Genomic DNA, 72,089 nt, shown 5'->3' with positions numbered 1-72,089 from the left:
ATATATGTTAAATGTTCATAAGTGTACCAACCAAGCATGTACATAGTTCAGCACAGGAAGACCGACCTGAAACCATTTTCATTCCCAAACTGAGGATATGTTTTCTCTGCAAGGTCAAAGGAAAATGGAAAAGCCTCCCCATTGTCTTTTCCTTCACAAATCCTGTCTTAAGGGCATATTTAAGATATGAATAGGGAGTGAACCTGTGACCTAGCCCAGGAACTAAGTATTTATCATTGCAAAAGACTGGCCAGGCTCCCCAGGCAATCCAATCAAGTAAGCAGGGTATCCAATCAAGTAACCTGCCAGACAGGAGATAAACAACAACAGGAGAAAAACATCATTCAAATTTCTGAGACCGCCTTTTCTGTGATGTAGGTATGATGTATCTGGGGGGTGGTCTTAGGTTACACCCCTTCTGTGATGTATGTATGATGTTTCTGGGGGTGGTCTTGATCTACAGGGTGGCAATTTCAAAAGTCTATATAAGGCCTTGCGCACCAATGTTCTGGGTTCCTCCTCCCTCCTGCGTTGTGGTGAGTGAGGACCCTGTTGCAACAGATAATAAAGACCAGGCTTACTAGCTGCTTTGCTTCTCAATATTCTCTGGTTGGCCTCTGTTATTTTCTCCTACCAATAGGGAACCTATGTAAGGACTCTATACGGGCTCTTGGATACCCCATAAGGGAAAAAGGGCAGATTTTTTGTTTACAACACCTCCAATGTCCAAAGAGCACAGAGGCAAAGTATGGAGCTAACCGCACAACTGCTCCAGTAGTAAGCTCATTCTCCTTCTGCTATGGAGGGGAAGAAGGGTCGAGGCAGCCTCCCGCTGGTGGCAGCACCAAGTGGTGGAAGACAAGGAGCCACCGGTCATTGAAACCCTATGACCACTGCATTTGGCTCCGCCCCTGGCTCCTCCCAACATCCCAGCTTCACACATGGGGTTCGGGATGTCACACGTTTGACGTTGCCCTTCCCTATTAACCTCACAAGCTGGTGCCTCTGATTAGACAATAAATGTCATTATTTCATGCTGAGATGCATATTTGGTGGGAAGAGGGCATACTGAGCAATCACTTAAAACTACAAAGGGGAATCCAAGATATTGTTACTCAGAACTGACACTTAGCCAAGTATAGTTTACTATTTTATTTAGTGCACACACACCCCCCCACTGGTAATCACAAAAAGGGTTTCTCAAACACCAGTCATTCATAGAAATCCTAAGCTTACCCATATCATGCAGAATCTTTAAGAAGATTATCTCTTTCGCAAGTATGTAAGACAAAACAATTTTGGTCTAATCCCGTTCCATGGACTATACTTTCATATACATATACGCTTGTCTTTATCCAATAGTAAATAGTCATTTCCAGCCAAAACTCTACCTAGAAATCCAGACAGGTACCGGTTCCTAGGAGCCATATATAATAACACATAATGCACACTATGATACAACATTCAACATTATTCAATAGCCTTTTAGGCACAACACCCACACATTGATTTTTCCAGAATCATCAAGTATTTTAGAGTTTTAATGCAGAAGAGTTTTAATGCAGAAGACAGTAAAGACCTTTCTGTTGTTCTGGTTGGGGAGAGGGATGCTAAATTGTACCAATGAGAGTTCCCGAACAAATTCCAATTTTAAGAATCAGCACTAATGAGAGAATTGCATAACCCTTGAATGCAGAGGCGACTGGTGTCTGCACAAAAAGTGTTACAAGTCTTACCCACTCCCACAATGCCACTCCCACTAGGTTAAGGGTGGGGAACTTGTAGCCTTCCAGAAGTTGCTAGAATACCACTCCCAATAACTAGAAGTAATGAACAGCTAACAGCTAACATCTTAACTGTCCATACCATTGGCAAGAGTGACCTGGGCACCAGTCCAACAAAATCTGGAAGGCCCCATGTTCCTCACCTCTGAACAAGACCTTACTTGCCCTTCCCACCCAAAGATTCTTCTACCATTTTCACTCTTAGCTTCACTCTTAGGGTTCACTGTTTTAGGAGGTGGAGATTAATTTTTGCAAATTTATTCAGTGAGGGGTCTTAAAACTATGGTTTTGGGTGTGAGGACTTTCATCCCAGTGAGGGATGAAATTTAGAGCAGCAACTCATCCAAATGTGTCAGAAAATTGGATATGTGTTATAATAATAATAATAATAATAATAATAATAATAATAATAATAATAATAATAATAAATTTATTTATATCCCGCCCTCCCCAGCCGAAGCCGGGCTCAGGGCGGCTAACAACACTAAAACAGTGCAACATTATAAAAACTTTATAAAAATTAATTAAAATCAAAATTGATGGCAACCATAAACTAAAGTTTTGTAAAGATTGCCAAAGGAGGGAGTCAGGCTGCGCCCTGACCAAAGACCTGGTGGAACAGCTTATGACAGAAAGGGTACCATAAATTTAAAGGAATAAGGGTTCCCCCCCATCTGATAATCCATTTATGACATATACAAGAGGGAGAGAGCTGCCCTGCCCTTGTTGAACCCTGCAATTATAATTTATCCCATGAATTTGAACACCTTTGTGTACCCACTCTGCTGTGTTATGTCACATGTAAGGCATCTGGTTTTGTTTTGGAAATCTCAGGTTTCAAGATCTCAATTCAACTTTATAAACTGGGGAGATTTTTGTTCATTTTATATTCTAAAACAATTCCACGACTTTACAAGCTTTCCCCTCTTATACATTGATGTTACAGTCAAAGAACTAATATATTTCCATTATACTCCTTGGGCATGTGTTATTTCAAATGCAATTCAAAAGGGATTTGTCATAAGTGTTGATTCATATGCTCAAAAATATATTTGAGTAGGAGGAATAGGCACCTAAATCACTCTAGTAATATGATCCATGACTATCTGTTCTTTGAAACTATCAGTACACTGGAAATGTCTACCATATGCCAAAACGGAAGGTTCCCCCCCAGCCACCGACTCTGCCTAGTTTACAGTCTCCTAGAAGGTTATGGTTTGAATATACGGCACGGTGCATTCTAAACGTCAGTGAAGAAATTTGATTTAAGTTTACAAAGCCACCAGCATGGTAAGGAACCTACTGATGGTGGCAAACATAAGGTAGGGTGTCCTAAAATGTCATTTGGCTAGACTTTTTAAATTTTATTTTAACTATTAGCCTCCAAAAATGCTTAAGTACTAAAGCAACAATTGCCAACAGCTGGGTTCTTAACTGTGAGTCTTCAGGTGCATTTATGAATCATCCGTGATGATGGATAGACCACAATTAGAGCCAACAGGAGGAAAACTTTCAAAGAGCTGGGAGAAGGGTCCATAATATACCGTATTTTTCACTCTATAAGACGCACCAGACCACAAGACGCACTTAGTTTTTGGAGGAGGAAAACAAGAAGAAGAAAAAAATCTGAATCTCAGAAGCCAGAACAGTAAGAGGGATCACTGCGCAGTGAAAGCAGCAATCCCTCTTGCTGTTCTGGCTTCTGGGATAGCTGCGCAGCCTGCATTCGCTCCATAAGACGCACACACATTTCCCCTTACTTTTTAGGAGGGAAAAAGTAAGCTATGGAGCAAAAAATATGGTAATCGTCAGTGGGGTGCATGGACCCCCTCCTCCCATCTGTGGCCTCTGGATTGGGTCAGTTTAAAAGCATAGGTGGGAAGGGGTGAGCACTCTGAACAGAAGAAGTAGAAGAGTTTGGATTTAATATCCCGCCTTTCACTCCCTTTAAGGAGTCTCAAAGCAGCTAACATTCTCCTTTCCCTTCCTCCCCCACAACAAACACTCTGTGGGGTGAGTGGGGCTGAGAGACTTCAAAGAAGTGTGACTGGCCCAAGGTCACCCAGCAGCTGCATGTGGAGGAGGGGAGACGCGAACCCGGTCCCCCAGATTACGAGACTACCGCTCTTAACCACTACACCACACTGGCTCTCAGAGCATCACCCTCTGGGAATGACCATCCAAGTAAGGACTGGAACCACCATAAAGCGGTGCCACCCACCCCTAACATGAACAGCCACTCCAGAAGGATGCCATGGTGAAAGCCATTGAGAGGTCAAGGAGAATTAACAAGGACGTATTTCCCTTCTCTCTCTCCTGACAGAGGATATCATACAGGGCAAAAGTTCAAAAAAGATGTGAAATCATTCTAATAGGCTGTCTATCCCTGTTATCCAGTTGTATCAGCTTAACGCCAAATTATGTGGGCAAGACCACGGACTAGGACCTACGTACCTATGGGACCGCCTCTCCTGGTATGCCCCGCAGAGGACCTTAAGGTTCACAAATAACAACACTTTGGAGGTCCCAAGTCGCAAGGTGGTTAGATTGGTCTCAACTAGGGCCAGGGCCTTTTCAGTACTGGCCCCGACTTGGTGGAACGCTCTGTCACAAGAGACTAGGGCCCTGCGGGACTTGACATCTTTCTGCAGGGCCTGCAAGACAGAGCTGTTCCACCTGGCCTTTGGTTTGGACTCAGTCTGACCCTTATGTTTCCCTCCCCTTATGGTCTTGATCTATCAATTACTTTTAAAATGAGGCTGCATTTTAAATTTCATTTTAACCTGTATTTTAAATTGGTCCCCCCCCCCCCATTATGTTAAGCTGATACAACTGTGATTTTATTGGTGTTAGCCTCCCTGAGCCTGGCTCTGGCCGGGGAGGGTGGGGTATAAATAAAAATTATTATTCTTATTATTATTTCTTTACATAGCTAATTATACTTGGTAGTTGTTAACAGTCGTCAACAGGTTTACCACACCTATCAGCCAATCAACCATTCCCACCACCCTTCTGAGTAAGACCCCTCCCCACCCTCTCACTATATATAAAGGTCTGGTGACTTCTGTTTCAGTGTATCTGAAGAAGTGTACATGCACATGAAAGTTCATACCGATTACAAACTTAGTTGGTCTCTAAGGTGCTACTGGAAGGATTTTTTTAAATTTTGTTTATAGGTTAGGATGATACAAGACTTGAAGCAGAGAGAAAACAGATAATTTTTGTTGCCAAATGTGATTGCTTCCCATACCGATACAGTGATCTATGAAAGTGTAGCTCATACAGCAAAGAGACCCTAGAACAGTGGTAGACAATATGATATCTCATAGTGTTCAGCTTCAATTCTGATCATCCCTGGCCACTGGTTATGCTTGTTGGGGCGGATGAAAACTGGCATTCAACAATATAATGGCACCCTGGGTAGCATGTTGAGTATTCTTGCCTTGGAACAACCTAAGGAAATTGAAGATGGCAGAAGCGACCTGACTGTTTCATACGTGGACAGAGCCTCGTTATCTGAAATTCTGCCATCTGCTGACTTTGATTAATCCTTACTTCTCAGCATGAAGTGTTCTGAGGACAAACAAGATCACGAAAGAATTGCTATACTCTTATTGTTTAGCTGCCATAATAAGACAGAAGACTCCTTCTGGCACATCATATAGCGGCTACTTAAATGCTTCAAAGATCATGGTAATTGAAAAACTGGGATCGGTACTCCGCTGAAGAATTACCACCTTAAAAAGTGAATTTATATTAAACTCATTTTTTGTCAGAGCACAGGAGTTGGTAGCATCGTTAAAACAGTTTGGGGTTGTGTAGGAGTTCCACCTCTTAATATTGAGCCAATTATTCATCAGAAAAGAAAGAAGGCTTCTTGTAGCAGCAATTTTGTGATTACCTCCTGTGCACTGAGTCATTCTACCCTCTAGCTCTTACTGGCTCTGAACAGAACTGGAGACATCCATTATTTCAGATGCCTGCTGTGCTCCCAGGATAGAGCTCGATGCTGAAATGTGGCTACGAGCTCCTGGAGCTGAGTCAATTTCATCTGACCTTCTCAGAAGCTGCTTCTGGGAAGTATCATAAGGGAACCTTGCCTAAACTAACCCCAGAATTACTGTATATACTCCACTGTTATTCCACATGGGCAGGAGATAGAGCATTCCCATCTTCATTTTAAAGTTTTTAGTTTTCTAATGGTTAGTCACTCACTAACTAAAGTAAGGAAACTTACTTTTAAACAAACAGTCCTGAACCCCTGGCCTACCTGACAGTAAGTCTGTATGTCAGGTCCCCAGTCCAGGATCGATCAACATGTCCTTATTATTATTATTTGGTGATCACTCATAGCCAAGTAAGATTGGCTTCCATTAACACGGTCTTAACAGTGAGACCATAAGTGACTATGGAGGCTAATTCTGGATTCACACATCCTTCCACAGTGGGGACATAGGTTACCAGGTGGGAGTTGATCATGGTGACGGGGTTTGCCAAGCGTGCCTTCCTCTTAGCACATTTCTCCCTTTCATCCAGAGTTTGAGCATCTTCAAAGCCCATGACACCTTTGGTAAAGGCTGTTCTCCAATTGGAGCACTCATAGGCCAGTGTTTCCCAGCATAGCTGTCAACTTTCAGATTTGAAAATAAGGGATCAGCAGCCTCACCTGTCCTGGAGACAGTCTACGGAATATCTAACAATCCAGGATAGCAGCAGAAAGCAGCAGGAAATGGCGCTGGAATAAGGGAATTTACCGCAAAAAAAGGGAAGGTTGACAGCTATGGTTTCCCAGGTGTCGGTGTTTATACTATTTATTATTTTTTTTTTGCCTTGAAAGAGTCTGTTGACCACCAGCATTATGCTTACCATTTTAAAGTTCAGAATAGACTAGTTGCTTTGGAAGACGATAATCAGGCATCTGCACAACATGACCAGTCCAACGATGCTGATGTTGAAGAATCATTGCTTCAACACGTGTCCAGAGTCCATAGTAAAGCACAGTCCCATAGAGATCCTGGAACACCCAAGCTGAAGTATAAACATGGTCAGTTGAGAAGACCCAGCACCTCAGTTCTGCTTCCCTTTTATACTTTGTGTGCTGATTGCAGCATCTGGGCTTGATAGCAGGTGACCCTCACCTGTTCTGAGCCTACACCAGCTGAGGAATCACACCCCTCCTCCCAGAGTTAGCGAGCCCCACCTGGCTCTTGGCTGGCATGCCCTTCCCACTGCTCCCTATGCCTCAGAACTTGCTGTGTTCATGGAGACAGGAGCCCTTTTGGCTCTGCTGATGGGTCCTGCTGCTCTGGTTTCTGTGCCCTGACCCCCATCCCCTTGTCATCCTCTGTCACCCCAGGAGTACTTCCTACACCAACCTCTCCTTCCTCATCCCCAGCTTGCCCTGCTGTGTCACAGTCCTCACTGGGATCCTCTTCCTCCTCCCTGTCATCCAGCCAGATTATGACACAAACGAACACAAACCTTGTTCTTTGCATAGCTATCACTGATAAGGAAAGTAGCAAAAGGGTTCAATCCAATGTTATGCAAGTAGAACTCGTTTTCCCTCCAAAATCTGCTTCAGATGATCCTCAAAATACTCCAGAGTTGATTTTGAGAGCACATAGGTGGCTGGAAGGGAGAGAAAAATCCCACTGCATGTCTGGATATCTGTTGCATCAGTGGAGCTGCAGTGTTGCATATAGCTCAAAGTTTAGGTAAAGGTAAAGGGACCCCTGACCATTAGGTCCAGTCGTGGCCGACTCTGGGGTTGCGGCGCTCATCTCACTTTATTGGCCGAGGGAGCCGGCGTACAGCTTCCAGGTCATGCGGCCAGCATGACTAAGTCGCTTCTGGCAAACCAGAGCAGCGCACAGAAACGCTGTTTACCTTCCCGCCGGAGCAGTCCCTATTTATCTACTTGCACATTGACGTGCTTTCAAACTGCTAGGTTGGCAGGAGCTGGGACCGAGCAACGGGAGCTCACCCCATTGCGGGGATTCAAACCGCCGACTTTCTGATTGGCAAGTCCTAGACTCTGTGGTTTAACACACAGTGCCACCTGCGTCCCTTAGCTCAGAGTTTAGCAGCCTACAAACTCATAAACCTGCCGAAGTAGTGTTGGGGAACCTTCAGCCCAGGGAATGAAAACAGCCCTCCAGCAGATTATATTATGAGGCATCTTTTCTGTGCTAGTTGAAGGAATGGTTGACATTTAAAAATCCATATATTTTAGATCTCAAAGGTCATGATAATAATTTTGGTTGGCATGCTTATCTGTGGTAGGACAAAGCGAAAGTACACAAAGGATTTGCAAACCATATACTCAGGAAAAAATTGTACAGAGTTTGGGATAAATACAAAAACCTATTGGAGACGAAAACACCGCTCTGGCTCTCACCATTAGAAGATATAGTGATAAAGAAAAAATATATAATGGAAGGATGATATATATAAATTTATAGAAATTTATTAAGAGAGGAGGGAGGAGAATATAAATTAAAAAAATTAAAAAAATTAACAACAAGGATGCAATACCACCACTTGAATAAAGTATTTTAAAAAGATATGAAACAAGGGTTTGGAGAAAGAGAACTGTTGGAATATAATGTTAAAGTGCTGTCCAAAATATATAAAATATTATTGGAGTGGGAAACAAAGGATAAATAAGGAAAATCTTCAATGATACATTGGGCAATTGATGTAGGTCATAACACACAGAGAGAGACATGGGAGCAACTGGAATATGGATATAAAAGTTACTGCTTGTTATAGTATGTATATATATATAGTATATATAGGGAAAACTATATGAAAATGTTATACCAGCTTGCATACCTTTTTAAAAAGCTATCTTTGTTGCCACCAGTTTCCTTCATGGCCTTGAATGATTTCCTCCTCTTCTGCAAATGCATATCATTACAGAATTATCTAGAGGCGTTGTAATGGACAAAGCTCAGTGAGTGCCTAACACACCAGTTTCAGAGCTACAGTTTTATTTGCTTGATGTGTTCCCAATTTTTTCCAGACAAAGCTGTCAGTCACAGATTTCTGAGCTCATGAACCCAGCTGCCAAGAAGCCGACGTTCTAACAATGAGTTTAATATACCCTTGAACACTTTCCCTTTGAAATAACCAGATTTGAGACAAATGCTTGTTTTTTATTCCCGTGTTTGCCCCCAAATCTCACAGTGCAATCAAGGTTCAAGAACATGTCTTAAACAAGTGAATAAGCTAATAATATCTCAATTGGAAATCCTGTCTTGAGTCTCCCACCCAGTTGACTGGATAAGCCTGTCAAAACCTACTGGTTTTGACGTTAGGTGTTTAATACTTCTAGTTATTGGAGGTGGCATGCTGCTGTAATGCAGGTGTCAGGAGAATGCTGTCGCAGTCATGTCCTGCTTGTGGGCTTGCAACAGGCATCTACTTGGCCAGAGAGCAGGATGTTTGTTGTCTCCTAGCTTATTCACTGAGTAAGTGCCCTCAACAATGAGCTTACTATAAAGGTAGGCTGATGCCAAGTTGTAAAGACTTTATAAGTCAACCTCGGCACTTTGAACTGTGTTCAATAAAGGCAGTGTGGCGATCACACAAGGTCCCCGGACATTTGACGGTCTATTGAGCCCTGTGCCACTACTGTGCTTGCTTCCCCGCTGCCACCAACTCGTTATTCTCGGGTACACACTGAGTCCAGACAGCTGTTAAAATTAAATCAAATAAACAAGTTTATTTTGTAAGCATTAACAAGTATGGCTTCTCAGTTAATTTTCTCGTCAGTTTCTTATCCTTAGTTTCTTTACTGGCCTATACCTTCCTAATACTTTTTGACTGATCATCTCAACTTAACAGTTTCTCTCACTCTCTCTCTCTGTTTCCCTCACTCAGACTAGCCCAACCCACAGACTTATCCTCACCCTCTCTTCTCTAACTCCTGACTGACTTCTTAAGAACTCTAACTCTAACTCCTCCCCTTGGGTTCCTATAGGTTAGTCATTTTACAATTAGTTAACCCTTTCCTTATGAACTCAGTATGATGTCACACACCTAGGAGGGGAAACTCCACAGGCAGCCAGTGTATTTTTTATGTACTATTACATATTTTTATGTATTATATACCAGAGCCAGTGTGGTGTAGTGGTTAAGAGCGGTAGTCTCGTAATCTGGGGAACCGGGTTCGCGTCTCCGCTCCTCCACATGCAGCTGCTGGGTGACCTTGGGCCAGTCACACTTCTCTGAAGTCTCTCAGCCCCACTCACCTCACAGAGTGTTTGTTGTGGGGGAGGAAGGGAAAGGAGATTGTTAGCCACTTTGAGACCCCTGAACGGGAGTGAAAGGCGGGATATCAAATCCAAACTCTTCTTCTTCTTCTTCTTCCAAAGATCACATGGTTCTCCTTCTCCCCATTTCATTCTCGCAACGCTGTGAGGTAGCTTAGGCTAAGAGATGGTGTCTGGCCCATGGTCACCCATTGACCTTGTTCTCAGAAGCAGTTCCAAGCATGGGGAGGAGAAAGGAAGAGTGGCGTTTTTTGGGGAGGGGAACTGAAGACCTTCAGACAGGATGTGGTGGTGCAATGGGAGAAGTGAAGATTGGGGAGTTCTGTGTGTACAGAGGGGCCTCCTAATTTGCAGTGAATGGTGTGTATCAGGGTGGCCTAGTAGTGACAATATTGCTTTAAGGTCACCAAGTGAGTTTCATGGCTGAGTAAGAATTCAAACTCTGCCCTCTCAGGTCCTGGTCCAACACTCTAACCATTACAACACACTGTAGTTTAAAGACTGGAGCCATATTCCAATTAAGGCACATTCCTCAGGAATTTCAGGGGTTTTCCAACGAACAATTGTGAGAAACAAGAGCTGCGATGGCTCCCAGAAGTATTGTTACTTAGCCAATTGCTGATCGGGCTGAGACAAGCAGAAAGGCAACGCTTTACCCCTTCCCCAGAGCTTCATTTAGATGGTTCTGAAAGAGCCATTTAAGACTCAAGCAGTAATAGCATCTTGAGGATTAATCAATAGTATAATAATCAAGTGAGTCAATAATGAACAGCTAGTGAAGTATTTGAGATACTTCAGCTGCTCTCACTTAGTTCTAGCCATTGTGAAGAAGTCACTTGCAGTCCTTCACAGAAATGATGCCAACCTACATGGGTGGAGTCAAATGCTTCTATTACACCTCAGGCAAATGGCTACGGTCCTAACTGCACAAAACCTGCCAGTCCCTTTGGACTAACAGCAATCAATCCTTATTTGTATTGAGGGCATCATGCATGCTCAATTAACATGCCTGTCACTGACAGAAGTGATACCATCGCTCCAAGCAGCTCTCATTTTGGAACTTGCCTGTTTGGGTTAACAGCAACTTTCTATTTATAAGCTCCGCTTCCAGCACAAGGACTTTCAGAGAGCTGCACCGCAGTACACTAAGGATTTGCAAAGCTACTTGAATTGTGTTATAAGCTAGTCAATTTTTTAAGAGCACAAGGCAAGTAAAGTTGATCTGGCTTAAAAGACCGTACTCAAGATGCTCATCAGCGAAATGAAGACCAAAGTTGTCTTGGCTGTTATCCCGCCCCCCCTTGGGGATCTACACAAGTTCTTCACTATAAAGCCAAAATGAAGCATTACTTAGAAATACCATGTTGATGCCAGACACATACACCCCCAGCCATAACCACAATCAAATAAAACCACTATATCTAGATGAGTGAAAATCAAAGTAAAACAATGAACATACAGGGTTGTATTTAACAATGTGTAAGCTGCGTTCTGTTCATGCACCAAGACTTCCCAACCTCTTCTTTCACTGCCCATCCCCACAAAAAGCTGCTTCTAACCCTCTGGAGCAGATTTTGAGTATGCAGAGGGGCTAATGTTCAATTATGCAAGTGGCAGTCTGTTCCAAAAGCAGATTGCTGTGCTGGATACCACCCGCAGATGTGAAATAAAGCATCCAGAAATCACCCCTCATCTTAGGTTTATTTATTTACACACACACATACATACACACACTTTAAAAAAATGAATCCTGTCTGAATAATTGCTTTTCCAGTCACTGCTATTGCAGGAAACAAATTCAGGTCAGGTGTTTGCCAACTAAAGCCCTGTGGGGATAAATAGAATACTCCTGGGGACTGCTTGTCAGACAGCTTTTGTTTCTAGGAGAAGCAAATTGTGTTCAAAGGCTGCTACCTCCTTCAGATTGTCTCTCTCGTTTTAAGGGTGTTTATTACAGCTGCATTAATTCCAAATTGGCCATTAGCATTCTACCGCATGATTGTTCCAGCATCGCACAAAGTACATGACACAGAATGCCAGAATGTTCTGCAGCAGACCTATGTGCTTATAGTCACATCCTAGTAGTAGAGAGTGGCTTTGACACCAGTGGCAACTGAAATATTTAAAAAGCCCAAAGGATAACTGATGGCGGGGGGGGGGGGTCATTCAGGGAATTTCAATTCCCTGTTGACCCTCATTTTAGAGAATACTTGATGTGAAATCAGTGAGTAGCATTAGTGAGCAAGAAATACACTTAGGAAAGTTAAGTTATTGTGGGGAAAGAAGTCATTTTCATGTTGCAACTACTGAATCATGGCACTGTCATGCTCTTTCTTAAACTGTTCCCTGCCTCAGGCACAATCTCTTTTGCTGCAGAGGAACAGCACAACTTCCTTAGGGGGCTGTGAGCCTCAAAAAACCTTCCTCATCCTGGTGCAGTGATTAAATATGTAGCTTAGTTCTCTGCCTAGGCTTTTTTTGGACACACTAGGATTTATTTTTAGCAGCACAGAAGTGAATTCAAAGCAAGATTCCCAGCTGGAAAAAGGCACTGGATTTTTCAGAAATTCAGTTGCTTTTAGTCTTATCCTCAGCGTGCATTTACAACAAATATAGCTATGTGCAAAAGATATGAAGACTAATTTAGGAATTATCTTGACCCATCTGATTTCCATTCAGTAAAGTCTTATACTGTAATTGAAACATTTCTTCTTTTTATAGGAGGGTGGATCTATTGAAAGCTAATAGCCAAAGTGGTTTGATCTCATTGGGGGTCTGAGCTTACGTAAGGACTATATGGGTTTTAAAAGGGCTGAACTGCACCGAGTTGTTCGGTGGAACGGGATTTAGGAAGCTTTGCTCCTATACAGAAAGCTCTACCTTCCCAACAGGAGGCAGTGATGTGCTTGACAATCTACTGACAGATAGAAGCTGGTTTCCAAAGAACTATCCATCTATATTTTATCCTTTGGTTAAGCCTATACCAATAGCAATTAACCAAAATTAGTATAAATGATACAATGAGATACTTATCACCAAGTAAAACATGAGAAGCGCTCATCAGGAAGTTGTCAGCATAAATATAAATATATCAGGAAGTTGTCAGCATAAATGAATTTTATGTGCTGTTTGTGCAAACTTTTCCTTTTAATTTTTCATTGTTTGCCTTTTGAATACCTGAATGTATCAAGAAATCAGATTTACTGTACTTATTTACGGCAACTCCAAATTCTTTGCTGATAGACAACAAATTTATAGTTCACCACTGTATGTACACAGAGCAGCACAAACTATCGGGATATGCCCATTTTCAGTTTATTGTCCAAAGGACAAACTTTTCAAAATAAACTCTCAACACAAAATAACATTAATAAGTGGCAGGCAGTCCTATGTAGATTTAAATCCCACTAAATTTACAGACTGAATTTATCAATGCTTTGTTTTCAAGTGGCCACTTCTGCACTTTTCCCCACCTCGGGAAGTAAATGGTGTTTTGCAAAAAGAAAAAGAGAATTTCAGTTACAGGAAAGCACCCCCCTCTCCAAATGTAGAGGTAATCCCCACATATGAATATGTTCTAAAAATTCAAAGGTCTTTCTTGTATGTATTAAATATAGCATATGGATCAACAGTTGGTTCCCTAGCTGGTTCCTCTCACCAATCTTAGATGTCCAACCAGTCTGTGACACTTAAGCTGTCTTGCCATTTGTGCGACAAAACTTTCATCTGGCAAGAGTGCCGACTACTCGTTTTCCATATAAAATATCTGTTACCATCAGATGGTATCTATGTAGTAAGAGAGAAATAGGACAATGAATTACATTTATTTAACAGCATCAATCTTGGGAAATGGTAAGAAAATTGGAGGTAGATGTCACTACTACCCGATGGAATAAAGTATCAGGAACTCTGTGTAGACCAGTTTTTATTCAATTAAAAACTTCAGTGCATTTTATGTACCATTTAAAAATACAAATAACAAGTCTGTTGGCACTTCTGTCAGTACAGTGGTACCTCGGGTTACATACGCTTCAGGTTAAATACGCTTCAGGTTACAGACTCCGCTAACCCAGAAATAGTGCTTCAGGTTAAGAACTTTGCTTCAGGATGAGAACAGAAATTGTACTCTGGCGGTGCGGCAGCAGCAGGAGGCCCCATTAGCTAAAGTGGTGCTTCAGGTTAAGAACAGTTTCAGGTTAAGTACGGACCTCCGGAACGAATTACATACTTAACCTGAGGTACCACTGTATAGCATTTAAATACTGCAGTAAAGTCACTACAGTCATACCTTGGGTTACAGACGCTTCAGGTTGCGTTTTTTTGGGTTATGGACGCGCCTGCAGACATGGCGCTGTGGGTTGCGAATGCTGTGGGTTGCGAACGTGTCTCCTGCACGGATCACGTTTGCAACCCGAGTGTCCACTGTATTGTTGAATGTCTTATGGCAGTCCTAAGCTATGCAAAATCACTAGTGACAAAAGTAGTAAATGTACAGAGTGCAGGGAAAGGTACCCAGGAAATGTTTCAGACCAGCATTTTAACTGTTACCCGACGACAAATCCTGCACAACATTTCAAGCAGCAAATTACGCTAAACGTGTCAAGAAATACTTTGGTTTTAAATATACAGGACAAGGAGACATGGACAGTTCTGTAAAACATCTCTAGGCTAGTGGTTTTTTTTTGCTAATAATAATAATAATACAGCTTTCATAACAAATGAAAGAAGGAACCATATGGCTGTACAGCTATACAACATTTTTCCAGACAAGTGCAAAATGCCTGAAATATTTATAATTTATAATATACTTCAAACTACAAAAAAATACATTTTGTTTATTTAATATTATAAAGCATCATCATTCTACAAGCTTATCAGAATTTACTCAAATCATATAGTTTTTCTTTAAAACATCTAGATAGTCCTTTCTGGCCTTGGACACTTCATCTTGTTTTGATGATTCATCAATTGATCCTATAGGGGAGACTCTAACAGGTCCGGCATCAAGTTCAACTGTAGCTGAAAAACAAGAAAGGCTTATGGTTTCCTACTAATTTCAAAAACGGCATTAATCTACCATTAGGGTGGCTAAAAAATAATAATTCATTGGATGACTTTCTCAGAACAAATGCAGAAACTATTAGAAAACAGTGCTTATTTTGCTAGTGAACAATGAAATGCAGATATGATATGATCTTGCTCCACTTAGATCGCTACTACCATATTTTTCGCTCTATAAGACACATCAGACCATAAGACGCACCTAGTTTTTGGAGGAGGAAAACAAGAAAAAAAATATTCTGAATCTCAGAAGCCAGAACAACAAGAAGGATCGCTGCGCAGCAAAAGCAACGATCCCTCTTGCTGTTCTGGCTTCTGGGATAGCTGCGCAGCCTGCATTCACCCCATAAGACGCACACACATTTCCCCTTACTTTTTAGGAGGGAAAAAGTGAGTCTTATAGAGCAAAAAATACAGTATATGTTAGCTTCAAAGAAAATGTCATATTGGAGCCTTAAGTGCAAATTGCAGTGTGATCATACAATTCATAGATCATACAATTCAGTGATGTAATTTTTCTGGAGGTTTTAAAATCTAATAATTTTCTGCACTGTAAATAGACAATTTTGATTTTGCGTGTTCATTTGTATTTAGTACAAAAGAAGTATATGCATGTTAATTTTACAAGTATCACAAACATTTTTTTCCAAACACCCCAAAATAGTTGAAATGAAATATTGTGTGAGGAAAAAAGTAAGATTAAAAGTGCACTGGGTCTGATTTAAATGTTACACTGAAACCAATTCAAGACTTTACCTTGAAATTATTTTTACTGAAATACTTGGAAATATTTCAAAGCATGTAATGTTGGGTTTGTTTGTTTTTAAGTAACTGAAAATAGTTACTAGTTTTACTATGGCTGAAATCTGTGTGGCTTAGTCCCATGTAAGTAGCTTTAGGGCTGAAACAAATGGAAAGTTTTCTGGACCACTTCACTAAAAGTAAAGTAAAGGGACCCCTGACCATTAGGTCCAGTTGTGACCGACTCTGGGGTTGCGGCGCTCATCTCGCTTTATTGGCCAAGGGAGCCGGTGTACAGCTTCCGGGTCATGTGGCCAGCATGACTAAGCCACTTCTGGTGAACCAGAGCAGTGCACGGAAACGCTGTTTACCTTCCCGCTGGAGTGGTACCTATTTATCTACTTGCACTTTGAGGTGCTTTCAAACTGCTAGGTTGACAGGAGCAGGGACCGAGCAACGGGAGCTCACCCCGTCGCGGGGATTCGAACCGCCGACCTTCTGATCGGCAAGTCCTAGGCTCTGTGGTTTAACCCACAGCGCCACCCGTGTCCCTCCACTTCACTAAAGCTATCACAAAATTTGGTCAGTAGTGTGACAGTGTGTCACTACAACACTGAACCTATACTTGTATTGCTAGATACTGAAGGCTCATCCACATAGCAGTGGATCTGAACCTGCTTTGTCTTCTACCCCCCCTCTTTTTTTGCAGTGTCCACATGACATCCTCTTATTCCAAGTAGCAACACATTCGTTCCCCCAGATCTTCCCAATCTGCAGATAATCCAATAAAGGAAGGGGGGGGAAAGATCATGTTACCCGAGCGCAGTTGCAATGAAGTTCATTGTATGGGAGGGATTCTTTTCATGTGCGCTGACATTTTGCTGGGTGCTTATCACCAAACCCGACTTCCATTCTGCTTCCATCAGTGCAAAGGAAAGGATGCAGCCTGCCCTTTCCCACTGGTTGTCAGTACTGGCATGTTTGCGGCATTTTTATTTTCAAAACACCTCTTTTGTACAGAAATGCTCTTGTGCATAACAACTATAACAGTAACATTTGCCCTTGCAGCTACAGGGGACAGGAAACGGAAAGGGGATAAAAGGAAGTGACAGCCTTTCACGGGAGTCACTTCCAATCCTTGTCTGGCTTGAAGCAACACAAAGGTTAAAAAAATTACTGACTGCTCTTTTGTGCAAATCTGGTATATGAAAAAAATGTCATTAAAAAAATGTATAGCTGCACAGCTAAACAAATGTTTGCACTTATGTCCACAACAGACCTCAAAAACATATGGTGGGTTGGGAAGTACATTACATGAACTATAGTTTCCAATCCAAGGAAATCCAAGGAAAGGCTTTAACCTTCCAGATCTGTTATTATACCATAGAGATCTTTGTTTTGCAGTATACATGAATAGCAGCCAGAAACCTCGTAATAAGCTGATCTAGGAACTTAATTCTGATACTAGGATATCCCTTTCAGGTTTGCTCTCAGATCCGATCCATGCTAAACAGGGTATCCATTAAGGATGCTTATTAGCACCAACATCGTTTAACATTTACGTCAACTCATGATTTGAGTAACAATTATAATTATGTACCCCCTATACAGTGGTACCTCAGGTTACACACGCTTCAGGTTACAGACTCCGCTAACCCAGAAATAGTACCTCGGGTTAAGAACTTTGCTTCAGGATGGGAACAGAAATCGTGTGGTGGTGGTGCGGCAGAAGCAGCAGGAGGCCCCATTAGCTAAAGTGGTGCTTCAGGTTAAGAACAGTTTCAGGTTAAGAACGGACCTCCGGAACAAATTAAGTACGTAACCAGAGGTACAACTGTACTGGGAACCAAGAAAGTTACAGTACTCACGTATCCTAATGACCCAATTTTATTGTCTCAGGCACAATAAGAGTTAAGAAATCTTTTAATCAACTGGCAGTCCAAGAAAAACTAAAAATTATGAAAATAAAAGTTTTGGTTTTTGCCAATAGATTTAAAAAATACAAGTGGCAAATTGATGGGCACCCCAATGAGTGGGCGAAATCTTTAAATATATAGGTTTATGCTTTTCTTCAACTGGAAGTTGGAATAAACACTTCTCATATACAAATACTGGTTATTAATACAGTGAACTCTTTATCAAGGTTCTAATGGTGTAAGGGAACTAGAGATATTCCCCCAGCCCTCAAAATTTATGAAGCCAAAGTCACCTCACAAATCTGTTATGACACACAAATATGGGGATCTCTTCAAAAAACTGAACCTGGAAATACCCCAAAATAAATATCCTTGTGTTGCTTTTGAGCTCCCCAAGGCAACTGAGACTTCCGTTCTCCATTTGGAAGCTGGTCTTCGTTCAGTGAAGGCCACAGTGCATATCCATGCCCTTAGGTATTGACTAAGATTTTAAAAGGGGATAGGGCCCATTTTAGTACTTTCTGCTTCCAGGCAGACATTGAATCTTAACAATAGAGCAATTCCATCTTGGAATCAGGAAATACTACAAGTTATTGATATGCATGGCCTCTCTTTGGACACTCTTGGTTTGTTAGACTTTGAGATGGCATCATGCCACATGAAATCTCGTATTTTAAAACGTATTTGTGCTGATCACACTCCTGCCTGTCTGTCCAAATGTACCCCCTGGTACCCATTGGTATGCCAAATAAGAGAGTAGTTATAGTAAGTGTTCCTAGATTTATAGGGGCATCAGAAAATACAATGCAGCCAAGACAGAGCTAGTGCTTCATGCACCTGCCATTCATTACATTGGCATGCCCGACGTCTTGCACATATTTTTAAATAACAGCAGCATGGCTGTCCAGCAGTGGAAGAAGACCTCAAAGTAGCTAAATTTGAGACCCTGGTATATGTTTGGAATATTGCCATCACCAAGAAATTTTACACACCAGTTAAGGGTGATAAGAAGATTAGACTCTCTGGAATCTTTCTGTGTGGTATTGAAGTTTTATTACATTTGCTAACTGAGCAGATTTTTGACATCCTCCAACACCTATGTATCTTCAAATATGGACCTTGGTATAAGATGCACAAAGTGGGGATAACATTCGGTCCTTCATAAAAATTTGATTGATTGTATAAACCGGTAAGTCAATCTGCAGAAGCAATAAGAAGAGACATGACTACATTGACCGTTAAAAGTAGCATAAAGTGCTAAGATTGATAAAATCTACTGCTAGATCTATTCTACTTTGCATGTGTGGGGCTTGTGACTTTGTATTTGAATAAATGTTGAATTTTTTAAAAAGCTCAATGGTGCCATGAGAGTCAAAAAAAGGGGAAAGGGAATCACTCCTCCTGGCAGAGTTCTGCAGAGAGCTTTAGTAAAACAGTGAGGCATTTCATTGCTTTGCAAACACCTCCAACTTGAGGGGCCTGCCCCTTGCTCCCCACACCCATCTCAGAGCCTAAGCACACATTTCAGTGCAACATGGGAATGAGGAGAGGGGAAACCACGGCTTTAAGTCTAAAGCAGAAAAGGAAACTGTAGTGCACAGATAATCTACTCTAGTTGAGTTTGTGCTCCTCTTCTGAATTTAAGTAACAAAACAACGAGGTCTTAACGGGAACAGAAGAACAGGGAAGCAATGAAAGAAGAATAGCTGCAGCTGGATGATCAGTAACAGGGGAGTGAACAAAATGACGATGATCTAGCTTAACCCTGTAGTCTGGAAGCAGCCAGGATTGATAAATGGCTACACAACTTGGCATACCAAGTTCAGATCCTACCTCACCGCTGGATGTAGGCAGGGACTTGGGCATGACCTTGAGTTGGATTCATCTGTTAGTTCTACGGATTTCAAAAGGGATGAGGTAGTTATGACTACCTTCTGTGGACTTCAAGGGACTAAATTCCTATTGGTGGGACATTCATCTTTGTAGCTGCAGGTGACGTCCAATAATGTCTACCTGCTAGCACAGTGGAAATCTGTTTATCCAATGGGGCTTCCCCCCCCCCCACATGCACCCACAAAATCTGCATGGAAGAGTCCTCCTATGCTCCTGAGAAGATGCTGGGAGCAATGGGTGCTGCTGGGGGAACAGAGGAAGTCTTATTACTGGCACTATGTTGGAACTCCCAGTAATTCTACCTTTGTCCCCATCTTGCTCCTTGCTGAGTTCTAGAAGGACAACACTGAGACTAAGGGGGAAGAACCTGATGGACAGTTCTATCCTTGATCTGGTTGTAAGTAAGAAGGGAGGCAGGTGGGGGCTAGCTGAGGGGCAACGGAGGTTGGGGGGCAGTGCCCTGCTTCCCCACTATTAGAACTTACTGGTTAGCAACAAATTTATTTCATTTCACAAATCCATTTTGAAGCAGTTTTCCAAGAAAAAGTAATTCTTTAATGTTAAAATGCTCTTACTGAATTAAAAACAAAACCAACCATATAATTATTTAGCCCTAGACTGTATACTTCTTAATTATTTGTATAGTCCTTTACACCTTAGGGTGTTCATCCATACAATAAGCCCATGGCATACCTTAATATGGTTGTTAGTCAGTTATGGAAAGGAAAGCAAGGCTATTATTATTACATTAAATGAACACTTTGCATTGAGTATTTGCATAAAAATATAGATCTGCAAAAATCCTTCATTAAAAAAAATGGTGCAAGCCAACGTGAATGGATACTTTGATTTAAGCTAGGTTTTCAATTACATTGTTTAAACTTTACATATAGAATCACAGAATTGTAGAGTTGGAAGGGACCATGAGGGTCATCTAGTCTAACCCCCTACAATGCAGAAACTTTTGCCTAACATGCAGATTGAACCCACAACTCTGAGGTTCAGAATCTCATACTCTACCAACTAAGCTATCTATGACTATGTATAAAACCATGTGTGGAAGTTACTAGCTTTATTATTGAAGACAAACAAGCTCATCACTGGAGAACTGGCAATACATGTCATGAAAAAAATAATGAAAGCCCAGCCTTCTTGCACTTTATGTCACTAAATCATTGCTACTCATTAGAGGATCAGTACACCAATTCAGCTACTGAGAATCTTTGGCAAAAGAAAATTATAATGCACCTTCTGAAATAGTCGTGATAAAGCCCAAAGGCAGCTATCATGTACAATTTATACCAATTAAAATGTTCATGAAAAGAATCGTTCAGTAAGGTCTTATTATTTATTTATCTAATTTGGAAACTGCAAAAATAAAACAGTGTTTTGGCATACCACCTCTGAATACTATTACTGGTATCAGTTTGTAATGAATATTTCACAGCAGGATGAGTTTTTAAATTGCTAGCATGCTGTTTTGTTAACATACCTTGTTCTAGTTCCTTGGCGATAGTTTTTTCTAGTTCTGTCCGCATCTGAAATTACATTATGTGATATTTTAGTAGCTATAAAATTATAGATACAAATGTACATTATTCATTATGAAATGTCAACATCAGAGCAACTTTCATGTTGGGTCAAATATTCCATCTCTTATTTTGATACCAATTTTCAGCTCCCCGTTTTCAGGTAGCCTCAATCAAATTATAGACAATTAACTTTTTATTTAAAAAAAACTTGGACTATTTGATAACAGGATTTGTTAAAATGAGCAAATGAGAGGTAATGTAACATCAGAAGTCAAGGATAGTTTGAAAGTGTCGATCATAAATATTAGATACTACCACAGTATATGCCAAGGAAAAAAGAGGAAGAAATGAGGTTTTTTTGTTTTTTAAAAAAGATTTTTAAAAATCTTTTCAGAGGAATTCTACATACAGTACATGTTCTAACAAGCTGGTAATTTCAATATCCTTGGATGAAAGTGGCAAAGGGAATTATATTATTTTTTTCTGATTAGTTACTTAAGCAAACTGAGTAAATTAAGAGCAATTACCCACAATCCCATGTCGAGGTTTTTAATGTAGGAAGACAGTACTCATTGTAGTTCACGTGTTCTTTGATTGTTCAGAGACTCTCACAGCGCAATCCTATGCATGTTTACTCAGAAGTAAGCCCTACTATGTTTGATGGGTTTTACTTCTAAAATATTCACATAGGATTGAATGTATAAACTGGAGATCAGATCTACATGATGTAGATGCCTAACATCTTCCCTACTTACTAGTATCCATTATATCAGATGGAATCTCCATTTTCAGGTGAATACAAGGCAGTGTTGGTAAAACAAGGGCATTTCTAACTGAGAAGCCAAATCAGGAACTAATTGAGGCATATATGACTAAGGCTACAGTTTTCATCAATTATTTCTATTTTCCTTTTTCTTTGTTCTAAAAGGTAATGGAATAAGTATAATGTATTGAAATTATGCTATACATATTTTTGGGGAAAAAAATATTAAAAACCATCTGAGAAATTTAAATATGTAGTGTAGCAGCAAAAGCTTTTTTTAGCTAGTCTACTGCAGTGTAATACATATCTTTAAACTAAAATGTCACTGAATTTTGTGCAGTACAAGGAATCACATGGCATTGAGCAATGCAGAGTACACACCTTGTTAAGTGTCTGGCTGTAGAGAAGAAAAGGAAGAAATAGACTTTTGATCAAGGAGCTGAAGAAGTAAAGAACAAGCCATAAGTGTATAGGTCTTGAAGGCAGAAAGGAAAATGACCAATTTGTAAATGTGAGAAAAAGGGAAACTTTTACAATGAAAAAATTCTAATCTACTCTGGGGATGAAATCATATAGACTTATGGAATAAGTCCCACTGAACTCAGTGTGCTTTACTTCTGAGTAAACATGCATAGCATCTGGCTGCAAGCCTGGAAACAGGGTTGGAGCCAGAGGAAATTAGGCATGTTTTAGTCTATTGAAAATCAATGACATGATACTCATGCCTAACACTAAAGTGTGACTTCCTCTGGGTCCAGCCCAGAATCAGTAATTAGAAAGGCTGTGATCACAAATTCCCAGAGGAACAGCTATTTTGTCAAGGGTTTGTTCTGCATGCATTCTAGCTTTAACTGAATGGTCACTATTAGTACTTGTTGCATCGCAAATCTCTCTGGGCTCCCTGCTTAGAAGTCTTCTCCACCACCCACATATATATACCTGCAACAACTGAGGATTATATTTAATGCACCTGATGAAATTGACTCTAGTCCACAAAACCTTACACCATAACAAAATTTGTTAGTATTTAATAATAGCTGGTGCCCATTTGCACTGCTGGAAATGGAAGGCAGGGAAGCTAATAGCAGGAAAGAGCAAGGGCATACCATAGTCAGTCAATTCTAGTTCTCTCTAAGACATGGCATTACAGTAAACATCTTTTTCGAATGCATATATTTTCAACTTTTTAATGTTTCCTTTTTTGCAGGGTTTTAGGCAGAGGTTCTCTCAATTTTATGCATTTTTTCATAATTTCAAATGAATTTTGGGAGGAAGGAGAAAGAAGGCAAGGCTTAAAAGAAGGACCAAAGACATTACACTGAAAACAAGACTACGAAGGTGCCACTAAGGTAGGAATTGCCATATTTTTCTTTTTTCTTTTCCCCCACGCCTTACAGCTTATCCTAGGGCTGGGGAACCTGTGGCCCTTCAGATGTTATGCTCCAAGTATGTCAGCCCTAGCCCATGTGAACAATGGGCAGGAATGATGGGAGTTGCAGTCCAGCAACAACTGAAGGGCCACAGCTTCCTTATCCCTGCTTTACTCTGATCAGTTTCAACTGGAGACTGTTAAGAACTAGCTAATACAGGAGCTCCCAAACTTTTCCCATTTGAAATTTGCTAAGGATCATGGAAGACCACTTAAATATTTTTCTGCCTGTTGGAGCAAATTATACTACGGTGTGCTAGAAGATTTATGAGTTTTAATTGTGTTTTTATTGTATTTTTTCAAATATGCCACAGACTCCAGTTTGCGAACTCCTGATCTAGTATTAAATGCCAATGGCATCAGTGTAGATGATACTACCTCTAAGAGATGCTTTCTGCTGAACAAGAAGCATCATATTGCACCTACTTCTTGCCTTGGTAATGAACTAGCTGAGAGCCAACAAACTGAAGCTCAATTCAGGTAAAACAGAAGCACTGTTAGTAGGTGGTTCCTTAGACCAGATGGCTGGGAAGTTGCCTGCTCTGGACGGGGTTACACTCCCTCTGATGGCTGAGATGGCCTCAGTGGCACAGAGTGTCTTCCATCAGCTTCAGCTGCTGGTCCAGCTAAGCTCCTATCTGAACAGAAATAGCCCAACTTCTGTTGTCTATGTTCTGGTAACCTCTAGGTTAGATTATATGTGGGGTAAAACTCAATGGCCAGATTGCTCAGCAGAAAAAGACGGTTTGAGCATGACAACAATCCTGGCCCGATTGCACCAGTTGCCAATCAGCTTCTGGGCCCAATAGAAAGTGCTGGATTTGACCTATAAAGCCTTAAGTAGCTGAGGACTGCAAAACCTCAAGGACCACCTTGAACTGATCTCCACTCTACAGTCAGCATTTTATTTCTTGTCTTGCTAGTATCAGGAAAAGAACTAAAGAATGCCAATGTCTTTGTTTTAAATAGTGTTTGTTAAACAGAAATAACTGTTCATGTGAACATGATCTAAAGCTACAGCCTTACAGAAATGATAGCTTAAGAATGACATTCACAGTTACTCACCTTTGCTAGGTAAGCTTCTACTCTCATTTTTGAAGATGCTGTACTTCCCGTTGGGTTCATGAATGCACCTCCAAAGCTAGGAGATCTGCTTAATGCTAAGTTGCTGCCAAGACTCCCCACCTGAACAGTTTCCAAGACAGGACTTGAAGAATAGCTGCCACTCATAAAGCTGTTGGCAAGTAAAGACTTGCTTTTGTGGCGCTCATGTAAGAGTTTGGTGCTGGCTTCTGTTAATTTCTCATTAGCTCTGTGAAAATTGCAAAGGCAAGTGAGAGGTTAAGCAACAGTTTATCTTAAAAGAGTGGAAACATTTATCATTTGTAGCAGTGGGATTCTAGATAAAGTATTGTTTCCAACCCAGAACAGGAATGCTCCCGTTCAGGGCTAAAGATAGCTTGGAAAAGGGCCTTTGTACTGCTATTCCAGATTCATAGGGCTAATCAGTAGTGACACTCAGGAAAAAGTGGCACCCCTTTCTTCACCATCCTGAAACTGTTCTCCAGTGTGCTATATAAGACAAAGGGCTGAGTACAAGCCTGGCTGTCAGCCCCAAACATGATTGTGGGGAGGGGTGGTTTCTGAAGAAAAGGAAAGAGATGTCCCTTTTCTCCTCATTTAAAACCTCTCTATATAGCAAAGGGAGGATTTTTCCTCCCATCACCTGCTAATGATAGGCCATCATGAACAACTGCATCCTTTTATGGGGATGCCAGCTAATAAGCATGGGTCAATCAAGTGTAGTATTACAATGAATAAGCTGTGGCCCTCCCGGAAATAGTGGCTGGACTTGAACAGTTAGAAATATATTCTGTAGTACAGCAGTGGAAGACTACTGGGCTCTGGGGCTAGATGAGTACCTTCATGTTCATCTCAGACCTGAGTACTACGGTGTAGATTAGCTGGATGTACTTACTTATCTTTTTCTCTCTGCTGTATATGGGAGAGGATTTTGGGAGAGAGGTTGGTTCTGTCCCTTCATTTTAGTTCTTGAAAGGGAAATTCTATTAGGTTAAGAGAAAGCATTTTCTTTCCCATCCTAATGTATCCTTCTCCCTAAAGTTTCCCTGGCACAAGCCACAAGGAAGAGAATTGTCAGAAGACTTCTGAATTACCGATCCAATTTACTTCCCAAAGACTTTCTCATTTTTCGTTCTTCTGAGTACAGTGCTTTATATCTTTCCAATTCTGAATGCACTGATTCTCTTTGTAAGTTGTTGTCTTGCGGTCTGTTTCTCAGTATAGCCAGCTCACATTCTAGATCTTTTATTCTGTTCTCCAGCTGATTTCTCAAGGAAGCATAATTAGTAGCTCTCATCTGCTCCATTGTTTCTTGTGAAGCAGCCTGTGTCTGGGACACAAAGCATCATAGTATTAATTTAGAAGATTTATATTAAGATAGCTGTCTTCATAACACCCATATTTTAAAGAAACCCAACAGACAGACAACAAGGATTAACCAGAGTGCTTATTGGCTGCCACATCACCTAGGTTCAGATATTTGATAAAAAGATTTAGCAAGTTATGTTGTCTATGAAATTACAACAAATGGTTGATACATTTACCTGCAAAAACAAATTGACTTGTTCCAGTTTTTGACTTATATCTTGCCTAGCTCTTTCTTCAATCTCTCTCTTGTACTGTTCAATTTGACTGAGGTCCATCATATTGTCCTGTATATGGCGTTTGAGATTAGTTATTTCTTCTTCTAGCTGTTGTTTGCTTCTCTCCAGTAATTTCATGGAAGACAACTGATCACGTAGTTCACAATTTGTAGATTCCACCTGAACACGTCTCGCTGACTCAACCTCCAACTGTTGAGAAAGTTCAGCAAGAACTCAAACAGGGAACTAAGACTTCTTCAAAATAAAATAAATCAAGAAAGGTTTACAGAAGTGCACAAGAATAGTGCTGACATTTAACTCTGTAGCAATAAATGATATACTGAGGATTTGGTTACAGACCTAGGAAGATGTAGGCTGAGGAAACAGACTATGTGCTTTTAACAAGGAATGCATTATTGTTGAACAAATGGATTAAAACATTTGAAAATACTATTTAATACAATTATGAAAAATGATTACTATAAAAAATGTTTTAATTGTATTAAAGCAAGAGGGAAATATACCTTGGTTCTTAGGTTGCTAACTTCCATCTCAGCATCAGTGAATCTGTTCTTCATTTCTCCATGTATAGTAGTAAGAGATGAACTCTCTAGACTCTCATATTCTTTTATCTTCTTTTTAGCTGTTTTTAGAAACTTTTTAACTCTACAGAGTAATATTATAGAAATCACATTAACCACTGATGAGAAAACCTGGATTATAGTTTTACTCAAATTGCTTAAAATATTCAATAGATCTCTCTCTCTCTCTCATTACTCCAGCAGAAACATAGTCTTTATGGCTGAATATACAAGAGAACTGAAAGTAGAATGGTTTGTTCCTTTCAAAGCATGTAGGCTCAATTTCAGTTCCAAAATTAGGCAAACTCAAATGGACTTAGTTATTTCACAATATAGGTAAATGAACTACTTAGCAAATGTGCACATCCATTTGATGGACTGCACAGGTGAAGCAGGCAAGTCAGCCTTTGGTAATGACAACAGCACTGCCACAGAAGACATTATTACCCCCTGTCCACGTCTCTGTCTTCTGTAGTGCTGCCACTTTTACTTTCACTCACCCAGCCCAGGATCTTTGGTCACTGCTTACCCTGAGATACAATAATTATTTCATCCCTTGACACCACAGGGTCTTCATGTTACACACACTGTGGGCCCAGGCACAGTAAGGCAGTGGTGGGGGAGCAGACAGAAAACAAACACAAGGGGACATGTATTGGGATCAGTTTAGGCTACAACTGATTACAGATGAAACAGGTTTGGTGCGGGCACTGGGCATGTATCTAATCTGCCAGTCTGCTGTTTGATGGACAAATGGTGAAAACTGCTTCTGGTGAATCCAGAAGCTGGCAGGGCCAGCGTCCAAGTCAGTCATCTGGACAGGAAGTGCTGTCCTGCAAGATCCCACCCCCAACCTGCTGTGACTAAGGATTCAGCGCAATGTCTCTTCTGCCCTCAAAGTTGTGACAACTGCAATGAAATATGCAAAACCCGCAGATTTAGACAATTTGCCTGCAGGACAAATTCCTCCCTGGCTCTAAAAAATCAATGACTGACAACTATTCAGAGCAAGATCTGAAACTAGGGTAACCCCAGGCAACCCTGAAATCACCAAAAATTAAGGAGGGTGGGAGGGGAACTCCAGTAAAGACTGCAGGGGCAATTTTACCACTTACCTTCTTGCCTGAATTGCAAATTGTTGGACTAGACGACCCTAGGGATCCCTTCCAACTCTATAATTCTATGATCTTTTAGTCCCCCAAAGCAGACCGGAATTGGTGAAGTTTTCACCCAGGTATTGTCTGAGGCCCCACTCCCCACTCCCCAGAAGCACTGACTGTCTTGGGGTCTTGTGAGTTTCCACTGGCCTCAGGCACAGCCACAAAAGGCAGAAAACTATCACCTACATCGCTCTGAGGCCATCAATTGTGGCAAGCTCACCTTGCTCCCACTGCCACACAACTGCTACTCCCAATTAAGCAGTGGAAAGATAATTCTTTACAGTTCAAGAGGGTGCAGGGCATTAAATGCAAAGTAAAATACTCAACAGAAGCAGAGAACTGCCTTTTAAATGAATGATTACTTTCAACAGGGTAATGTTAAAAGTATTTCTAACAGGATTTCTATAAAACCAAAGCATCCTTTTATTATTAGCAGAAGAATAGAAACTTCCTTACCCACTGCATTCTTTTTGTAGTTCTATGTTTCTTTTCATTTCTTCTTCTAGGCGTGCTTCCACCGATCGCTTCAGCTCCACTAACTTCTTCACTTTTTTCTTTTCGTGCTCCAACTTCAAGAGAGTAAGCACAACATCTTTACACTAACACTGTTCATTAACATTAAAGAAACACATCAAGCTGGGCATGCAAGTGCCCTTCTGATCACAGAAAGAGTGTTTTGCCTCTTGTGCTCAAGTGCTGTGTGAGAAACAGAAAACAAAATGCAAAGATATTCCTCTGATTGGGAAAATTCCCATTTCCCCCCAGTCTCCAGATGTTCGATTGCTAGGCAGACCATGTTCCTCTTTCTCAGAGGAGGACCCAGAGATAGGGAGAAGGTGTGGGGAGGCCACAAATACAGTTCTGGGTAAAAGCTACTTCTGAGACATGTTCTGATGTTATGTTCCACTATCTGTCCCACTACCTGGTTTAGGCAGCTTCCTACTGGTAGGGAGGGAAGCATCAGAACTGGTTCCTAGAGGTCTTTGACAGGATGGACTAACCAAACTTTGATAGTGTTGCTGTCTCTTGGCTTTCACCTTTCAGGGTGATGAGAGGACCAAAAATTCCACCCACTTGCCTTAGGCGGTGGAACTGAAAGGACTGGGGGGACTGGTACCACTGGAAAGATTTCTGAAAGGAATATTGATCATCCTTCTTTCAGGCTGATGAAAACACCTTCTTCTTATCTTTAGATTCAACCAGCAAGTCCTGGAGAGCTGTGCCAGCAAAGATCTTGCTACAGAACCTACCATAGCTAAATTTGAGTGAGAAGTGTTATCAACATCCAGTGCGGCACCTGCTGAAAAAGCAACAGCCTGAAAAACCTTCAGCATAGCTTTGCCGACTCTGGTGGGCTCTTGGGTGTATGCCAGGCCCACCCACAGATGAGCAGCAAACCTACACATTGAGAACTAGTGGAGGGACAGACCTGAAATACAGACTTTTCAGGTCTATCCAGGCCTCACTGCTCAATTGCCAGCCAGAAAAGGTTAAAAAACTGTTCTATGATGCTGGTTATATATCTTTGTTTATTCATTGAGAGCCTTTACTTTGAGACCACCCCCCAAAGGAGGCGCCTATTTGAGGTTGGCTACAAAAAACAATATTTAGGTTTGTATTTTTTGTGAACTTATTTGCAATGATTCACAAAAAAAATTAATGGATGATTACAAGGGTTCAAGCGTATTTGTTAGGCACCAGGCAAAAATATTCCTTTTCTTCTAGGCTTTTGGCTAGTTAAACAATCTATGGCCTTTAAAACTTTTTTGGGAGTATTATTATTTTTAATTGTAATTGGATGAAAATTAATAAATATAAATAACTAAATAAAATTACTTGGGAGGTACCTAATGTTTACTCTGAGTGTAAAGAAACACAGAACAGTTTGACACAGGCTTAACTGCATTCATGCTGGACTCACCTGAGCCATTAGCTCTGTCTTTTCCTTCTCAAGCTCAGAAAGGCGAGCTTCAAGTTTTGATTTTGACTTTACTTCTTCTTCCCACATACTCTGAGTATCTTGCGCTGTTGCTGAAAATATGCTTTCCTTCTGGACCTATGGAGCAATCAGAATGTGTTTTGATGGAGAACTATCACAGAAAAAGCCATCCAGGCATTTATATAAAAATATAGACTCCATTAGGTTGTCGCAGAGCCAACTACCAAGCCATCATTTGGCGATAGGGGCAGTAACCACAGGCTTGCTTGCTCATTTCTTAATTTCCACACCCTCACCAGCTCTTGGTACATATACTCCTCCTCCAATGCTTTGCTACCATTTGCTGCAATGCTTGAATTAGGCAAACTGTGGTTACCACCAATTGTAGTTTCCCTCAAAAACAGGTATTAAAATTCACTTAAACAATTCTATCAGTCCTTTTTGCATCACAACTGAGAAGAGTAATTTGCTACATACATTTTAAATATAAATTAATATTAAAATTATACATAAAATTATATGTAATCATCATTAATTAATTATGATGATGGTGGAGTAAGAAATAAAGTATTATTTTCAGCCTTATGAACCAAATTCTGTTTAATCTTCAGAATAAATATTTAAAGACTTGAGGTGATATTCAACAAAATCAAACTCAGAGGAGACCCATTAAAATCAATTGACTTGATACACTGATTTTAGTAGGCCTGCCTTGTGCATGATTAAGGTTGGCTATCACCCTTTGCCTTCAATCTACCAGCTGAAAGCTAGTTTTAGTATTTATCAGTGATTTCTGTCACATTTAAACTTTCCCTGTTTGAATTCTATGTAGAAGACACTGACTGCAACTTACACACACATTTAGCTTATGCCCATTGAGCTGTATGCACTTTTAAAAGGGGGAGGTAGTTTAAAAGGGGGTAGAAAGGGTCAGGTGTCTGGGAAAAAAGACTGTGGCAATCCCACCTGCCTCTGAACCCAATGAATGTTGACTATATGTGATTTTGGCTTTACATGCTATCCCCGCAACATAACCCCCATGGAAGTTGAGAGTCACCTGAATAATCACTTTCCTTCTCCACATCCCCAGCTGAACATCTTTGAGCCCATGAAAGCACAACTTGGGTCAGCTATCAGTTGACTCCATCTGTGCCTTTAAAGCTTTCCCTTCTCAAGTGGGGAGGTAGTTCAGAAGAGGAAACCTGCCCTACTTGAGGAAGGACAGATGTGCTCCTTTCCTTTCTTCTAAGTGATTTCATACCTGACACATCTTTTTTCTGTTTAGGGTTACTGTCTTTCTGCTTTCTTAAGATTTTGCTTTTTTAAGTTCTTTTAGAAATCTCATGGTTCCCCCAAGCCTGCTGATATATCTTCCTCTTGTAAGTGGTGCCATTTTGACTGTGCAAGGATCAACATTTCCCCCTCACTTTGGGATAGTCACAAGGTAAGGTAAAGGGACCCCTGACCATTAGGTCCAGTCGGGATCGACTCTGGGGTTGCGGCGCTCATCTCGCTTGATTGGCCAAGGGAGCCGGCGTACAGCTTCCGGGTCATGTGGCCAGCATGACTAAGCCGCTTCTGGCGAACCAGAGCAGCGCACGGAAACGCCATTTACCTTCCCGCTGGAGCGGTACCTATTTATCTACTTGCATTTGACGTGAAAGGAGCTGGGAATGAACAACGGGAGCTCACCCTGTCGCGGGGATTCGAACCGCCAACCTTCTGATTGGCAAGCCCTAGGATCTGTGGTTTAGACCACAGCGCCACCCGCGTCCCATTAGTCACAAGGTACTGCATGCTAATCTTCATCATCTTAAAACAGAAAACCCCCCATATTTTACTTCTATCCTATGAGCAAGTATAATCACAGACAAATCATGAGCACAGACAAATCATTTACCGCACCTGTTGCTTTAGTTGTTCCTCTAAATTGACTTTTGCTCTTTGTAAACCATTTATCAATTCCTCAAGACGACTGTGAATCTATTTTTTAAAAAAGAAAAGAAAAAAAGAAAAAAAGAAAATTACTGAGCTAAACTGAAATAGTTCTCTCCAGATATCTTGAAGCTACTACATTCATTTCAATAACATTGAATTAATCTGTTTCATAAATTAAATTAAATTCATTGAATTAAAGTTTCTTAATGTGACGTAAAATATTAACAGATCTTTGAATGCTATCATAACATTACTTTGCTCCTACATAATTTGTAGCAGATTACTGTTTGTGGAATGCTCTCCCCAGGAGGCCCACCTACCACCACCAATATATATATATCTTTAGGTGCCAGGCAAAAGCTTTCCTCTATAGCCAGGCCTTTGGCCTTTAACTATCGGTGGCCTTTAAGGATTTTGTATTTCTTTTCTCCCTTGGTTTCAATGTATCTATGTGGAGTTTTTCCTTTCTGTCTTTTTAAGTTGCTTTGGGTTGCCCTGGGCAAGATAAAGTGACTAATAAATTTAATTTATCATAATAATAATAATAAACAACTGACAGTTGCTGGAATCATCTATAAACAATCTTCCTACCCATCACCCTCTCCTTTCCCAATGACTGATGACTTACAGAGACACTATTCTGCAGGTCCTTTTGAAGTATCTCAATTCGACCAGCTTGTTGAGCAGCTGTTGCTTCCAGTCTGGCATTTTCTATTTCAAGACTTAAAGGGAATAAATAAATAAAAACCAAAGTTTCAAGGCAACACATAATAAATATATATATATTCTATATACATTTGAGTGTAAGTTTTCACAACAAATACAATTCAGTAAACACTGCTATTTGATAACATTATCATTTGATACATAGCAGCTCTTCATGTCAACACATGCTTAAAATACAATGTGCACACAGTGGCAGTATATTTTACCTCTGTATATGGTCTTCTAATTGTTTTTTAGAATTAATTGTTCCTGTTAACTCTACCACCAGATCTTGTAATTTTTGTTCCTTGTCACTCAAAGTATTTTTAAATTCATGAATATGTCTTTCAGATTGAAGATGTTGCTCTTCTGACTCCTGCAACTGTAAAAAGAAAGAAACCACAACAGAATATGATTGGCTAAAGGGACTTGGTAATATGCTTATCATGTTTCCAGTTGACTACAGAACTAGAACAAAGTTGCTATGCAGTGAGAGAAAGAAGGTAATTTCTTCTCTGAAGCCGCTAGCAGCAATTATTTGTTAATTCTGCATGTCAGATCTACCAAAGACACTAAGTGGTGCCCCAATCTCCAATTCTAACAGATACGCCAAGAGGATAACCTTGGAAGCTCCAGGAGACCCAACAGTTTTGCAGCTCCCCTATGTCTCCCCTGGCTATACAGATCAGCTTTAAAATACCTACATGGAAAGAACACCAGATGGAATGAAATGAAATCTAGTCCATTTCTATGGTGCAACCCTTTTGAATCTCTGTTTCAAGCGAGATTGGTTATATAAAGGTACAAACATTGTTGAAATTATATCCACCTCCATTCATACATGCCACTGTTGTTGTTTAGTCATTTAGTCGTGTCCGACTCTTCGTGACCCCATGGACCAGAGCACGCCAGGCACTCCTGTCTTCCACTGCCTCCTGCAGTTTGGTCCGACTCATTTTTGTGGCTTCGAGAACACTGTCCAACCATCTCGTCTTCTGTGCCCTCAATCTTTCCCAACATCAGGGTCTTTTCCAGGGAGTCTTCTCTTCTCATGAGGTGGCCAAAGTAGTGGAGCCTCAGCTTCATGATCAGTCCTTCCAGTGACCACTCAGGGCTGATTTCCTTAAGAATGGATGCGTTTGATCTTCTTGCAGTCCATGGGACTCTCAAGAGTCTCCTCCAGCACCATAATTCAAAAGCATCAATTCTTCGGCGATCAGCCTTCTTTATGGTCCAGCTCTCACTTCCATACATCACTACTGGGAAAACCATGGCTTTAACTATACGGACCTTTGTTGGCAATGTGATGTCTCTGCTTTTTAAGATGCTGTCTAGGTTTGCCATCACCTTTCTCCCAAGGAGCAGGCGTCTTTTAATTTCGTGACTGCTGTCTGCAGTGATCACGGAGCCCAAGAAAGTAAAATCTCTCACTGCCTCCATTTCTTCCCCTTTTATTTGCCAGGAGATGATGGGCCCAGTGGCCATAATCTTCGTTTTTTTGATGTTGAGCTTCAGACCATATTTTGCCCTCTCCTCTTTCACCCTCATTAAAAGGTTCTTTAATTCCTCCTCACTTTCTGCCATCAAGGTTGTATCATCTGCATATCTGAGGTTGTTGATATTTCTTCCGGCGATCTTAATTCCGGCTTGGGATTCATCCAGCCCAGACTTTCGCATGATGAATTCTGCATATAAGTTAAATAAGCAGGGAGACAATATACAGCCTTGCCGTACTCCTTTCCCAATTTTGAACCAATCAGTTGTTCCATATCCAGTTCTAACTGTAGCTTCTTGTCCCACATAGAGATTTCTCAGGAGACAGATGAGGTGATCAGGCACTCCCATGCCACTATTCTGCCTCAAAATGAGCATTTTAAAAAGCGAATAATAGGCTGAAGACATATTAGTCAACATTTAATAAACTATTTTAATCATACCTTGAATTTCATCCTGTCTATCTCCTTTTGAAGATGTTGCTTATCCTCTTCTAGGTCAATACGATAACGTGTAGAAACTTCCAGTGAAGCTTCGGACATGGACTGTTTTTTAAGAGAATCTGCAAGTTCTTGTTTAAGTTGCCTTATTGTACCCTAAGAAAAGAAAAAAGTGATTTAAATGCCTATAGCTTGTAGAGATTTTTTTTGCAGAATATCATCTGCAGTGTTTCATAAAATCTCCAAAGTATCCCAAAGTGCTTCAGAGGATTCTGTTTCAGTTCAGGGTGATCCAGCGAGATCCTGCTTTGAAGCCAAGAAGCCCTGAATCTCTATGAAGTAGCCCCTCTTTAGTTCTCAAGTCATGATTCATACAAAACTCTTGCACCTGGCAATAGATTTTCTTTCAGACTAAATACCAACTGAAACTTCGGACAGCGCATGCGAATTGCTTCTAGCTAGCACTCATTCCTATTTATTCCGAATGTAAAGATTTAAAAAGGGACTTATCCAAGTGTTTTAAATACACAAACTGGTTGTAAATGCAGTTCCCCTTTGTACTATATTCCACAGTATTATAGGTAAAGGTAAAGGTAAAGGTACCCCTGCCCGTACGGGCCAGTCTTGCCAGACTCTGGGGTTGTGCGCCCATCTCACTCAAAGAGGCCAAGGGCCAGCGCTGTCCGAAGACACTTCCGGGTCACGTGGCCAGCGTGACATCGCTGCTCTGGCAAGCCAGAGCTGCACACGGAAACGCCGTTTACCTTCCCGCTAGAAAGCGGTCCCTATTTATCTACTTGCACCCGAGGGTGCTTTCGAACTGCTAGGTTGGCAGGCGCTGGGACCGAGCAGCGGGAGCGCACCCCGCCGCAGGGATTCGAACCGCCGACCTTTCGATCGGCAAGCCCTAGGCACTGAGGCTTTAACCCACAGCGCCACCCGCGTCCCCCACAGTATTATACAATGTGCAATTTTAACATCTGAGGATAAGGCTCATTTAGAAGACAATTGCAGAAAGCTCTCCATGTCAAACCATAGTACTGCTAGGTGCAAATAGAGATTTGTTAATGCAATCAGACTTTTGCTAGTGGCTAAGAGGATTGCATCACTTTTATTTTAATGTTTAGAGATGCACTGATTGAATATATCACACTTACCTCTCTATCTGCTTTTTCTGCTTCATATTTCAAGACTTCCTCCTTCAAATTATTGCATTTTGCAATTAATTCCTTATTTACCTCTTCCTTCATCTGCACTTGTTTTTCGGTATCAGCTCTGAGTTTATTGAAAATATCATTGAATCGATCTTGGACATCACTCACTACTTTTTCTTTGATAATACCCTTGTTTTGAAAATCTTCAAATTGCTGCCGGAGTAGAAGATTTTCACTCTGGAGCTGTGCTAATCGTTCCTGCATAGATTCCTGTTTTACCACATATTTGTTCATTTGCTCCTTGTCAACTTGTCGTGTATTCTCAAGTTCCTTCACTAGACAGTGTGCCTGATTTAAATCCCTTTGAACGCTTTCTAATTGCATGCTTTTTTCTCTAAGACTATGTGTTACCTGATGAAGTTCGTGTTCGAGACTATTAGCTTTACTTTCAGCTTTTCTTAATTGCTCAGACATGCCATTGTTGGTTTCTCGTAGATGACATAGATCATGGTTCAGTTTCTCTTTCAAGCGAAGCCATTCATCGCACTCTCGTTGCAGTGTTCGTTCAAGATCATTTTTCAATATCTGGCATCGTTCAAGTTCCTGAGCAGCAGAAGTTGAGCGGGAACGAACTGAGTCAAGTTCTCCCTCCAATCTTTCTTTATTTTCTTTAAAATGCTCTAATTTGGATGTTAGGATTGCAACTTCTGTTTTTGATAAATTGATTTGTCCATTGTACTGAAAAATTGTTTGAGTCAAAGTTTCTTCATTTACTTTCAGCTCCTTTTTAAGTTCTTCTATTTTTTCTTTCAAAGCTTCATTTTCTTCCAAATATCTAGTTTCCTCTTCCTGGTGCTTGACTCTTATGTGTTCAAGCTCTAATCTTAACACTGTTAGTTCATCTTCAAGCACTCTATTTTTATTTAACAGTTCCTTTTCTTGGGCATGATTATCAGTCACCTGAATGATTTACAAACATAAGGTAAAGTTAATTAAAAAAATCTTCCAAAATTCTTTTATTTTCCTCATCATTATCATGGATTTATATACTTATTTATTTGATTTATATTCCACCCTTCATTTGAGGACCACAGGGCAGATTACAGGATAAAACCTCAAAAAATAAATAGCATAATAACAAAAAAATAAAAAATACCCCCACCAGCTTTAAATAGCTAAAGGCCTGGAAGAAGAGGAATGTCTTTGCCTGGCTCCTAAAGATATGTAATGATGGCACCAGGCAAGCCTCCCTGGGGAGGGCATTCCACAAAGAGGAAGCCACAAGGCAGCTGACATCTTTGATATCTACCAGCTGGAACAGACAGGAAGCATAGTTGTTGCCATGCAAGATGTAAAAAGGGCTGCAATTACCTTGAGAGAACTAGTGATAACAGCCACCTTCACGAACAGCATATGGAAAGAAACATGGCTGCTCTTATAGATCCATGTTTTTTCCCCTATGCAGTGGTTGTTAAAGAAAGAGGAAGAAGAAAGACTAAAAGATTTTGGTGGAGTGCAAATTCCAGAAGCAGGCCATAATCTGATCTGCTCATTGGTTCAGGAGAGACCTCTCTGGAACCTGAACCCCTTCGAATTGCTTCCCAATCCCATAGCCTATTGTACACCTGGAAATATCTTGCATACAGATATAAATCATGTTTAACTAAAACTTATGCACAAACAATACAATCCACATGAAAGTGTGACAAATGAAGGTCTTTAAGCGTACCAAGAAACCGTAACTAGAACATAGTGAGTTCTTTGACATACCGTATTGGCCTGAATATAAGGGACGCGGGTGGCGCTGTGGGTAAAACCTCAGCGCCTAGTACTTCTAGAACAAATGAAGATGTACTTAGATAAACTCTGATTCAAGCGAGGCCTGGGAATTTCATTGGATTCCACTCAGTCACAAGATGGTTACTTTCAGATAAGGGTGGTGCTTTGGTCTAAACCACTGAGCCTCTTGGGCTTGCCAATTAGAAGGTTGGTGGTTCAAATCCCCGTGGCGGGGTGCACTCCCGTCGTTCGGTCCCAGAGCCTGCCAACCTAGCAGTTTGAAAGCACCTCCGGGTGCAAGTAGATAAATAGGGACCGCTTACCAGCGGGAAGGTAAACGGCGTTCCGTGTGCTGCGCTGGCTCCCCAGATGCAGCTTGTCACGCTGGCCACGTGACCTGGAAGTGTCTGCGGACAGCGCTGGCTCCCGGCCTATAGAGTGAGATGAGCGCACAACCCTAGAGTCTGGCAAGACTGGCCCGAACGGGCAGGGGTACCTTTACCTATTGGCCTGAATATAAGCCTACTTTTCCCCCAAATTCCGACTGTGAAAAGTTAAAATGCGGCTTATATTTGCAACCTTACGGTATACAGCCAGGAGTGTGGCAAAGCAGTGCCTGTCCCACGCGTACCCCCCATCCTCTCCCCCAAGGCCAGGAAGGGAGCAAGCAAGGAAGGGGAAAGTCCGTCGGCAATGCAGCATGGCTCCTCCCCCCCCCCCCACTATGCAGCCAGGAGCAGCAAGGAATGGAGTGGCTTATATTCGGGTATTTTCTCTCTCCCCCCCCCCCCCAATTTTAAAGGTGCAGCTTATATTCAGGCCAATACAGTATATCCATGAGTGCAAGAATGCATACTCACACTTTAGAAATTTGCTGCAAGAAATCCCGGTTTAGTAAAAGTGAACTCAAAGCAAAATTTTACTGTCCTGTAAGTTTATAGAACTGTTCTGTGCTAGTGCGTCTTGGAAAAATATTTGCACTTAACTCTCTTACACTTTTAAGGATTTGATAAAATGGATACCTCTGACTGTATAACTGCTGTTTTTTTCAACTCTTCCTCTAATTCCTTCTGCCTCCAGAGGTGACTATTCAAAATACCCTCTTGCAGAGCTCTGGCAGACTTTTCTTGTGACAGCTGTTGCTGGGCTTCATTGCGTTCTTCTTCAATCTACAAAAATGCATTTAAAGATATCTAAAAGAACGATATACAATTTTTTTAAAAAACCACACATTTCAATTCAGAACACAGCTGTCCTTAAAAAATACACTAAAAGTGAAAACTTTTAGTAAAAACAGAAGTCACTGCACAGAACGTTATACGTAATAATCACTTTTCCAGGTATTTATTCTGTTTATGGAATTAACAGAAATTAAGGTGAAATTCTCAATTTCTCATATTTTCGAAAGAGTATTAGTTTAATTTTTTTGAAGTATCTTCTTTTGTTTGATAAGAAAGGAGTTCAAAGCACATACTATTGTTGTAAGAACAGAAAGTACATGTTACCTTTTTTCAAAATACGTAAGCTGTGAAAAAACCTAGAACTTGCATATTAATTTTGAGTTTGTCATTTTTCTGAACAAGCTTACCATTTGTCGAACAGCATTCACAAGGTCTTGCATTGCCTGAGGCGTTTCCTTAAAACTCAAATCTAATGCATTTGATGAGGAATTGATCCTCCCTAAAATGCTTTCTCTCACAGGAGGAATAGAAAAGGAAAGACTAGGAAGCAAGCTTCCTTGATATCTACCAGATGTAAATTTTCTGCCCAATAGGTAAGTGCTGGAGTTGCCCCGAGGATAACTAGAAAGTGAGGAAATCCATTCCTGATTAGGTTGGTCAATTTTCTTCATTCTATTAAAATCAGAATACAGCTGGTAGCTTACCCCAGCCTTCATAGGCACCAGATAAAAATACTCCTACATATTCTGAATGCTGGTAATGACCAATTTTCAGTAATCAGATTTGGCAGATGACCAAACATTTTCAATGTCATCTAAGTATTTTGCATTTTCTCACTCTACTAAAACATTTTGTTCAGTTTAACATACCACCTAGAAGCATGAAACTATTTGTGAAAGGAAATTCAGACTCAAGGTATCAAGCAAATAAGGAGTAACAAAAAGTCCTTAAGTATGCTGCTTCTTCAGTATCAAAAGGAAAGAGAAAGGGGCAAAAATCTTTAAAACTGAACTCAAACGAGGAGAATGCATACTGTTTTAAACAGTGTAAACATTAAAATATGGATGAGCACTGTAAAGCTGTCTATTACAGAACTGACATAGCCATTTCTCCTTCTGAGCTTCAGCTGACATCACAAAACACTTGGCCTATCTAGTTAATTATGAGGTCACTAAACTTTTTAAAAGTCTATTTTCCTTTTGCTCCCTAAAACATTTAAGCTAAATGCAACAAAAATAGTAAGATCTAATTAAGCAAAACATGCTTACTGATTATCAGTTATTTCTTTTACGTAAATTAGGGGATTTAATATTTATATCTATCAGGTTGGTATTTGGTATTCTATCAGGTTGGTATTTAGGAGATCAAACATTGTCATAAAATAGGCCTTAGGCAGCCTTTCTGGATCTTTCGAAGTCACGTTTTTTCATTCATGCCTTTAACAGATGCTAAAGTAGCAAGACTGCATATACTATTTAGAATTTTGACCATGGGCTGGTTGTTGTGTACAATGACTGCTCAGCTTACACTCTCTTTGACGTATGCACACCTATCAGAGGGTAAACCTTATTCAAAATGTATTTCTCATTTATTTCTAAGTAGACACGTATACCACTTATACATGTTTAAAAGTAGGCAGTTCTCTATTTGAAAGTGTCTCCTATGTATAGGGTTGTCCAGTCCAAGGTGATTCTTTTTAAATCAGAAGAAGAGAGAACTGCGGTCTTGAACTGCTCACCGTCAGTATGAGTAAGCTGGCACATAGGCCACCTGGTTAAAGATTCTGCATTGCATTTCTATTTAAAATAAAACAAACAGATTTTCCCACACTTGAAACATTTTATGTTCCTTTTCTGCTCTTTTGGAAATGGCAGCGATTTAGTATTAGGCCATTTTCTGACTGGTCCCTTCAGCATCTTCTCAAAATCACAAATGTCCCCCTAAGTCCCAAAACGGTTGGCAATCATTGCAATACTTCTGCATAGAAAATTAATTTTAGATACTTACTCCTAAATTTTGATTGGATGATTTCACCCAAGAGTTCGATAAATAGATTAAATAATACGGGAGAGAATGGGCAGTCCTAGCAAGCACTCTTTTTAACCTAAAGGTTTCTAGTGGAACTTTGTTTACATATATTGAGACAGTAGGCTTAGAATACATCAGTTTAACCCAAGACATGAATGTGGAGCCCATCCCTATTTTGCTCAGTACCTGGAATAGTTTGACATTTTAAAAAGGTAGGTCAATGCTCTTGGCTAAATGGAGAAATCAAATAAGAGAAAAATCAACACTTGAATTATGAAGTGGGGGAGTAAAGGGGTCCATAATGCTCATGAAGTGGACCCATAAGCTCCACCTCCTCCTGACTTCCAATTTCACTGTCTCTTATTGGTCCTCATAAGACACAGTCCCTATTGCTGAAATAGAATAACTAGGTCTACTTTCTCATGAGCATTATTTATTGGCACCTGTTGCAAAACAAAGCATAGATCTGAAAAATCTTCATTTTTTTGCACTCACTAGTTCTCCAGAAAGGGAGAGACAATCTCTGTTCAGCCCTCCCTCCTATGCTAGGCTCACCAAACAGAAAACCTTCCAGAAACAGAATCATCTGCTACAGCTTATCAGTGATGCACAGTGAATTATTGCTTTCATTAGTCAAGATCCCTTTGGCCAGCAACCTCTCTGTACTAGTCTGTGTTCCCACTGTGGACAAAATAATATTCACATGGGTTTGCCTTGTTTTGTAGGGGAATGTATTCTCAACACCCCTTCAACTCTACATAACTTCTTTCAGAAATCTATACACTGATTTTATCCAATCTGGATCTTCACAAAGAAGCTGGCTAAGGCTATGCATTTTCTCAGCAGCAGAAGTTCACCATTTGCCCCTAGACCTGCAAGTTCCACCCCAACAAGACAGAAAGCACCCCTTCTGTGTGCCAGAGTTAAATTGCAGCAAGGAATTAAGGAAGACAAGACAGGGAGGAGTCAAAGAATGTGCTGTTTCTGGAGTCAGGGTTATTTTGGATTCCGACATAGCCCAAGTTAGCAAAGCTGTTCCCACTTGCCTGGACCAGAAAATGTACCTAGATTCAAAGATAGCCGGAATTCTGAGTGTGTTTCTGGAATCAGCTGACAAAACCCAGAGCAAGGACAGGCAGGCAAGCAACTAGTTAAAGTGAGATCTTGCCTGGGATCTGCATGAATGAATCACAGGATAGATGGTTTGATACCAGCCAGCACAGTAAGGTAGCTTAAGGTAGGGAGGCATGGGAGGTCCCTGAATAGAAGTATGGAGACAAATTAAGTCATCTCTGGAGCTTTCTAAGACAGGAGCTAAGGAGATGCATCACAAAAGATTGGTGGTGATGGTGAGCTGTATTTCAAGCACTGATCCCAGGCCAAATTTAATGTTCAGAAATAATGCTTGTTACTAAGACAGTAGTTCTAACTATATTTAGCCCAAAGTAAATATTATTGAACTAAATGGGACTTTATCATGAGTAAACATAATTAGGATCACCCTGTAAACCAATTTATGTTAGACTCAGAGGTAATGGAATATGAGTAAGAACTTCCTACCACAAAAAACTGATTTCTGTTCATATTCTTTGTAAACAACCAAATATAACACGAGAGTACAATAGTTAAATTTGTAGTTTCAGACAAATGCTTACTACAAATCCAAGCTGTTAAAAAAGTTTTCAGTACTTTCATAGGCATTTTTACTTTATTTCTCCATTGCCTTTAGCTGTGATTCCTGCATTGCAATGGTTTGCACTAAAAACCCTTTGGGTTCTTTCCAACTCTACAGTTTAATGTTTCCAAATTAATCTAACCTGTTTCAAGTGGTTTTTCAGTGTTCTAAATTCCATTTCCAGACTTCTCAGCATTAACTCAAGTTGTTGTTTTTCTTCTGTTTGTTTATAGTACTGCTCCTCTTTCTTCCTTAACTGTTCTTGGTTTTCCTCGTACAACCTTTCAGCACTTGTCCTCTTTTCTTCTTCTTGTTTCAAAGAAAATCTGGCAAATAACCATTTTGAAAGACGCGTATGAATACAGAGGCATGCATTTAATGTTAGGTTAAAATACCTCTATAAGAGATGTTTGAGGCTATGTGCATGAGGGAGCTGTGCTTGTTTGCCCTGCTCCAGCCACCTGTTCATTAGACTATAATGTTTACACAGTGACCTTTGTAGTATTTTTATTTTTATTAAATTTGTTTACAGTCCTTCATCCATAGATCTCAGGGCAGTTTACAACACAAAAACAGAAGGTAAGTAATAAAACATATGCACACTGATAGCAACATTCGGCCTACACATTTTGGACTTAAGCACATAGGTCCCTGTGGGAATGTGACAATGTGCAGACATCAAGTGATGCCATTTCTGTATGTTGTTCCAGTTTAAGAACAGGCTACTCTAATCAAACCTTAGCTTAACAATGCTGACTCCGTCCTAGGAAGTCTCCAACTTTTTACAGCAGGAGTATCTAATAAAACTGATTCCATTTTTTTTAGATCATCAGAATTGAATTTTTTTATGACAGCTTACTTGAGACTGCTGATAGTACTTTCCCATTCAACTTTTTTATGATCCAGTGTAGATTTCATTTCTGTCATTTCTTCCAGTATTCTCTGTTGCTCTTTTTTCTCATTCTCAATTTTTTTTACTTTTCCTCGAAGATGAATAGAACATCCTCTTTCACGTTCAATTAAACTTTCATATTCATGACATATATTTTGAATTTTCAGGAGACTCACAGAATCTGCTTTAGGGGAAACAGTGTAGTATTAACTTACTTGTTCAAAATTTTAATTCATAGCAGCAAGAAAAAGTGAGTGATGTATAGCTTTATGTCAATACCCTGGAAAAATGTGCTTGGAAAAAACACACATATTGATTGTACTCTTGAGGTGTGATTCACACAAGGAATTTCTGGTAAGTTTAGGGTTCCGAATTCACCGCAGTGTTGAGGGCTGTGCTGCACATGTATTGTAAATGCACTTGCACTTCCAAGAATCTGGGCCTCAAGTGACAATGATGGCTGTAGGAACACACCCAGATTATGAACCTGCTCCTTCAAGGAGTGCAGCCTTGTTCAGAACAAGCTGTTCCACCAAATCTCAGACATAGGAATTACCCACCCACAGGACCACAGTCTTGTTTGGATTAAGGTTCAACTTACTGATCCACATTACTGTCTCCAGGCCGTAATTCAGGACTTGCACTGCCTCTTCTAACACTTATAGAAGGGAGAGACAGAGCTGAATGTCATCAACATACTGCTAGTTGTTTGGTCCAAATTCCCTGATGAGTGGTTGCTTTGTTGCTGCTGCTATTGCTAGGAGTTAAAAATCCTTGCTGATCTACTGCAAATCACCCAGAGGAGGACATACAAACATATTCAGATGGCCCCACCCTTACCCTGCCAATTAGATTTTAGGGGCATACAGGGTAAAATAGGGGGAGAGGAAGTCTTGTTTACAAGAGCAAAAGTTGTGCAAGCAGGTTGACACTGCTGGGTGTTAAATTTATTTTGTTCTGAATATTATGGGTAACAATAGCACTGTGCTTACCTTTACTATCCAAACTAAGTTTTTCTATCAACATCATAGCTTCTCTATAGAATGAAGTAGGTAACTCAATATCGTCTGTAGGTGTATCTGAAGACGGAGTTAAGTCATCAAAATCATTGGCAACTCCCATTGCTCTATAGATCTATAAGTAATAAATACATAATCAAATAGAGTAAAACATCATAACAAATCAGCCCATTTCTTTTTAACTATTAGGCCATAAATAGTGTTTCAAGAATACAGCAATAGCTCAGTTCAGCACAATTCAGTCAAATCAAATCATGATCAGTTCATATGCTGGTTATTTCACTACAAAACATTTGAGAAGCATGACTGTCCTTGACCTTGGTGCCATGATCCTCCCCTCTTGTCCAAATGCGAACAGATCTACAGTTTGGCCCTAAACAATGGCCTGACGTCTAATATGCAAGCAAACCAGGGTTTAGCTTGTTACACAAACCCATCTTTGCGCTACATCGAGGGTAGCCTTCTAAATATTGGATTATAACTCCCACTGAAACTGACCATTTGCTATGCTGTCTGAGGCTGATGGGAGTTGTAGTCTAATAACACATGGAGGGCACCACATGATATGCCTGTGCCACATTCTCCGTCAGCTCACCCACTTCCAGACAGTTTCTGGATTTTATGCCAAAGCATTTTGCCTTGTTTAGTTGAATGCCTAATAGCGGTACACCTATAGTGTCATTAGCTGGCTCTCCCTAGGTGGAAGGCTAGCTGAGAACTTGCCTACTTAACAACTTTTAAACAGCTCTTAGCTTTCCTAATAGTGCTGCTGATTTCTAACTCTCCAGGTGCTGGTAGCCACACTTCTTTTCTCCCAATTTCTTTAACAGTCCTATATAGCCATGACCAGAATATTGGCATAATTTGCCCCTCATTCACAACTTTATTATAGCTCATATCCAGTTCTGTATTAAAAGAAGTCATAAAGTTTCATTGGTCTGACTGAAACATTAAACTGACTTCCTGAAAGTGACATTATTAGTGTCTAACTGCAACAGTTATTTTGCTAGCAACCACCAAGTACAGATTGTTTCCACGCAGACATCTCTTCACACATCCAGGGAATATGCATGTCCAAGGCTTGCTATAACTCATTCCTGCTTTTGCACATTATCCTAAACCTTGGATCAGCATGTCATGAGTGTGGCCACTCTTTCTTCCTCAAAAATTGGTGAAAATATCCTTGCCACTAATAGTTCTGTACAAATGTTTACAAGTTAAGGTAAAATTTTGACAGCCTGTTTTACAGTACCTTTTTTGTTTCATTCACATTTCGGGCTTGATGTCTAGAAAACAAACATAACACTTTTCAGTATGAAAGTGTTGCAAGTAAACTACATTTAACTTTAAAAATGTACACAAATTTTGTATCTGTGTCTTTGGGCAGCAGCTCAGTCTGTTTTGGAGCCACTTTGTGTGTTTCTAATTAGGCTCTTTATCTGGAACTACATTAGATCTGTTAAAAACGAAACTGCTTCCCCATCATTCACTATAATGAGGAATCTAAAAACAGTACATATATTTTAACTTAAGTGGATGAAATTAGCAGCCCCTGTAGCAGCCCCAACAAAGTGCAGAAGCCTGTCAAATTTTAGGCAGATAAACCCAGTGTGAGGGTGCATGCAAGGCACTTTTAAAGTCTGATGTTTTAAAGTTTGATGTTTTAATTGAAAGAAAAGTATGTAACTTTTTCATTTTTCTATCAGAACCAGATACAATATGGTCATCCCCTTGACTGTTTTTGGTGGGTACAATAGGAAGCATAGGGGCAAGGTGTGAGTATGGAACTCCCAAGAAATTAGGGTAGAGGAAATGTCACCTTCTTACACACAATGATCCTGCTACTCTAATGGTTCAGGGTAGTAGTGGTAAAAAGGGGAGGAGGCTGCTAGACATCCCTTCCCTGAGTTTGTGGGGATACAACTGAGATGTCCCTATTGACTTGCATAAGGACAGACGTAGATCCACATTAAAAACACAGCTTTTAATTGTCCCACAACAGATCACTATGATTGGAGTGCCCTGGGAAATAATTAGGTAGAGGTAAAGGGACCCCTGACCATTAGGTCCAGTCGTGGCCGACTCTGAGGTTGCGGCGCTAATCTCGCTTTATTGGCTGAGGGAGCCGGCGTACAGCTTCCGGGTCATGTGGCCAGCATGACTAAGCCGCTTCTGGCGAACCAGAGCAGCGCACAGAAACGCCGTTTACCTTCCTGCCAGAGCGGTACCTATTCATCTGCTTGCACTTTGATGTGCTTTCAAACTACTAGGTTGGCAGAAGCAGGTACCAAGCAACAGGAGCTCACCGCGTCGCGGGGATTCGAACCGCCGACCTTCTGATTGGCAAGTCCTAGGCTATGTGGTTTAACCCACGGTGCCACCCGTATCCCTTTCAGGAAATAATTAACTGTGATTAAAAGTTAGACCTGTGTGTCTAAACCAGTGTTTCTCAAACCTGGGGCCCCTTGCTGTTGTTGGACTACAACTCCCATTATCCCTACCTAACAGGAACAGCGGTCAGGGATGATGGGAATTGTAGTGCAACAACTGCTGGTACCCAAGTTTGTTGAATACTGGTCTAAACAAATGATCCCCACACCTCTTAAGCTCTGAGTATTTCCTGAGTCAGCTTCCTGAAATAATGAGGCGTTTGAGTTGAGACTACAGAGACACTTGGAATCTTACGGAGTCTCTGTGAGGCTTTGAGACACTTTGTTAGAGGCACAGATTCAAAAATATAAGAACACATCCTGAATCACCTGATAATTCAGGATACCCAGAGAACTGATGCATAGCTCTGGCAAATTCAAAATTAAACAAAATGCAAAATGGCAGCATGAACACATAATTGCAAAGGCTTCGTCAGGAGAACTTGGAAGGCTCTGGTAAATCTGGAGATGCGATACTTGGCTAAATATATCGCTGCCATTATTCCAAATAACAGAGCTTTTTACACCCATCAAACAAGTAACATGCATTCAATGGTGGGATAAGCTCGGTATGTAGAGCTTAATACTCTTGATTTCAGAGTTGTGGGTTCAGGTCCCACACTGATATCCTGGATTGCAGGGTAATCCAGGATATCAGGATATCCCTCTACAATTCTATGATTCTAATGTTCTAAACCATGGGTAGGCAAACTAAGACCCGGGGGCCGGATCCGGCCCAATCGCCTTCTCAATCCAGCCCGTGGACGGACCGGGAATCAGTGTGTTTTTACATGAGTAGAATGTGTCCTTTTATTTAAAATGCATCTCTAGGTTATTTGTGGGGCATAGGAATTCGTTCTCCCCCCACCCAAAATAAAAAAAAAATTATAGTCCCCCCCCCAAGGTCCGAGGGACAGTGGACCAGCCCCCTGCTGAAAAAGTTTGCTGACCCCTGTAAACAAACAACATTATGGCTTTTAGTACCTCTCTTCTTCCAAAGATGCTTCACTTAAACTGCTGTCATCATGAAGTTCATGTAGATTTTCAATAATCTCCTGACTGGTTTTCTGCTTTGAAATCCATTTTTTATTTTCAGTTTTTTCTACATCCTTCACCTTGGCAATAGGATTTTCCCTCAAATGCAGATAAAATATAGTGTTTAAGAATCTACAGCAAAATATTGTAAGCCACACTACCTTAAATAATTTGCACTGGGTTAAAACAAATACACCTGTAGCAAAACAAAAAAAATTATACAGTGACAAAAATGAAACCATAACATACGTAAAGATGGAAAAATTATTGGAAGATGATTTTTGGGACTCTTTGAGGAAAATTAGAACTAAATGCTACTAACTACAACAGTATGACTATTTCAATTCAAAATGATGAACTATGCTCTCACATGTCCAGGAAGGAGATGTAAATAAAGTCTACATCTGATGGTTGTATAGTTACTTATCTCCTTGTGCAAACTCATTCAGTACATTCATATGAGTACAGATGTGTATATTATTATTCATACTCACTTCTTAAAAGTTACTGTAAGTAATCCCTTTCTGTCTGAGGAAATTTTGCTCATTAATTGACTTTCTTCCATAATTTCACCTTCATTTTCTGAGGGCTTTAGATCCCTTTGTTCAATATTCATAGCCAGTTTTTTCCCAACATTTGCAGTTTCTTTTTTTCCAATGACCTCCATTTCCTCCCATTTCTGCTTCCTTTTTTCCTCTTCAACCTAAAACAAACAAGTCAATATATTTGTCAGAATGCAAGTAGAAAGCCAATTAATTTTAATTGTTCTTTTTTTTTTTTGCTCAACACTCCAGGAAAACAACCATTTCACCCTTGAAAAGAAAACACACACTACTAAGCTTGCAAGTTAATAAGTATTTGTATTGCAAGTACAAATTGGTAGTAATGAAAGAATACATGTATTAGTGACAGAAAAACACACACAATATTTAAGTGAAAGCAGATAAAATATTATTTAGAAAAGTGACCAACAATACTATAAATGAGGAAAATGAATCTTACAAGAGTAACATTTCACACAGCAAAAGTGAAGAGTGCCAAGCAAGAATGACAGTAAATGGAAATATTGATCAATACCATGTTCAGAAGCCACTTTCACATTTTGGCCCAAATTCTTACCCTGCTTAAAATGGGTGCAGTGAATTTGTTAGGCCATTGCACCTATTTACAGCCTTTTCATGTTAGTATAGTCAACTATTAAATTTATTCATTTATTTATTAAATTTGTAAACTGCCCTTGATTCGTAGATCTCAAGGTGGTTCACAGCATAGAAATACAAAAAAAAAAAAAATACATGATAAAAACAAATTGGTGAATTAATTCTTAAAATCATCGTCTAATGGAATGAAAGCATATATCTCTTCCTTCGTGATCCGCTTAAGAATAATTGTGTGAAGCTTAAAAAGAGGGCTTTCTGATAAATGCTGAAGAGCTAAAATGAACAGGATGGTTGAAGTGCAAGAAAGATCAAAGAATGAAAAGCAGCAGGTACACCTCTACCTCTTTTTGCAGTTGGGCTTTTTCGTTCTCCAAAGCCAGGAACACTATCTGCAGCATTCCTACCTCATTTTTAAACCTTGCGACATCACGTTCCAATTCTTTATCCAGTTCTTTTTTTGATGTTTGATGGAAGCTTTGTTCAGAGTTTCTCGCTTTATTTCCAATCTCAGTGTCGGTATCTTTACAACCGCTTACAACAGTCTTAAAACTATGTAGAGTTTTTCTACTTGTTTCATTTGCTACATCAAAATGTAAGTTTGAATCGTCCGTCATGATCGGTTGTTTGATACCTGCAGTTTTAAAAGTTGCATCTGAAACACTGTCTTTACAAGTATGCAATGGTGAATAATTGGGACTTGTTATTGGAGCTGAAGTCTTTCCACTCTTATTTCTTTCCAAGTGTTCAACTGTATTGTCACTCCTTTCTTCACCTAGGTTCACTTTTGTACCTCCTGTATTATTGGACAATGCCTCATCATATGTGTTCCAATGCTGCTCAATATTCTGATTTTCATTCTTACACAGTTTAAAAAGAGGCTTCTGAGAAATGGAATTTTGGGGATATAAAATTGTGTTTTCAGTACTGAATTCCAATTCTGTGATCACAGAGTTTGACTCTCCATCACTCTTTCCATGTATACCAATGGTACCTTTAGACAGATGAGGTGACGGTGATTCTTTCGTACCCTCTAATACACCACTGAAGCCATCTTGCGATATTCCTTCCTCAGTAGTATCGCATATTCTCTCATTTCCATTAACTTCGCCGAACATCTGCTTTAGTTCTGCTGTAATGCTCTTAAAATGTGTTTTGACTTCCCTTTTCTCACTTGCAACCCACATTTTTTCATATCTTTCTTCCCAGAGTGTTGAATACAAATGATTGTATTTATTGTTTGATTCTGCATTGTAAACAGCTGCTTCCGTTTTCTTTTCATCACAACTATGTGCAATTTCTGCCTTCTCAGTCTGATTTTCAGGTGGTGGTTTCTCTATAGAGTTGGATGTGCCTATTATATTTATATCCTTATGCAAGCAAGTATGGACAAAGAAGAATTAGCAAATGATAACCAATAATTATGCTACAAATATTATAAGAAGGAATTTAGTGTTGGCCTTTTATTTTTTAACAAAAATGTTGGGACTGCAGCATCATAATAAATGAAATATATTTCTTCCTTTTGTGCACGTGTGTGTGTGTGTAATTTACTAAACTCATCGCTTTGGACAGATTTATAAAGTAAAATAAAAAATCCAAGTATTAATATTAAGTATTCCCTGTACAGATTTTCAATTATTGTGTAGCAAGAATAACTGAGGAAGCTGGAGAAGAGCTGTGAATCTTTTGAGAATTCACGGCTCTCAAAACCATTAGAACTCAGCAAATCTAATGTATTCAGATAGATAGGAATACTCAACAGGTCACAACTTCTTCCCAAGCTGAGGCCTCACACACCATTGTTACACTTCCCACTTCAGCAATTGTCACCACTTGCATAGACTGGCACTGGTGGTTATCACAGGGAATCTGTGCAAGCCACACATAGCCAGTTGCAAAACAATGGAAAACAATGACTGCATTAGTTGTGGCTGAAGGGCTGGTGCAGCTTCCAAAGAAGCAGACAGGTAATGGGAACGATCCAATCTATGTTTATGGGAAAAACAAGACTTTTGAAGAGCCTTTCCCATTATGAGGCAACGGTTGAACTCGGACAAGGTTCAGTTCTTAAGACACTGTGCTCAGCTCTGTGAACGCTCACGTGAAACAAGCATCTATCCCCACCCATGGAAAAACCTTAAGGAAACAATGATACAAAAACCTCAAACAAGGGGAGAACACAAGGAGGAAACAAACAAGTGGATGAAACACTGAAGACAGGAAGAAACAGACCCTAGAAAAGACATGGGAATGATTGGGAGAAGAACAAAGTGTCGGGCAGAACAGCGGACGAAGGGAACCAGACAAACCACAGAATCGAATGACTTCTCACATGGTCAACAAAAGGGAAGGATAGAAAGGCAAATATGCACAACAAATAAGAACCATTATGATCCAAAGACAGGTCCACAGAGGGTTGAGACATCTCCACTTTTGGATCTGGCTCCCGAAGGAGGAAGGGGTACTGAAATTCATTGGAGCTGTAATTTTTTTCTTGCTATCACTGGAGGGTGCTCGGTATCTATTCTAAATACATATCTTCCTGCCTTGCGAAACTACAAGATACTTGAATATTACTGGAGAAATTTTGACACTATGTTTAAGTGCTTCTGTGGTAAAATGGAGGCTGGGGAATCTCTCTTGGTGGGGCTGTGGTTTTCTGCGACCCCAAGAAGTAATACGCCCAAGTAATTCCATGTGAAAGAATGATACAAACATTGATTTGCTAGACTACTGCAAAGGTCTGCCCATTACTTTGAATTCCTCAGTAATTGCCATTTTGCTGCTAAACGTCTTTCTAAATACACTTTTCTATCAGTGGCATAGCTTTTAATTATTTCCTATGCTCAACATTTGACATGCAGCAGTCCATATTTTCAAATATAATTGTATTTGCCCTACCTCTTTCATTTATTCATTCATAGAGGAAAGGATCTATAAATGTGTTGAGACCACAGAAACCAAGAGCCTTAAGGGAGTTCCCATTCAAATAAACACAATACAGTTCTAGAAATAGAGAATGGGCAGTGATGAGAAATCTGGCTGAAATTAACAAGTAGGAAAAAACATAGAGTTTGGAAGCAGAGATGATGAAGGTATCAAATTCATCAATTTACCTTCAAAATCACTGAAAAACTAAAAAATAATAATCTTAAGGATTATTGCAGTTACATAAGAAACAATATTCAGTTTCAGTATTCAAATGTTTTCATTTGTACTTGTGTACTGTTTTCAAATACTTACCTTGTTCTCATCTTTTTCTAATTCTTTCATGCCTTTTTGTTCATTACATTGATCTGTAAAATATTACATGAAAATGTGTGTTAACTATTATAATTTCTGTTTCACTGTACTCCACAGAAAACCCAGATAGTATAAACACTTTTGATAGTAGTTGTTTTTTTAATAAAAAAAACCCTAACAAGTTAGCTATACTAAACTGAGAAGTATTCAGACTTCCAATGCAAATAATCAAATAACATTCCAGGGCACTCAGCACTGACAGAATATTTCCAGCAGTAATCCAAAAAATGGGAGGAAAATGTGGTTAGGACGTCCCTCCAAATACCAACTCACACTAAAATTAATTCTTCAACATAGATTAGAACCAGAACTAACTAAAACAACTAACCCAGTTTCAAACCTTGCAGTCCACAACTCTGTTAAGTGGGCCCACAAAATATCAAATGAGCTGTGAATAGAATTGTAAGGCATTTTCTCTGCTCTTTGGTATATAAGCAGATCTTAATATTGCAAAGAATGAAACCAACTACCTTTTGAAGCAATTCTTGTTCGAACATCAGATAACTCTTCTGCTCTTCCAGCAACACTGGTATTGCTTGCAGCATCATTTTTAGTTAATTGTAGTAGAGATGCATCATCTTGCATCAGAGAGCTAAACGGTTTAGCAGGAGGAACAGTCCTCAATGAATTACTGGTAGAATCCCAGTCAGATGTATCTGATAAAGTCAGAATAGTTTTAGAAAGTTCAAATTGCATTGTATTTAAGGAAACGCCATGACACATTTACTTGTTCTAGAAAACAGACCAAAATTACCTAATATGTTTTCAATTTATGGACAGAAAGATCTATGGCCTATTATGAACAAAGGAAAGCTCCATAGAGTTGAAATACTCATCTCTGCAAAATGGATGACTCTTCTTTAGGAATTTCAGTGGTAGCCCTCTATGCAAGGATCTTCTGTTTACAATACTTGCTCATGCATCTCACAAGAGAAACATGGTCATCTGTATATGGAAGCATAGAATGTACCAAGGCCACATTTTCTGCCTTTTCTCAAGAACTTAATGGTGGGAATCCCTCTCTTATTTTTTACAGTGTGTCATGGACTAGCTAGATGCAGAGGAGTGGTGAAAGGAAACAGCTGGGGAACCCGCAAGGGAAGAAGGCTTAGAGCCTGGGGATTGTTGGTGGGAAAACGATGAGCGGTCAGAGGGAGAGGAGGAGGTGTCAGAAGCTGAACAGTTAACATGGTTTAGTGAGCAGGAAGAGTCCGAGACAGAGAACAGACCAGAAGCAGAAGCGGGCTGGGGGGGGGGGGCAAGAGGCAGAGATGAAGCAGGATGCTGAAGAAGCCTGGGAGTCTCCCGCTGTGACCAGCTCTCCCCCTCCCTGGTCTCCCAGAACTGGAGAGGTATGAAGCAGGCAGAGCAAAGACGGGCAAGACAAAGGAGCCTCAGATTGCTTGAGGAGGACCCAGGAAAGGAGGAGACTTAGGAAGCTATGAGAAGGCAGGGATCTTCAATCCTTGCAACTGCCTCATCAGGGCAGGACCTGCTGGGAAGTATTCCTGTGCTCACCAGGCCTGAGCTGTTTTGTTTCTTTGAATAAAGAGTTAACTTCATTGACACCTTGTGAATTATTGCTGATCTGATCCTGACACCTGCCCTGAGAGAGACTAAGCTAATATATGGTAGCCTTAAGTTCTTCCTTCAGAAGCATAGGATAGTTTATTTTTTTTTATCAGTGCATGACACAAATAAAAATAACTAAGAACCTTCAAGATCATCTGCAGCGTCTAGTCCAAGTTCTTCCAGTAAATCTGAAAGAAGAAAAAATACAAAGTATGTCAGCTGAAAATGATACAGTGGACGCCCGGGTTGCGAACGTCATCTGTACGGGAGGCATGTTCGCAACCCACAGCGCTGCGTCTGCGCATGCGCGGGTCACAATTTGGCGCTTCTATGCATGCGCCGGAAGTAACCAGTTCCGGTACTTCCAAGTTTGACGCGGTGCACAACCCAAAAACACGCAACCTGAAGCGTCTGTAACCCAAGGTATGACTGTAGTAAACAAAATGTGCATTTTCCTCCAAATAATTTATCATAGAATGCATTACCTGATTTTTGCTTTTCTTTGCTTTCTGCCCTCTGAAGATCAGCATCATGTTTGAAGTTAGCTTTATCAGACTTTGGCTGCAACAAAGATAATCCAAAAAGAAAGATGAAACATCTGAATTGGACTGTTAGCTATGATGATTAACTGAAGTAATTAGATTCATGTGAGACGACCACCTCTTCCACTGTGGGAAGTTTGCTGGACCAATAATTTTAATGGTGTAAAGCAGGTTTGTGACTGAATGCCGGATACTACATATAGAAATTAACATATCTCCCATTGTTCTCATACAATAAAATTCACTCAAGCAGGGTCAAATGCTTGCAGCCAAACATTTCCTAGGACCATTATTGGTGACCTCAGTATGGCAGCTTCTCCATGATACATTGGTTGCAACTCATCTACCATGTCTCAACAAATGAAACTAGTTTATGGAAAATGTAACTTGAAAAAAGAGACATTGCGCATACCTTTGTAAACCAAGAAAACTTTTTTTTTTTTTTTTTAAAAAGCATATTCTGCTATTCAATGTTACACTTCCAAAGCTTACCTATGATCTCTTCCCTCACATATATGCACTACGATTTAGTAAGTATGTAAAGTATAGAACATACTGAGTTGGTTAGAGTGTGGTGCTGATAATGTCAAGATTGCAAGTTCAATCCCCATATGGGATAATATATAAGGAAATCAAGAAGAGGCTCAAAAGAGCAATGTTTCTTTGAAAGCCTTGTCAGTAGTGCAAAGTAGCCTACCTTTGAAGTCCATGAAGATTCTTCCTCTTCCTCTTCCTCATACATTCCAAATGTCAATGCAGCTACAAAATAAAAGAACTGATTTTTCTCTATAAAAGAAATTTTCCGCCACAAGCAAGAGGGCTGCCCCAGCTGACAAACCATCACAGCAAGTGACAAAGCAGCAAAGCTGAGTTGAGCATTTGCTTGGCTAGAGAAAGTACTAGTATTCATTTCACCACAGTATCGGTTTAACTGCATTGTGACACACTTTCTGATATTTGCGGCCTAAGCAACTTTAAAAACTAATGTGAGCACCTTTAATTGGGTCTGGAAACAAACTGGCAACCAATACTGCTCCTTTAAAACTGGGGTTATATGAGTTCTAAAGGGAACCCCAGCCAGTAACCTGACTGCTGCATTTTGAAGCTTCTGAGTAGATTCTAGGGCAGCCCCGCATAGAATACATTGGGATAATGCAATCTGGAAGTCACCAGAGATTGGAGTACCATGGCAAGTTATATTTGTCCAAAATGGGCTTTAACTGGTGAACCATGCAGATGAGACAGTGGTGTTGGAAGAAAGGGTTTTGGATTTGTTTAGCACCAGAGAAAATTTTGGGACAAACTGGGTCTGCCCAAAAGGAGAAAACTCTACTTGAACCAGGATGGAACCAGACAGTTAAGACTTAAAATTAAAAAGAAGGCAGAGCAATTTTTAAATGGATTGAAGCAGTAAAGACAGGAAATAAGCAGCACCTGGTTCAGAACAAATCAGGGATGAGTAGGGAAATGTTTATGATCTAAGTGGGTGAACATTGAGAGTGCATGGCCATATAATAGACAAGGGGGGTGGTCATAGCATTTTAGGATAAAATACATATGCCAAAGACATTTGGAGAGTGTCACTATGTCTAGGTATCCTTATTTTGACCAAGATGGTTGAGCTGGAGTGCATTGTCTTAGAGGAGAACATGCATAGGATTATGCTGTTATAGTAGCATTAGCCGCAAATAAATACGCTTTTCTGCTGACTTGCTGATACTTGCAACCAGTAGTGCTGGTTGGGCATTGGACAGGTCGACCAACAGTCGGTGGAACTAAACTCAATTGAAAGCAGTCAACTAATTCTTATTGTGTTCCCATTCTCCTTTCTGCTGAGTTCTACAAGAGCAACACAAGGTGGCAGAAGCTGACGGCCACGCCATCCCCTGGACAGGTTAGAGCAGTGTTTCCCAACCTTTTTTTGGCCATGCCCCACCTAAGCATCTCTAAAATCCTGATGCACCCCCCCCCCCGGTGACATATAATTCTTATTATTCAAAAAGTGAACTCCTATTCACGTGGAGGAAGCCTAATGGAAGCCTAATGGAAGACCATTAACTTGGTCTAAACAAGCTTCCAAATTGCTCCCCGTGGGGCGTGTGCCCCACATTGAGAACCACGGGGTTAGAGGTAGACAGGTACACAGGTAAAGGCTGTCTGAGGGCAAACTGAGACCAATGCTTGCAACAAGTCACTGTATTTCAGATTTTTAAATACGCGGGTGACCGAAATGAAATTCCAAAATGATATTAACATTATAATCTGTGATATGGATAAAGAAAATTTGAGTTTTGTACCCTTTTTAACAGCACCATCTTGCAGGGGATTCTGAGGGCTCGCGATATGTATCCTTTTTTTATCAACAACTTCTGATTTCCCCCCATCTTTCTCTTCATCATCTTCTTTCTCAGCATCTTCCTCTGAAGATTCTCCCTAATGCAAAGAATGTACTAATTTTAAAATTAAACTTCCCACTTATTGTTTAATCTACATACAAATACATTTTTGTAAGATTTAAGGTGGACGTCCTGTACTACTTACCTGGGAGTAAGCTCCACTGAACAGAATGATACTTAATTCTGAGTATGTACATATATGATTGTGTTGAAAAGTTAAAAATACCACTCAAGGGTCCTCTTGTGGGAGACACTAAGAATGGCTTTTTATCTGAAACATCTTGCTTCAGACTGCTGCCAATGTATTATAAGGGGAGAAATGTCCATCAATCTGTCAATCACTAAGAACTCTGAAGAGGGTTCTCTCAGAAACCAGTCAGCAGATTGGTGTTGTTAGTGAGCCCTACTTGCCAAGGAACAATTAAAAACTCTTGATTGTTCATTTGCAGCCACACCTTTACCTGCCCGCACCTGACATCACATATAATATGAGATGTGTGGCAGGTTGGCATGGTTTGGGCTTGGCTTAATTATAGGCCCGTAGGCTAGAGATTCCCCACTGTTGTCAAAGTTTACTTATTTTTAACTACAGTTCATTTCCATTATTTTAATAACCATAAATCATTACTGATCCGTTATCGTTGTAATTCTATGTGCTTTTCCTGTATGGACTCATGAAAGCAGTTCATAATTAAAAAACAGTAATTACCAACTATAAAAGAGTAGACACCCTAAGACGGATTTCTGAGGAAGTTCTTATAGACTGCGCATGCTCATAGCTGTCCTTGTATCCTAGTCCCTATGCAGGTAACCTATGCATAGGTAGCCTATGCAGATTTTGTAGCATTGATGAAATACAATAAAGCTAGCACTTACCAGTTAACCATCACACTACTATATTCTGAACCAACTGCAGTTCCCAAGCAATTTTTAAGGGCAGTCATTTACAAAATGCTTTACACTAGTTCAGAGGTAGCCAATGAGCCGTCTTAAATCTGTTTTGCACTACAGCTCCCTTCACCCCTAGCTGTTAGCCATGCTGACTATCCCTGCAGTAATCCAACAGCAGTTATACAAAAAATGACGGGGTGGCTAATATGAAACCAAAGATTTTACCTTTAATTCAGATTCCTTTGCTGAAGTTCATCTTTACCTTTCATTTTTTGCTTTACTACATTTTTTTCATCATATTATATTTACTTACTTTGATACTAGGTTGAAAAGCTTTTAGATTTTCTTCCTCAATATCCTCACTTTTCTGAACGAGTGGTTCACATACTGCTTCTTCCAGTTCTTCTGAATCCATGTATTGTTCTTCTCCAATATTTTGATTATCCAAAAGATCAGCATCTTTGGAATTCTGTTTTCTAGATTTGTGTTTTTCAAGTTCTGTCTCAGACTCAGGATCATCAACATTTTCAATGTCATCACCCATGTTTGAATCTACCCCGTTATCATGGCAACTGTTTGAGGGAGATGAAAATGCATCTTTTGTACAATCTTTGGTTGCTTCAAAAATCTCAGATGAGGGGGAAACTTTTTTGGGACTCTCATGTGAAATATTGGAGTTTTTCTCATTTTCTTGCAATTGGTCTTCATATTTAGAACTTTTTTCTTTTTCAAATGAACAATTGGACAGTTCATTATTTACACTGCTAATAGCTCTATTTTCATCTGAACGCTCAAATTGCCCATCAATAAAAGACACAGAGACGCCAACAGATTCTTTCAGTCCTCCGTTTTGTAAATCTATTTCACTATTACTATTAGAAGCATTTCCCTCCTGCTTAAGCTCACTGGATGCAATAGATTTTCTTCCTTCTGGTTTTTCAAAATATTCCCCTTTCACATTTTCTATCTTGCCCAAACTTTCTTCTATGTTTTGTTCACTAAAATTATTCTCCTTTTCTTCACTGAAGTTATCTTCCATTTCTGCCTTTATCTCCTCTTCATTCTCTTCCTCTCCTTCCTCTTCTTCCTCCTCTTCCATGTCTTCTTCCTCTTCCTCCTCCTCTTCCTCCTCCTCCTCTTCTTCTTCTTCTTCCTCCTCCTCCTCTTCCTCGTCTTCTTCTTCCTCCTCCTCCTCCTCCTCCTCACATTCTTCCTCTTCAATGATTGAAGAATCATTTGGATCATTCAATTCTTGCTTTGGGGAATTAATGGATACTGCTTGTATATTTTCTTTTGATGATTGATTATTTTCATTGTCTTTATACAAACATAAGTGGGTATAAAAATACAGATGATAAACAAATGATAGATTGAAACTTGTAAATTAATTTTTTTACCTGCTTAGGGTCCAGTTTGGGAGTCATCTGGGAACACTTTGAAAAGGAGCCGGGTGAGGACAGAACAGGATGAGGAAAGGATTGAACTTGGAACAAAGGCTTAGGAAGGGACTTTCTCAGATCTTCAGCTTCAGAATCTGATTTATTCTGTTGTGAAATGGCTATAGGTTCTGCTTTGATAATGCTACTTTTCTCATCTACTACATCAAAATACAAACACACACAAAAAATTAAACACAGGAGAAATAATTATTTTTAAAAATTGCTCAACCAAGTTATAATAAACCTGTTTTACAGGCCACTTACCATTTTTCTTGATTTGCTGGGCAAGATTCATTATCTGAGCCAAACTTGGTTTCTCTGGTTTCTGGAAACAAAATTTAAGCACATTAAGATTTAACTGAAGCAACACTTCATGTATTATATTTTTAACAAGGCCACATTATGTTGTTTCTTTCTCAGCAGTGGGTGAAGAAAGCTCCAAGACTTTTACATAATCACCCATCACTAGAGTTATCAATCAATCATTCAATCAATCAGTGTTTATTATGGCAAACAGCCTATTTAAACCATAATTTCTGCATAATTCTCTACATAAACAATAAAAACGATCCATCTGGGGTTTAATAATCAATATATTAATTAAGTGTACTTAAACTATGTACATCGCTGGAGTTAGAGTTTGCAAATGAGAAAACTCGCAAGCGATCAAAAAACACTGATCACACTGGTTGAGGTATGGTGTAGTACCAATAGCATATGGTGGACCCAAGTCTAACAGATTATGGTTCAACTGAGTTCTGCAAGTTATAACATACCTTAGGACTGAAATCTTCTTCTTCTGAAGAAATCCAGCTGTCATTATCTGCTTTTCCAGAATCTCTGAAATGAACATTTAAAAATCAGAATAAAAATCCAGTTTTGTAGAACTAATTTTATCAAAGAGCAGATGTAAAATCTTACCTGAATGAATCTCCAAAGGAATGGTCATCAATAACTGTTTAAAAAGCATGCACAATAAAAACATAAAAATCAAGACAATGAAGAAACTTTAAGGAACAATTTCAGTTAAAATGTTTTAAACTGTACAAATCTCTAAAGATATTAAGGAACAAAGATAAATTATCTTTAAAAATCTGAAAATAACTGCCTTGTGCACTTTTGTACATGTTCACTAGCTAAATAAAAAACAGCAAGCACGGATCTAAGATTCCCCCATTGTAAAGCTTATCACTTCCTATGGTTTTGGGAATGGTGGAAATGCACGACCATTTAGCATATAAATCCATAATCAACAATATACATGGATACAAGTGTGCATGAATAGAAGGACCTATGTAAACACAACTCCTTTAAAAGTCCTTTAAAAGTCGTGGCTTTTTGATTACATCAATGTAAAAAAATGGCTCCATAGGCTTATCTTTATTTTAATTGTGAAGTTGTCTTTTAAGCCAAAGTACAAGAAAGTTTCACATTCACAGATGCCTCAATGTGTATTTGGGGCCTTGTTGAAAGGCAGGTCAGAGTTTTTTTTAAAAAAATCAATCAATAAAACAAGCACACAAGCCACCTTCCATGTTGGGAGTAATTTTGAGCACTCACACTATCTCAGTTGGGAAATTCTGAGGGAAAATAAATCAGGGCTTTCCCCAAGAGTTATCCAAAGCTCAAAAAGTTCTGGTTTATGGAAGTTCTACCATCGTCAACCCTATTGCCTTCCAAATTTACTTTTTTCAGGGGCAGGAGGTGGGTAGGAAATGCAAAGTACTTTTCCTAAATTTCCAGCTCTCTGCAAAGGAAGCTTCTGAGCTTGTTCATCATGCATGAGAACTCTGGAAATTCTCTCCCCCCTCCCAATAGATAAATGAAGGAGACTGAAGAATGTCACTTCCCATAACAGGCTGAAAAGGAATGAGAAGCTACACAGAAGAAACAGCCCACATCCTAACACTGGATAGTGCATGGAGAAACAACTTTCAGAGACCAAAGATACAATTCACTCATCCAAATTACCTCTGCTGACATGTAACACTGTGAGCTCTAGTTAAGCAAGGCCATTACCCTATGGATGAGAAGTTCCTCACTGCCTGAGGAACATTCTCTGTGAAGGTTAGACAATCCCATCATGTGCACAATGGGAGCTCTAGCATACAGTGGATCCAAGTAGCACAGAACAGCAACAATCGCTTCTAAATCATTCACTCTTGAAGAGAACAAGATACCAAGGGCTAAATTAGATGATAGGTAAAATGAGAAATTGCATTTCGCATTTCTGCATTTTAAAACAAATTGCAGATATGGGGATGTTGATCAGACCCAAGTCCATGAAAGATAAAACTGATGCTTATAGCAACTTCTTCTCCAGGAGGAAAACCATTGGGGGGTGACAACTATGGCAGGGGGAGAGGATTTAAGCATCCATCCTTGGTTGCCATATTTTTCAATCCTGACACACACAAACCCATCATCTAGTTTGGCCATTATTTCCACATCAGCTTGCTACAATTGAACTATGTACTACGGATTTTCTAGAAGCAGTAAGCACAAACCAAAGCAGGGAATCTGAATTAAAAATCTAAATCTAAATGAATCATTACATATTTGACCCTTGGAGACTGTTATACCTTTCCCTGAATCTCCTGTTGTGTGACTGAGTGTCAGGTGCACTTGTCTATCTATTTAGGCCAAGGCATGGAAGGAATAGATAAAAACAGTGAATTCATAAAACGATTACAAATATAGAAACACAAATACACATATAAACTAACAAGTTATTCAATGTAATGAGTATGCTGCAATGAAAAACAAACCACCAATTCAAGTTCAAGAAAGGCAAATCATCCAACTCTCTCCCACACTCAGATATTTGGATTTCCCCACTTCTCATAACAGATCAAAGACACAACTAGAGATAAAAAAAATGGAGTTTGGAAAGATGTAGCTGATACATTTAGTTCTCTGCTTGGGAATACTGTATCTGATCACTACATTAATAGATATGATTCCCCCGCCTTCTAAATAGACTGGTTACCAATACAGGGCATGAAAGTTTTCCATTCCATTTAGCATTATTTGCCGGTGAATCTGGAGCTGGTCTTAACAAGTGTGAAAGCATGTTTTTTCTCCTTACATATTTTGGTAGATTACATAGATTAATGTATTGAGATGAATATGCTAACATTCTTGTCTTATTTCTCAGGAGGCACTTCTAAGCAGTGGCGTAGCGTGGGGGGTGCAGGGGGGCCCGGCCGCACCGGGCGCAACATCTGGGGGTTAGGGTTAGGGGGCGCAAATCCACGGGTTAGGGGGCGCAAATTACTTGCCTTGCCCCGGGTGCTGACAACCCACGCTACGCCACTGCTTCTAAGATAGCAGTATAAGTCCAGCTGAGATAAATGAGGCTCACTGCCAGTTAAATGAGCACTGTATAGGATTGCAGCTTCTCAGGATACAAAGTGGGTGGGCCTAGCTAATCCTCCTGACCTTTCCAGCATTACGGTATGTTACAACAACCAAAATAAATTCTCTCATGCTACAAACTTACTCTAGAACAATTTATAAACATCATTTAATAATAAACACATTAGTATTCAGTTTTGTTATATATACAGGCAGGAAGCTTCCTGATCATTCTTTTTTTTTTTAAAAAAAAGTGACAATGTTGAAGGAAAGACTTACATTGTATCAGTGTTTCCTAAGAAATGAAAATGTAACTTTAACAGTTGGAAAACACCAAACCAAACAGTTAAAACAGGATTAAGGGGCACATGAGGCACACACACACACACGTAAAAAAGGTAAATGTAAAGGATCCCTGGACAGTAGGATGCAGAAACAAATGTCTGCCCCCCAACAGTCCCCTGCACAACAACTGAGCTTGTTCCATTAGGAGCAACAGAAGGTTTTTTAAAAAATAAGCCCAACTGCTGAGGAAGGAGGGGAAGATGTGCAGCAAAAGGAGAGCCGAGGAGGTAAAACTTAACCTTCCACATGTACTGCAATGCCATCAAATATTCATCCCGTGCAGCACTTAATTAGGCTTGATGGGGGTGGGGAACTATCTCAATGGCTCCAACGAAACAGCATTTTTAAGCCCAATTACTGTGCAAGGGTGTGAGGATCCTTGTTGAGATTACAGATGAGGAGGGAAAGATTAACTAACTGTAAAGAGGGTGTTGACAGTAAGTCTGAATGTGTATGTGCATGTCTCTCTGTGTATAAGGGCTGTGGGCATGATTGAATGAGTAAGTGTTATGAACATGTTACTTGTGAATATGCAGCAATTTGCATATGTATAAGAGTGTTCCAGGGGACTCATCCACTTTTTTATGTTAGTCCTGACCATGGCTGATATGCAGCCCCTAGGAGCTTAGACATTAGAAAACGAAACCCTTGGACCCGAAAAGATTCCCTACCCCTGGTTTACACTATGATAATTATGGTTACAGAAATACGTATCCAACCTAGATTCACCAGCTTGTAGCTACTTTCTATGAGCACTGTTCGTTTGGCTGTTTTGATACTACTATTGTGAGAACCCTGGGCTGTTTTTCAAATTGAATGCTGTTGGCAAGCTCGATATGCAGCCAGAAATTAAGCTGCCATCTCTCATTCCACAGTGCATTCAGAGACATTATTATTACTATCATCATCATCATCATCATTTAATATATGAATCACTTCCCATGAGGGATCCTGAAGCAATTTACAATATTACTATAAGTCAATATCCACGACTCTTAGGTTTCTACTGCAGAAGTGACAGCATAAAGATATGAGATGAAATGCTGGCTGAAGCTAAGTTTCGATGTCCGCCCCCCAAAAGCACCCCTTTCAGTTTAACATGCTATGCTTAGGGATTTCCATGGTCACTTAAGCTCCAAAATGCTGGGAAGTTACAGCTGCTAAGGGCCACATCCTTAGCAATGTTTTATTTAGGCAATATGAATATGGCATGGTATCATATGTTTTGGTTAGTTGAAGTTTCACCACTACCTTAAAGCTTTCAGTGGCAGGGGGGTAGACTTAAGCCCCAGACTTCTCTGTACACCAGAAAATGCAACTGAATCTATCATGCAACCAAAGCTACTGAACTTGCAAGCAATACCCTCCACACAGAATGACAGAACTAGAAGTGACCTTGTAACTCATCTTTCCTTTTAACCCATTAAATAAGTGAATAGGCAGGATGTGTTGCACTAGTTGCAGCATGATGACTCACATGAAGGTAGGTATATAATGTTTCAAAGCAGCATTGTGGCAATCATTTTTCGTATCAGGGCCTAGCTCTGTAAATATACACATGCACTAAGTTTGCAGATCAAAGAGTGAACCTTCCCTGCAAGACTCTGAACTTCTTTTTATTTTAATAAGCAGACACCCCTCAAAGAATAACAAAGTAATCCTAGTGTACTGCTGTTTTGATTCTTGTACCTTGTCATGGAATTTGCTTCTCTCCAAACTGACCACCCCTTCCCAAGTCCCACCCACCCCCTTTCCCCATTGGGGGAGATATTATGATTAAGTTCAGGATTACAATGAGGGTTTAGGAGGACACATACTTATTAATTACTTCTATAAAGTGTGTGTATAAACTTAATTCTTAAATGTGATATTTTTTACTAAGCAGCCAATGACACAAAGTAACTGCAATATTATAGAAGCTGTTCTATTCTAGCCCCTCAAATATGGCATACATGTAAGTTTGCATATAGCTACAGTGTAATGCAGTAGCCTAAAGCCTGAATTGTTCAGGTGCCATAAACTTTTAAGAAATCCTTAGACGCACACACACTCATTCTGCACTATATTAACATACTGTACAGGCATGTTTCAGGATGAAAACTCAACAACCCCTAGTAGGGGGCACACAGAAGCCATGAGGAATGTGGCTACTCTGCAATGAACAAGGGGTTAAACTAACTGACCTTCAAATTCCCTTCCAACTCTCATCATTTTGTGATTATTATTAGTTGCCAGTTGGGTACTTGAAACATAGAAAGGGTAGCTTCAGTTTGCCTGATCACTTCAGTTGCATAGATTCCATGTCGGAACAAGGAGAGATTCTCTTGTTTTAGTATATAAAATCGTACCTTCTTTGTTTGTAGCTGGTGCGCCCAACATGCCAGAATATCCAGGTTTTTCTGGGCTGCTCAATAAAGTTAAGACTTTTTGATCTCCAGAGCTCTGTTCTTTATTTTTGTAGTTAGAAAATTCAGATACATATTGCAGAAGACTAAGGGGTAGAAGGGAGATAATTTTTACAAATCATGACAATACAAACAATTGATTCTTCATGAAGAGATTAAGAACATAGGTCAAACCAGAAGAACAGTTTTACATCAACTCAAGGAGTAAAACCCTAACTTTTGCAAGGGTCTTTGACTTTCTAAAGATCCACTCTCACATAACAGTTGATCCATTTATTTATTTATTTATTTATTTGTGTGTGTGTGTGTGTGTGCGCGCGTGTATGTATGTAGCTAGATAAATAGATATTTTCATTCCAGCAATGATTGAAGAGATTCAACCTATTTATTTTATGGTCAATGAATAATCTTAAATGTTAGAAATAAAAGCTTACATGGGATCTCCGCTATTCAGAGCATAATCCTTTGTTGACCATCCACTTTCATCTCTATGAAAAACATCTGAGCCATGTCGAAGAAGAATGTTTGTTAAATCACGGTTTTTTTCAGAAGCAGCAGTCAACAGTGGAGTTCTGAAACAGAAAGGGCAAGAACGGCTGAATTTTATTGATGAATTTAACTTAGATCTTCTACCCACTGCTGGTTAACAGAACAATACAAACCAAGATCTGCTACACTGAAAATAATGTAGATAAGGCAAGGCATCCCTCCCCCCAGGTTTGTCAAACTCTGCCAGTAGTGAGTGGGACCAGTGTTGCAGAATTCTCAACTGTGCCTATCTAAATCCAGCACAGGTGTAAGCTACCACTAGTGAATCCCTGCCACTAGTAGTCAGGGTATACTCACAGAATCTGGTGTTTCGGGGTGGGCACCTGCCTGATATCAATAGGCAGGGAGTTCCAAACTGCAGATGCTGCCACACCAAAAGACTGATTTTACAAATGTGGAACATGTATTATGTGGCACCTGTATTAGTGCTGATTCCGCCGATCAAACTGGTCAAGTGGGCATATATGAGGTAAGGCGATCTTGCAGGTGAATTGGTCCCAAGTTCCTAAGGGCTTTATATACTAATAGTAACGGCTTGAACAAATCAGCAACCAGTGTGAATCTGAGCACAGGTGTTATATACTAACAAGGTCTCACGCCTATCAGCAACTGTGCTGCACCATTCTGCACTAAATGCAGCTTCTGAATCAGGCACAAGGGAAGCCCCACATAGAGCACATTACAAGACTGGAGTGAAGGTGTAAATGGAGGTGTAAAGCAGGTTGCCAAAAAGGACGGAGTAGGAAGCATGGAAATGAGAGTCAAGAAGAAAGCAGGGACATGAAAGGGTGGGCAGCACAGGAAGGAAGTTCCATGCAGATATTCTCTTTTTTTGGTCAAGATTAGATCAAGATTAGGCTACTATATTGCTACACCAGCAAAGCAACATTTCAGAATACGATTCAAAGTCTATTCACTGCAGCAGCCTTTGTCCACATTAGCATGCTAGTTAAAGGTTGTGAAATTCTACTGCGAGAATAAAAACATGGAGAGCTGGCAATTATTAAGAACAGACCCTACCTCAATCCGCTCCAAAGGGTTGGAGGAACCTTCAAAGCAGATTGCAGGGGGGTCTACAGGGCACGGGATGGGAGAACTTTTGTTGCAAGAGTAGAAGTAGTTCTGCAAGTGCAATTACTTTCTTGCATACAACCCATAGTCTCTTCATATATTACAATTCATGGGACAGAAACTGCAACAGTTTTCTTTAGAAATAGTCCTTAAGTCTTTAAATCAGATAAATGTGCCAGACTGTACCTTCCTGAATTATCTGTGGCATTTACAGAAGCTCCTTCTTCCAAAAGAAACTCTACAATTTCTCGATTGTTTTCTGTGACAGCAACAATTAGAGGAGTATTCCCATCCTGTAAGCATAAAACTGAATTAGCAGACAAGATTTGCAATACAGACATATTTACTGTTTTCCATAGAACTTGAGGACATTTGTGTGTGGACCAAAGTTGTCTGCCTCCAACAGAGCTTGCACAAAGTAAGGTGGGAGAACTCCAAGTCTGAAGGTGAGGGGAGCTCCTTTAGACAGTGTTCTTCGATCCAGAGTTCTCAGATATTGTTGAACAAAAACCCCACCATCCCCAACAGCTTGCTAAGCTGTCTAGGGATGACCGAAATTGAAGTCCAACACAGCTGGAAACCCTATTATAATATAATATAATATAATATAATATAATATAATATAATAAATATAATATAATATAATATAATATAATATAATATAATATAATATAATATAATATAATATGGTTCCCAGCTATGTTATATTATATTATAATTAAAATTAATATATCACCCTATACTCACAGGTCTCATTGAAGAATACTACCTTAAGAAAGGCCTCTGGGGCTTTGTGCACCCAAACTAGTACTATACAAGGTGCACATAGGATCGCTTCAGGCTTCTTTGAATTACTCTCTTCCCACTTCGGTAACCAACGGCAGGACAGGGCAGCGCCACCCCCTAATTACTCTGAGTAGGTCTCTCTCTTCTCCTTCCTGTTCCCACAGAGGGGGAATAATTTGAATAATATCTCACTCAACCCAGATCCAGCATGCTATGCTTTCACATGAATGCTTGGTAAATTGTATATGTTGCACTTGTTGATTGGGGATGGGTGGGTAATATACAAAAGTTACTCATTACAATGTTCTCTTGCCACAAAAGACAAGTTGCATGCAAGTTGACAACATAAGCAAAATTATTTTTATTCAATAAACTTTTTTAACATTCAAAAGAGCATTCAGAAGTAAAAATTATTTTATGGTATTCAGCTAATTTTACTTTACCTCATTCTGTGCTTCAATATCAGCATTATATTTAAGGAGATGTTTTGTAATAGCTATACCAGAATTAGCAGCAGCAAAGTGGAGGGCAGTATTACTGTGAGTATCCACAATATTAGGGTCTGCTCCGTTCTCAAGCAGATAAATTGCACAAAATTCCTGCTGGCATTGTACAGCCTGCAACAATTAAAGAAAGGAAATTAGGCCCACAAATTATGTTAATACAAACAAATATTTAATGCTGACAGAATTTAATGAAACATGAAGAAATAACTTTAACTTTATAATAATTAACTTGTTGATGGTTGTCATTAACAAAAAAGTGGTACTAAACTGGCATTTTCAACTAGATATGGCATTTATAGAATGTGGTATTGTATTACTGCTTCATACATACCTTCATTAATGGAGTCTTCCCTTCATTATCACGGAAATTTAGTTGGCATTTGTTGCCTACCAAGAAAGCAACAATATCTGTATATCCACCAGCACAGGCAAGATGCAAAGGTGTTCTGGAAGGCATACCATTAAGTACAATCAATACATCACTCAGAACAGCAAAAGTTTTTTCCTATGTGTTATTTGACTTAATATTTGTTATCTTACACTTTTGGTTTTGCCCATTTCCCCCTCACAACAACCCTAAAAGTAAAGCCTGATTGACACAGTTATTAAACTTCACGGGACAAGTATGGACACAACTTAATAAAGACTCCCCACACCTACTGTTTCTCGTGGTCAATATTAGTGCATTATTTACATTATTTTTTATTAAGTAAAAAGTTGCAAGAAGTTAACGGGTGCCTGAAAACAGTGAGGCAAGAACAACCCCAAGGAATGTACAGTGGTACCTCGGGTTAAGTACTTAATTTGTTCTGGAGGTCTGTACTTAACCTGAAACTGTTCTTAACCTGAAGCACCACTTTAGCTAATGGGGCCTCCTGCTGCCACTGCGTCGCCGGAGCACGATTTCTGTTCTCATCCTGAAGCAAAGTTCTTAACCTGAAGCACTATTTCTGGGTTAGCGGAGTGTGTAACCTGAAGCATATGTAACCTGAAGCGTATGTAACCCGAGGTACCACTGTACTGAAGGGGCTGAAGACTCCAAGACTGCTTTACACAATCCCTGCATTCTACCCTGTAAGGGAAACATCATGCAAATGACCAATTATTTCCTACTCAGAAGCATCTTTAGCTGCTGCTTTTTAAGACACATAGTTTAGCTATGCTCCTATTCATGTAATGCTAGGGGCAGACTTTGGTAATCTTTCATAATATGGCCTCCTGTGTGAGCCCAAAATTTGGCACCCCCTAATAAATATTCCCAATCACAAATCTTCTCAATCTTGCACCCCCTCAGTTCAGCACCCTGTGCGAGGGAACTGCCCGACCCACCCTAAATCCAGATGTTAAGCATTCAAAGGTGTTATGTGATCTTTGCAGGGGTGCCAACTTAAATAAAATATTGGGGGGGGGGAAGCTGTGCCCTGCATAACAGATCACATGGTGCAGCACACATACACATTTGAATGGCAATGCCCCTCAACTTGGGGGGTGGCCCTCTCAAATATTTTATTGGGGATGGCCCGAACGGACCTTGGCCCCTAGGAGTTGGCGCCTATGGATCTTTGGACACAAGTGCACTACTGAAAAGGTGCACTTTTCAACCAAGGTGGTGCCCAAATTCATTGCTTAGGGGTACTGCCTCCCCTCAACTTAGCCTACCTCACAGGGCTACTGTGAAGATACAGCGGAGTGACTGCTGCGTATATCACCCTGCCCTTCTTCCAGGGGTGCCAACTTGAATAAAATATTGGACGACAACAGGTAAGCCCCACCCCGCATAATCAATTAACAAGACATGGTGCACACACATCACTTGAATAGCCATGCCCAGCAACATGGGGGTGGGGGCTGGCCCCCTCAAATATTTTAGGGGGGGCAAAGTGACCTCAGCCCCTAGGAGTTGGCTCCTACAGATCTTTGAACGACTGAAAAAGTGCTCCGGCATCCAGGATTCGGATGCAGAGGGTTCAGGGCCAGGCACCGACCAAGGAGGAGACTGAATTCCTTGCTTAGGGGGTACTATCACTCTCTCTCGCTCTTGACATGGCCTACCTCATAGGGCTACTGTGAAAATACAGTGACTGTTGCATATATCACCTGGCACTCCTTCAATTGGTGCCAACTTGAATAAAGTATTGGGGAGATGAGGAATGGCCCCCTCAAATATTTTAGGGGGGAGGCCAAAGTGTCCTCAACCCCTAGGAGCTGGCTCCAGTACGTTTCCGAGCACAATTTAAAGTGTTGGTGTTGACCTTTAAAGCCCTAAACAGCCTTGGCCCAGTATACCTGAAGGAGCGTCTCCACCCCCATCGTTCTGCCCGGATGCTGAGGTCCAGCGCCAAGGGCCTTCTGGCAGTTCCCTCACTGCGAGAAGCAAAGCTACAAGGAACCAGGCAGAGGGCCTTCTTGGTAGTGGCGCCTGCCCTGTGGAACGCCCTCCCATCAGACGTCAAAGAGATAAATAACTACCTGACATTCAGAAGACATCCAAAGGCAGCCCTGTTCAGGGAAGTTTTTTATGTGTGACATTTTAGTGTATTTTTGGTCTTTGTTGGAAGCCGCCCAGAGTGGCTGGAGAAACCCAGCCAGATGGGCGGGGTACAAATAATAAATTATTATTATGGATCTTTGAACCACTGAAAAAGCAATCAGGATGAGAATGCAGTGGGTTCAGGGCCAGGCACCGACCTAGGAGGGGACTGAATTCCTTGCTTTGGGATACTGTCACTCACTCACCCTCGACTTGGCATACCTCACAGGGCTACTGTGAAGATACAGTGGAGTGACTGTACAGTGGTACCTCGGGTTAAGTACTTAATTCCTTCCGGAGGTCCATTCTTAACCTGAAGCATTTTAGCTAATGGGGCCTCCCGCTGCCACCGGAGCACAACTTCTGTTCTCATCCTGAAGCAAAGTTCTTAACCCGAGGTACTATTCCTGGGTTAGCGGAGTCTGTAACCTGAAGTGTATGTAACCTGAAGCGTCTGTAACCCAAGGTGCCACTGGATCTTCAAAGGAAGCAGCAGCAGGCCAAGCTGAGAGCCAAACCGTGTAGGAGGAGGAGGAGGTGCTATATTCCCGAAACAACAATAATAATGATAATAATAATAATAATAATAATAATAATAAAATGCCAAGAAGCCTCAGATTCGGGTAGGGGCGGGTGCCTTTTCCGCGGCTCTCCCTCATCACCTGGAGTCCTTATCCGGCTCGTTGATGTCGTGCCTCTGCACGAGCCGCTGCACGTCGCCCAGGCTCCCTTCGGCCGCTGCCCGGTGCAGCTGGCCCAACTCTTTCTTCCGCACCACGTAGGCGCCATCGCTGGCGAGGCACGAGGCGCAGGCGGACACGGCAACCTCGCCGACCGCTTCGCTAGACGCCGCCGCCGCCGCCGGCTGCTGCTCCGCCGCCCGCCTCTTCTTGAGCCTCAAGATGCCCTTCAGCCTCTTCATCCCTGTCGGCGGAGGCCGGGGGAAGGGAAGCGGGGCGGCGGCGGCGGGGCTCTTGGGGGGCGCAGCCGCCGGCCGACTGGACTCCCTCTCGCCGGGAAACGAAAGCGGCCCCTGACAGACATTCAACGGCCCATTGGCTAAACTGGGGATTGGGGTGGGAGGAGAAGGCCGCCCGCGCGAGCCGCCAACCGCCGCCTCAGAACCGCGACGGTGGGCGGGGCGAGGAAAGCGCGGCTCGCCGCCAAGGCAACGGCTTTTTCCTCAGGGCGGAGCTACGCATGCGCTCGGGGAGAAAGGCTTTCCGGCAGCGAGATCTCTTCCTTTTAAAACGGCGCATGCGCGGCTGCCCTTGGAAGTTCCTCGGGTTCTCTTCCTCCCAGCCGCTCTTCAGTGCGCGTGGCTGGGTTGCCACGTGCGTTGCGTGCGAAGCCTCGGTTTGCCCCAGGGTTAAATGAGGAGGACTGCACGCGTGGCAAAAACTCTCTGTGGCTTTATTTTATGTGCTTTGTGTCACACAACTGTGCCCCATAGCTCTCAACGTTTTACCTTTTTGAGTATTTTTTTTTAATTAAAGATTTTCTTGTTTTACAGAAATATGTGTAATGTCTCTCGTATTTTTTCCATGTAACATTTTTACAAATCCGTTTCATTTGTTGAGACATTAGGGGGAGAAAAAAACATTAGGGGTGGAGGGGGGAAGATGGGTGGGGGTGGGGGAAATTCCCTTATTCCGAATAGGATTCCTCACAAGAAAAGGGAAAAGTTGATAGCTATGCTGTGCCCACTCCTACGTTGTGTTTGTATT

The 72,089-nt window shown here is 40.5% G+C and overlaps 1 protein-coding gene and 2 long non-coding RNA genes across 11 annotated transcripts; 2 read left to right on the top strand and 1 right to left on the bottom strand.

Moving 5' to 3' along the window:
* Positions 1-13,968: 13,968 nt before the first annotated feature.
* ANKRD26 (ankyrin repeat domain containing 26) lies at positions 13,969-71,507 on the bottom strand. 9 transcript variants are annotated; one of them, XM_081928900.1, is made up of 38 exons: positions 71,025-71,507; positions 68,164-68,278; positions 67,770-67,943; positions 66,727-66,833; positions 65,355-65,492; positions 64,864-65,006; positions 61,396-61,446; positions 59,735-59,768; positions 59,590-59,653; positions 59,078-59,138; positions 57,688-58,691; positions 56,385-56,520; positions 54,785-54,846; positions 54,031-54,106; positions 53,689-53,733; positions 52,444-52,629; positions 51,914-51,966; positions 49,012-50,037; positions 48,005-48,213; positions 47,460-47,609; positions 45,299-45,332; positions 44,020-44,161; positions 42,995-43,211; positions 42,278-42,461; positions 38,274-38,420; positions 35,476-36,432; positions 34,322-34,474; positions 32,612-32,766; positions 32,308-32,401; positions 31,647-31,724; positions 29,724-29,858; positions 28,259-28,371; positions 26,586-26,727; positions 26,023-26,271; positions 25,573-25,808; positions 24,461-24,707; positions 21,164-21,209; positions 13,969-15,079 (listed from the first exon to the last, which is right to left on the bottom strand). In XM_081928900.1, the coding sequence occupies exons 1-38, from the start codon at positions 71,282-71,284 to the stop codon at positions 14,946-14,948; spliced, it is 7,557 nt and encodes a 2,518-aa protein (XP_081785026.1). In that variant the 5' UTR covers positions 71,285-71,507; the 3' UTR covers positions 13,969-14,945. The 9 variants fall into 9 exon arrangements, 7 of the variants coding, with proteins under 7 accessions (XP_081785026.1, XP_081785020.1, XP_081785021.1 ...); XR_014172557.1 differs by lacking the exons at positions 57,688-58,691; positions 61,396-61,446 and adding exons at positions 22,348-22,405; positions 58,772-58,971 and having other exon boundaries at positions 14,989-15,079; positions 71,025-71,503; XR_014172558.1 differs by lacking the exons at positions 13,969-15,079; positions 57,688-58,691; positions 61,396-61,446 and adding exons at positions 18,809-18,977; positions 22,348-22,405; positions 58,772-58,971 and having other exon boundaries at positions 71,025-71,503.
* Positions 15,545-16,657, top strand: LOC309379686. Its single transcript, XR_014172599.1, has 2 exons — positions 15,545-16,062; positions 16,430-16,657. It is a non-coding gene; the product is annotated as an uncharacterized lncRNA (long non-coding RNA).
* Positions 61,428-62,412, top strand: LOC309379677. The gene is made up of 2 exons (XR_014172588.1): positions 61,428-61,991; positions 62,147-62,412. It is a non-coding gene; the product is annotated as an uncharacterized lncRNA (long non-coding RNA).
* Positions 71,508-72,089: the final 582 nt, after the last annotated feature.

The sequence above is a fragment of the Podarcis melisellensis genome (genome assembly GCF_964234715.1).
Source record: "Podarcis melisellensis genome assembly, chromosome: 10".
Taxonomy (NCBI): Eukaryota; Metazoa; Chordata; class Lepidosauria; order Squamata; family Lacertidae; genus Podarcis; species Podarcis melisellensis.
Note: the sequence above shows the minus strand (reverse complement) of the source record. Positions and strands in the feature narration are given on the sequence as shown.

Coding starts and splice junctions, on each gene's coding strand:
- ANKRD26 (XM_081928900.1), bottom strand. CDS start 71,284: ATGAAGAGGCTGAAGGGCATCTTGAGGCTCAAGAAGAGGCGGGCGGCG. Junction 59,654..59,734: donor TCCTTTGGAGATTCATTCAG/GTAAGATTTTAC, acceptor TGTTCATTTCAG/AGATTCTGGAAAAGCAGATA. Junction 53,734..54,030: donor CAAAGAAAAGCAAAAATCAG/GTAATGCATTCT, acceptor TTCTTCTTTCAG/ATTTACTGGAAGAACTTGGA.